Source organism: Notothenia rossii, assembly GCF_949606895.1.
Source record: "Notothenia rossii genome assembly, chromosome: 11".
NCBI lineage: Eukaryota > Metazoa > Chordata > Actinopteri > Perciformes > Nototheniidae > Notothenia > Notothenia rossii.
Window position 1 is genome coordinate 18,217,992 of NC_136910.1, and position 72,089 is coordinate 18,290,080.

The following is a 72,089-nucleotide window of genomic DNA, read 5'->3' on the forward strand; positions in this document are numbered from 1 at the left end:
GTGCCTTGATTCTCATAGTTAACCGAACCACTCAACGCCCTTAAACGGAATGGAGCCAAGTTCCTCTGGTCTTCACAATGTCAGACTGCTTTTGAGGTTCTAAAAAAACATCTGGTTTCACCGCCAATCCTGGGTCATCCTGACTTTAAACTCCCCTTTATCGTCTATACTGACGCCAGTGATGTCGGTTTGGGGGTAGTCTTGGCTCAACAGGCTGGTCTCGGTACAGAGCAGGTCCTGGCTTTTGCCAGCCGAACTTTAAACCAGGCAGAGCGGAACTACTCGACCACAGAGCAAGAATGCCTCGCTGTCGTATGGGCCCTAGAGAAGTGGAAGTACTACTTGGAAGGCAGACACTTTACATTAGTGACCGATCATTCCTCACTTGTCTGGGTTTTCATAACGCAAAAAAACAGCACTCGACTTATTCGTTGTGTTCTCCGTCTCCAGGAATTCTCCTTCACTGTGGAGTACCGTAAAGGAAAATACAACACAGTTCCAGATGCACTGTCAAGAGCTCCCGTGGAGTTTGCCCAGGCACAACCTGCCAACTGTGCTGCGCTCCAAGAGGGACACCTATAAAATCCTCCAAATTACTGATGAGGATGTCTGGAAAGCCCAGCAGGAGGATTTTGTCATCCAGACTCTGTACGATGCAATCATGGAAAAAGGAGAAGTCGTTGAAAACGCAACTACCAAGTTTACTGTTTTGGAGGACAAGGTATACAGAGTGGTGCACTTACCTCACAAAACGTTACACCAGGTGTATATTCCATCTTCACTACGCCAACAACTACTCCACCATTATCATAATGATCCTGTTTCCGGCCATTTCGGAAGATATAAAACGTATAAAAGACTACAAGCCCTTGTGTATTGGCCTAAAATGAGCATTGATGTAAGAGAGTATGTACGTTGTTGTCAGGTTTGCCAGCTCTACAAACCTCAGACCCGAAAACCTCCAGGGAAACTTCAGCAGACTGTGGTAAATGGACCTTGGGAGATGTTAGGAGTTGATCTCATGGGACCCTTCCCAAGAAGCTCTAGTGGTAACCTCTATCTCATTGTCTTTGTGGACTACTACACCAGATGGGTTGAGATGTTTCCACTTTGTAAAGCAACAGCAGAGACAGTATCCCAGATATTAACAAAGGAGATTCTGACTCGCTGGGGTGTACCGACCTTCATCCTCTCGGACCAAGGTCCCCAGTTTGTTTCAGCTGTTTTTGGAGAAACATGCAGGCGGTGGAACCTTCAGCAGAAACAGACCTCACCGTACCACCCTCAAACCAATCTGACTGAGAGAGTTAACCGGAATGTGAAAGCTATGATAGCTTACTATGTGGAAGAAAAAGACAAAGCTTGGGACAAATACTTACCAGAATTCCGCTTTGCACTGAATTCAGTGGTGCATGAGTCCACAGGAGTCACCCCTGCAGAGCTAAACCTTTGTCGTCCTTTGAAAGGCCCATTGGATGTCGAGCTAAAGCCCCATCTCTGTGATCCTGACACCTCTGCATACACTACAGCTAAACAGATAGCCGAGTTTCAGAAAATGGTAAACGGTAACATGGAAAAAGCAAGGCAGAGACAAAAAATAAACTATGACAAAGGAAGAAGAGATGTGGATTTCTCAGAGAAGGATCGTGTGTGGATAAAAGCACATCCTTACTCAAGGGCTGATAAATCCTATATGGCCAAATTGGCACCTAGGTGGAAAGGTCCCTATCGTGTCATCAAGCAAGTCGGACCTTTAAACTTTGAGGTGGTCCTAGAAGAGACTGGAGAGAACATTCGTGTTGTTAATGTGGCTCAAATCAAACCATGCTTTCCCACTGCTGAAGAGATGGACAGAAAGCAACATCAGCGTATCCTCAAGATTTTTGAAGAAGAAAGTGATGAAGAGGATTTTGTGGGTTTTCCAGCTTAAAGTTGGAACAACAATATCGGAAATAAAATAAGGAGGGATAAGGAAAATGAAAAAGCCTTCCTATGTCAGGCTTCTCTCATGGGGGAAGGAGTGTAACAACCGGGGTTTTATGTAACCGGTAGTCACTCACGGTAACACCCACCCAGCCAGGGATTCGCTGTTGGTTGGCGCCTCCATTCCCTTTTACCCCTATTTAGTTAGACGGAGCAGGAAGGGAAAGGTGTGTGCAGCAAGAGGGATCGGTGGAGCAACACGCTCATCTGTTTAGAGACCAGCAGTTAGGTCGTTTAAAGACTGTGTTACCGTTGTCTGATCCACCGTCATCATACCCTTCTGTCGCTTCACTTCCCGGATTATTGTTTACAAAACTGAAAGGAGCCGGTCATCTCCCAACCACCTTAAAAACCAGGACTGGATTTTCAAAACCGACTGGATTGCTAAAAATGACTGACATTCTCCCGTGGTAAATTGACTGTTTTATTTATTTTGAAGAAAACCCGAAGTGGAACGTTTTGGGTTTAACATTGAACTGTGGGAAGACGAATTGTTTGATTGTTTGTGGGGTATTCAAAAATACACTTGCTATTTGTGATTTATAATTTTGAGTGGTGTCCTTTCTTATATTTTCTAATGTCATTCAATGTTGGGTGTTTGCAGTGAGATGTATACACCTTTGTGCAGACTTACTAAAACTGACTGACTAGCCAAATCTCAAACGTCAGGAGAGAGACCTGACTGGCACCCCAAAGAACCTAAATAAGTAAACTGTCACAGCATGCGCGGCACAAATCTGAATTGCGTAACGTCACTTATGTCACTACGCGCCTTTGCGTACCTCAAAGCATCAAAACAAAACACATATTTTCATCTACACGTGTTTCTTGTCAACACTCAATGGAGTAAACTGCTAGACATGTAAAAAAACAAACCAGAAAGACATTAAGCAGCTACGTTGCCGTTTCGCTCCCTGAAAAACATCTTCGGACTTTCTATGACTGATTGAATTGGAGCTTTGAGCCGCGCAGGACATAACCGACGGACAGAGCAGAGGCTCAGATCACTGGGCTACAGAGTTGTTCACCATGTGCACAGACAGGGTTAACGTTAACGACGTTATATGGAGCTATTTCAGGCTCATAAGTTTTGATCATTCAAAAAAATTACACTTTATTTGAAAGTTCAAGTTTTTATCCTGAACTTCGAAAAAGTTAACGTTGAGTAAAACACACAGTTGCAATTACAAACTTACTCAGGGTGTTAATGGAAGAGTTTGAAATCACGTGGAAAAAGTACTCAGATCTTGTGTAGGAATACTCTGTTACAGTAAAATACCTGCATTCAAAATGTTAGTCAAGTAAAATTCGAAAAGTATTATCAAAATGTACCTAAAGTAAAAGTAGTCATTGTGCAGATTGGTCCATTTCAGAATAATATATATGATGTGTTTTATAATGATTGATCATTAAAGGGTTCTCAAAGCTAGTAAAGGTGCAGCTAGTTTGAATGACTTTGTATACTGCAGGGTAGCTTGTGAATTTACTCCAGGTGGAACTAAAGTCTGATTTAACACTTGATTATATTTCACATCATTCATCCAGATCTGTAAAATAACTAAAGGTATTAAATACATGTAATGGAGTAAAAGTACACCATTTACCTCTGAACTGTAGTGGAGTAGAAGTACAAACTCATCAAAGTCAAGTAACGTACAAATATCTCAAAATTGTACTTAAGTACAGTACTTGAATAAGTGTACTTAGTAACTTCCCACATCTGAAATCTGATATGACTTCAAGTCATGTGATAATTTCTTAGTATTTGATCCTTGAACTTGGCCTCAGGAAATACAAGGACTTCACAGTTTTGGCAAAAAGTTTTGGAGAAAGCAAGTCGGAGGCTTAAAAAGAGACAGGGAGGTGCATCTTCATCCTCTTCATCATCTTGCATGCAAGAAGTGTAAATAGAAAACAGTGAAGGAGACAGTGAGGAGGACCACGCTTTGTGTGGGGTCAGTACCAAACGCTGTCTCCCAGTACTCATCTGAGTAACTCACTAAAAAGGTTATATGTGCCCCTGTGTATATGCATATTACACGCATATTCATCTAAGTATGTTTCTGATAAATAATCGTGTGTATGAGGCTCACTGGCAGTGAATGTAGGGGATTACTTTAGTCGTTATTATTGTTTGTTTGTGTTCTTTGTAATTTGTTTTTCTATTTGTACATACAATCAGTACAAACCACTGTCTCATTTGTATGCATATATTTAGCTTTCCATCTCTAAATGACAAACACTGTTCAGGCATTGCCGAAACACAATAAAAAGATTTTTGATCAGAAAAACACTTTTAGTTTTGTAATCTTAGATGTTCTTTTTACTTTATACGTTTATTTAGCAAGGGCAATTTACAACACAACCGTTGAGCCGGGGCTGGCTAAAGCTAATTTGTAACTGTTGTTGCTAGCTACTTTCAATGCACAAATGTAACTTTATACCTTTATCCTGTAACTTCTTATCTTTTTGGTCTATGTTGAGTATATAAATAACTGACATATTAATATAATAATGGAATATAAGTACTGAGCCCCCAAAACCGATAGTTACTCTCTGGACTCTCTCTGTCCTCTCACATCTCGACAGGCTCGTCAGTCCCCTCCTGCTTCATTGTTAAATGATGCACTGCGTGCTAATATAGAACCATCCTTCGGGCAGCTGAGCGGAAATGGTGGAAATCCAAACACCATGACGACCTCCTAACCTATCAGGCTCTCCTCTCCTCTTTCTCATCTTCGATCTCTCTGGCAAAAAGCACTTTCTTTCAAGATAAGATCCATTCTTCCTATTCCATTCCCCAAAAACTATTTTCTATCTTCTCCACCCTCCTCGAACCCCCCAGAGCCCCTTCTTCCAAGCGACTTTGTTAACTACTTTGAAAAAAAGGTTGATGATATTCGCTCTTCTTTTTCCGACTCACCATTACTCACCACTGGGTCACCAGACCCACCTTTCACCCACACACTGACCTCCTTCTCCCCTCTCTCTCCAAGTGAGGTTCTTACCCTCATTACCTCTGCCTGTCCTACCACCTGTCCTCTGGACCCTATCCCCTCAAACCTCCTTCAGACTATCGTTCCTGATATTCTACCGTTTATCACCCATTTAATCAACACTTCTCTAACTTCTGGTCACTTTCCAAACAGTCTCAAGGAGGCAAGATTAAACCATCTCCTAAAGAAACCCACTCTCAACCCATCTGATGTTATAAACTACAGGCCTGTCTCTCTCCTCCCGTTCCTGTCTAAAACACTTGAACGCGCTGTCTTTAAACAACTCTCCTGTTATCTCCATCAGAACAACCTTCTTGATCCACACCAGTCTGGTTTCAAGGCAGGTCACTCCACAGAAACTGCTCTCCTTGCTGTCTCTGAGGAACTGCACACGGCTAAAGCAGCCTCCCTCTCCTCTGTCATCATCCTTCTGGACCTGTCTGCTGCATTCGACACGGTGAATCATCAGATCCTCCTTCACACTCTCCAAGAACTTGGAGTTTCAGGCTCTGCACTTTCCCTCCTCACCTCATACCTCGAAGACCGCACCTAGAGGGTAACTTGGAGAGGGTCCAAGTCCGACCCTTGTCAATTAACTACAGGGGTCCCTCAGGGCTCTGTCCTTGGTCCCCTCCTCTTCTCTCTGTACACAAACTCGCTCGGATCAGTCATTAGCCCGCATGATTTTTCATACCACTGCTACGCAGACGACAGCCAATTAATTCTGTCTTTCCCCCGTTCAGAAATCCAGGTTGTCACACGCATCTCTCAGTGGCTGTCTGCTCGCCACCTCAAGCTCAACCTTGACAAGACTAAACTGCTTTTTCTTCCGGGAAAAGAGTGTCCCACTCTTGACCTAACAATCAACATAGGCCCCTCTATTGTTTCCCCCACTCAAACTGCAAGGAATCTGGGTGTGACCCTAGATAACAACCCGTCCTGCTACAACCCACTGCTGCAGATACACGCTTTGCAACATCAGGAGGATACGTCCCCAGCTGACCCAGAAAGCGACGCAGTTTCTAGTCCAGGCTCTCGTCATCTCACGCCTAGACTACTGCAACTCCCTCCTGGCTGGTCTACCTGCATGTGCCATCCGACCTCTGCAGCTCATCCATAATGAGCGGCTCGTCTGGTCTTCAACCTTCCTAAATTCTCCCACACCACACCGCTCCTCCGCTCCCTTCACTGGCTTCCAGTAACTGCTAGAATCCACTTCAAGACACTGGTACTTGCATACCATGCTGTGAATGGATCTGGCCCTTCCTACATCCAGGACATGGTTAAACCATACACCCCAGCACGTGCACAAAAAATGCAGAAAATCACTGTCTGATTTTTAAAGAATTGATTTGCAAATTATGGTGGAAAATAAGTATTTGGTCACCTAAAAACAAACAAGATTTCTGGCTCTCACAGACCTGTAACTTCTTCTTTAAGAGCCTCCTCTGTCCTCCACATGTTAACTGTATTAATGGCACCTGTTTGAACTCGTTATCAGTATAAAAGACACCTGTCCACAACCTCAAACAGTCACACTCCAAACTCCACTATGGCCAAGACCAAAGAGCTGTCAAAGGACACCAGAAACAAAATTGTAGACCTGCACCAGGCTGGGAAGACTGAATCTGCAATAGGTAAGCAGCTTGGTGTGAAGAAATCAACTGTGGGAGCAATTATTAGAAAATGGAAGACATACAAGAACACTGATAATCTCCCTCGATCTGGGGCTCCACGCAAGATCTCACCCCGTGGGGTCAAAATGATCACAAGAACGGTGATCAAAAATCCCAGAACCACACGGGGGGACCTAGTCAATGACCTGCAGAGAGCTGGGACCAAAGTAACAAAGGCTACCATCAGTAACACACTACGCCGCCTGGGACTCAAATCCTGCAGTGCCAGAAGTGTCCCCCTGCTTAAGCCAGTACATGTCCAGGCCCGTCTGAAGTTTGCTAGAGAGCATTTAGATGATCCAGAAGAGGATTGGTAGAATGTCATATGGTCAGATGAAACTAAAAAATTTATTTTTGGTAAAAACTCAACTAGATGTGTTTGGAGGAGAAAGAATGCTGAGTTGCATCCAAAAAACACCATACCTACTGTGAAACATGGGGGTGGAAACATCATGCTTTGGGGCTGTTTTTCTGCAAAGGGACCAGGACGACTGATCCGTGTAAAAGAAAGAATGAATGGGGCCATGTATCGTGAGATTTTGAGTTACAACCTCCTTCCATCAGCAAGGGCATTGAAGATGAAACGTGGCTGGGTCTTTCAGCATGACAATGATCCCAAACACACCGCCCGGGCAACGAAGGAGTGGCTTCGTAAGAAGCATTTCAAGGTCCTGGAGTGGCCCAGCGCCATATAGATAGAAGAGTTATGACAGCGGAAGTCGAAAAACGGTTATCGTCACGTGGTTCATGTAGATGAGGATCGTTCCCCGGAAGTTCATGGCGGGCAATGTGAATGCATTGATAACAGGAGATAGAACTACGATTTTTGGTAATTATTAGTGAATAAAGGTTTTGATTTGCAATATTTATACAACAAATCGATATGTGTATGTATTTATATCAATATGTTTTACAAAATTAAATAGAATTTGCTAATATTAATTGATAATATTAGGATTAGTGTGAACAACTAGTTTACAGTGCCTTGGTTAAAGAGCCTGTTGCTGTTTATTTATAGCTTTGAATTCTTTAAAACCAATATTATCTTCTTAAACCTGCATGGTAGTCAGGAGAATCACTTTCTAATGTTTATTGATATATTTAGAGGGAGGGGATCTAAAGGAATGCTTCAAAATTCAGATTAGATTCATTTCTACCATTTTCTTAAATTCATGGTAGTTTCAGTAATCCCATGGTAATTGAGGACACAAGTAATCTAAATGACTAATGTCATCTTTATGGCTTTCAGAAAGGACAGGAGACCAACAGGTGACTATCAAAGGACTAGCTGCAGCAGCAGCAGCAGCAGCAGCAGCAGCATGATGATGATGATGATGTTAAATGTGTTGTTTTAGGAACATCCATTGCAAATACATGGAATTCAATAAACATTGAATAGCATATCATGCAGTTTGTCTGTGCCTTTTCCTCCGTGTTGTCCTGGTTTGCTGTGCTGCCTCCTAGTCGCCACCATGGTTTGCTGTGCTGCCTGGGGATGCTCAAATCGCTCCGAGAAAGGAGTACGAATGTACGGCTTCCCCACTGACACCGAGCGGAGGAAAAAATGGCTGGCTCAAATCAGCAGGAGCAATTTCACGACCAACAGCAAAAAAATATGTGAGGTTATTATATACAAACACTGCATTTGCACTTTTTCACAAAACGAAAACCACACCATTGGGAAAGCTTAATGTTTTTGTTTAATAAAAAAAAACAGGGAAAGGCTTGAAAAACACTGAGAGTTGAGACTCAGGGTGCAGGGTGAGGGTCTCAGTGCAGGTATTCAGGCTCCATTGAATCCCCCTCTGGTTCTTGTGCTGAAAGAGGGAGTAACAGACAGGAGAAAGGGTTATACACACCTATATAGCACACCTATTGGATGGGGAAATTGCCTTGGGGAGATAAGGTGTGGTCTTTGTTCCCAACTGAAATTATGGAACTTTATTATTTGTGAGTTTAACAAAGTATGACAAATGGCATCAGTAACAGATGTGATATGAATTTCTATAAAGTTGTCTCATATTCTTGGTCATATTTTATATACAGTATGTAATGAGTATAACATGTCCAGTAAGTATAAAGTGTTTCCTAATACTGTGTATTTAACCACTATGGTATAGTGTGGTACTATGGTATGGTATCCTAGCTTTATCTGTTATCTTTAAACGTTCCCTAAATCTACTAATTTAGGGATAATCCATTGACATCCTTTAATACACATGTTAATTTGAATCAGATGTACTGATAATATCCGCAATATAAATCTTTAAACTCCTTCTTACCTTTAAAAGTCCGTCACGAACGTTCTATTATGCTGCAACTCTACAGCTCTGCTAGCCTTGGCGCTAACTTCCGGGGAACGATTGAGAGGCTCCACGATCCGCCATTGCTGTAAAAAAGTGGTCCATTGGAGTGAACGGAGATGACGTAACTCTCAGTCTATATGGCGCTGGAGTGGCCTAGTCTCCAGATCTCAACCCCATAGAAAATCTTTGGAGGGAATTGAAAGTCCGTGTTGCCCAGCGACAGCCCCAAAACATCACTGCTCTAGAGGAGATCTGCATGGAGGAATGGGCCAAAATACCAGCAACAGTGTGTGAAAACCTTTTGAAGACTTACAGAAAACGTTTGACCTCTGTCATTGCCAACAAAGGGTATATAACAAAGTATTGAGATGAACTTTTGTTATTGACCAAATACTTATTTTCCACCATAATTTGCAAATAAATTCTTTAAAAATCAGACAATGTGATTTTCTGGATTTCTTTTTTCTCATTTTGTCTCTCCTAGTTGAGGTATACCTAGGATGAAAGTTACAGGCCTCTCATCTTTTTAAGTGGGAGAACTTGCACAATTGGTGGCTGACTAAATACTTCTTTGCCCCACTGTATACTAACACAGCACTGGCTTATCTAAAGCTAGTTGAGTAGCACTTGAAATGTTTTGGCCCTATGAAAGCTGATGTACTTATATGATTCTGTTTTCTACAAGTTTGTATCTTATTGGTCGAATGCACTTATTGTAAGTCGCTTTGGATAAAAGCGTCAGCTAAATGCAATGTAATTATAGCATTTATTGTGGCTCCTTTTTTGAACGTATGGCATATGTTACTGAGTAATGACCATGTTCCATTAATTTACCCTCAAAAATGTTAAGTGCAGGCCTGTGTTACCACACACACACACACACACACACACACACACACACACACACACACACACACACACACACACACACACAGGTGTGCACGCAACAGGAAGCTCAAATGTTGTTCCGCAAGATCTGTTGTTGCCATGGTATTGCACTGCATCCCCCTAAATCGCCATGGAAACACACAAATTATGACTGGCATGGGGCTTTAAGTGAAGTGGGTCAAGAGCAACTGAGTCAAGTCTAAATCTAACAAATTACATGTGTATCACATACAATTTCTCAGTGGGATTAACAGCCCATCGACATCAAACAGCTAACCCGAGCTAGAGCTGGATCTTCGAGAAGATAATTAAATATAGCTCAAAGTTAATTGAGCACTAAGAAAAACTAGGAATTCATATATTACATATGTAATCTATTTGTCCACTTGATCTACTTTTACACTGGAAAAAATGCTGCTCCAAAAACAAGTTAAACAATAATGAAAATGAGCTGTTTTCACTTGAAATAAGTACAACAAAAAAAGTGAAAATTAGCTTGGTAAGATTGATTGAAATAAGATGGAATATTTCGATAAATCAGATCTTGCAATTAGCTGGGAGAACTCAGTTTGAACTATATTTGACCAGAATCCGGAAATGTTGTGTTGCCGCAAATGCTCAAAGTTTTCTGTTTTCTGATGTTAGTCTGTGATTTTCTAATAAATGTGTAAAAAGAATGTGTTTCATCTGATAAAACTCAAAATAAGATTGTTTTACTTCTAAAAACAAGACCCATATCTCACTGCAGTGTTACTTCTGAAGTTATGATGTCTTATATCAGGTGTAAATACATATTCTGACTAGATATTAGACAAATATACATGGCAAGATTTCGAATTTTTGTAGTGTAAAAACTCAGAAACTGTTTTCTTAATTGTTTACATGCCCATCTGCAAACTGTGTCTAATGCAGTGAGCGGCATACATTCACATTAAATGCAGTTTTAGTTTTTTTAAGACTTACAAAGCCCTTTTTTAAAGACTTACAAAGGTTGTGTCAGCAAACATGAATTATTAAGTGTGTTTCACTGAAATAGATCAGTTGTTAGCGTGCCACTGGCTTAACATGACTGAATGCACCTGAATTGTTTTGACTTATTAACCTACTTTAAGCCTCTCACATTCATGGGTTTCAGAGGAGCTTTCACTCCCTAAGCCCCAAACTCTGTCAAATACACTTAATTTCTGACTTGTTTTCACTGTGTGGTTTGTCATAATTACTGTTTTGTTTAAAAGATCCTCACTTGCTTCCCTCAAATTACAGTTTTATTTTTAATTGTGTGTTGTGTGTTAATTAAGTGTGTTGATTTGATAGAAAAATGGCTCCATCTTGTGGTTGTAAATATTTCAGTGAATACTAAGCATGCTGTTTAAGCTCACTCACTCTGCCTTAGTTCACAGTATTCACAGCAGAGACACTACATCCAAGTCTCTCAAAATGCCCCAAATGTGTCCTCCATATTGCTGTAAAGAATTATTTTAGATCCTAATATAAGTTTGAAATTTGAAATACATTTCAGCTCTTTTCAGATTTGTATACACATGACAAGAGGCATACATTAATAAGAGCTAAAAATAGTATTTCCATCTCAGTGCACAGTATCATCACCCTACACAAGCTGAATGCATTGCCTACTACAGGCATGTGCTGCCATCTAGAGGTGGACAGAGTCAATGCATCTGTTTAAGATTAGGATGCACAATCTACAGTACTCGGTGCAGATCATCACATCATTGGCTGATAAAGTGATATTCATATTATTATGAAGGGGGGGGGGGGGGGGGCATTGGCCCACCTCTTGATGCTACACGGTACAATTTGGTGTTGTGGCTGGTGTGATCCAATTGGAAGAGTGTCTCTACTGGGGCTAATTTTGTAGGTATGGGTAGGGACATATCGAACACTTGTTGGGGAGATGACAGGGTTAACGATAATGGCATTCACTAGGAAGATACACTTAGAGCAACAGACAGCATCAGCATGACAATATGTTGGAAAATAAAATCAACCTTAATCTTGACTGGACAATGGACTGTTTAACTATGAGCAAAACTCAACTGAAATCGTTCATTAGTGGCCTTTGTTGTGAGTGTTATTTAAAATAAAAACATGTCTTTGACAAATGTTCGGGAACTTTTCAATGTCTGGTTGTTTCAGTTTCATGTTGCCAGTTTTAAGAAGCAAAACAATTGACCACTTGTTGTGCGCACAACATAGACACCCTTTAGTCGCACAGACTCGAACTTTAAACTGTACTTAAATATGTATTATCCACAAACATCGGATCTGTAAAGCGGGGACTTATAGTTGTTATGAAAATCGAAAACATTTCGTGATGAAACCTAGCTCAAATGCCTTATTTTAGGATGTTACGCGAAGTCCTTGAAGGCAGCACGCTCTCTCTCTCTTGTCACTACTGTCCTCGGGTCCAGCTCGAGTCTCCTGAGAGTCTGACTGCCGGTGGGGTGTGTCTGCTGGAGATAGAACTGGAGAGAGTCAGCTGCGTCAAGTTGGCCACAAACAGATAGGAAAAACCGGAAGATGCATGAGTTTGTTTTTAAAATAAAAGCGCCAAAACACCTGCCACTGCCTTTGCATCTGCAACTAAAGAACCGAATCAGTAATGTAAAACATGATCATTGAAAAGTTAGAATAAATTGTATTCCCACACGGAACAACACTAGCAAACATAACAAGAGAAAAAACTAAAAGCAATACAGAGAATATAAGCCAGTAAAAGGTAGTCTAGGTCTTCTTCCTCTGCATTGCAACCATAGATTGCAACCGATTGCAACCCATTAAAATAAATGTTTTGGCACACACTTGTTCTTAATTTTACCTCGGTTTGTTAGTCTGCTTACCTCATGTAAACCTTCAATTATATTTGTTTTTGTTTCTGCTTCATGTTTTTTTGCAAGTGCACTTTGTAGTCATTGTTTTATAGAGGTGCCATAATTATTTATTTTTAATGATTATTACCATATTTTATTATTATGGTTATTGAAAGAAAAGCAGTGGAATAGGCTATGCATGAAATGGACATTTTCAATAATTATTTCATTTACTATTATGGTAAAACAGTTGGATCAAAATGTGTTGAATTAATTGATTACCCATTGTTTATTTTGAAAGTTTCGACCGGAAACTCCCTCCAGCTCCACGTAAATTGGTCCTTAAAAAAAAAGTCGGTCCCGCCGCTGTTACACACCGCCACATCATGATCAGACACCTTGTAGGCTAGACAAGAAGACAAGCCCGCGCACGACTCACATGCAAAGGTCAAATGCAGCTGAATAACCGCACGAGGCTGACGAGTTTGAGGTTGTCTGTTATCTAACATTAGTTAGGGGAGGTCAAACAAAAAGAAGAAGAGCCATGAAGAAACACCTGAGTCCTACAAAACAGGCGCAGCAGCAGCAGAAGCAGCCTCCACCGGCGGATGTTCCCGTGGCTCCCGGCGGCGAGGTTACCGTCCAACAACTCAACGAGCTGCTGTCGAACGGCAGCGGGTGCTACAGCTTACCGACACAACACTTTAACGAGGTGTTCCCCCGGATATACATTGGCAACGCGTGAGTCATTCATCATTTCGTTATTAGGCGGTCGACAGATGAGACAGGTTGTTTTTGTGCTCGAGCCTCAAACAACGAGCAGACGTGACAATGACAACAGTGTCGCATGCACAGCGGGGCAGGCTCGTGCTTCTGGTGTCCTCACTATCATTATGGAGTGCAGCGACAGCCTGTTGTTGTTTTAACACATTGTTCTGTTGTTCTCGACATTTCAGCCCCGGCAATGTGCCTCAGCAGCCGGGCAGGTAGATATCGTCTAAGAGTGTAACGTAATTAAAAACATAATCATGTCTCCCTTTGAATAAATAGTCCAGGAATTACATTGAAAGACACAAAGGGCTGTTTTTACTCATTGCATCCCTCCATCAATAGTATATCTGCCATATGAAACGTTTTCATGCCACTCCATTACCCCCAGCTGGGCTGAAACAACATGTTACTTCTAAAAGAAAAAAAGGTTTTGATTTTAATTCATAATGGGCTTAGAAAAACAATAACAACAGGCAGTCTCCCGGATTGCTAAAGAACAAAGAGGGACAAAAAAGAGAACTTTAATTTTAGAGTCGTGATGGGAAGTTATTCTCATCAGTGAGTCGTGACACTCACATAGTTTTCAAACATCATAGGCTACCCTTTAACTTAAATACATAATAGAAAAAAGTGTCAAACACATTCATCAGTGTCAGGTACTCAAGAAACAAGTCCTTGAGAAAATATATGTACATACTTTGTGAATAATATAATAAACCTGTTGTCCACCTAGAGCTGACTATCCTTACTCACCACAAGTACATTTGTATTTGTATTTTCACACTTATCCCATTTATATAAACAAAAAGATCCATCAGTAGTAAAAGTAGTTGTTAGTGAGTTATTTAAAAAAAAAATTGCTACATCCTTTAATTTATGCTCAGGTACCTCTATCAAAATGTAAAATGTGCTGAGCAATATGCTGTATTTTTTAGGCTGATATAAAATTGATATTGGAAAAATAATGTTTAAGTGGTTGCAGGAGTTATATGGCTGCACTTTTATTGTCATAATTGGTTATCATTTTGTGTATTTTCTTGTTTAATCACTTAGTCAGCATATCCTTGAGTGGGACGTAATCAAATGTCTTGGTTGTCCAACCAACATTCCAAAATTCGAAATTGATCAAAATACTTATTATAAAAATTATAAAACATTTGTCAACCTAAAACCATGTGTTTCCAAAACATCCCTGATTATTTTTCTCTCGACTAATTGAGTAATCAACTTATTGTTGAACCCCAAAACATGGTAGTTTGTTTTTAACCTGAACACACATGTTTGATTCATTTTGAAGATGCAGCTCACATTTTCCTGAAGTCCAAAGTCATCAGGCTTGTTTCACCTAACCAATTATAAAAAACCCAAAAATACTCAGACTCGGTATAATTCAGGATTAATAATTTGCTGCTATATAATTTAAGTTTTGCTATTTTACCTATATCATGTCGTGAAAGGGGCTGAGTACACGAAGACACACAGTACAGTGTATATTGCATACTAAATATGGCATGGGGAGAACCGTAAATCCACAGTTGTTGGTTGACTTGATGCTATTGGCTTTGTAATGAACATGCCCAATCTTTAGGAATTTACAGCTCGGTGTTCCAGTAAAACCAGTTCTGGGTACTACTGCACTCTGGGACACTGTGTACAGATTATGTGGGAGATGTATTATATGCCTGTATGAAAAAAAACGATATTTTTGTGGGATTGTTACCATCATTTTTCTTTCACATTGGCACAGGTATCAAATATTTATTGTACATGTATCAGTTTTGTACATTATCACACACAAAATAAATGGTTTAACAACGAGTATTTTAATGCAACATTGAGTAAATAACACCCTTAAATATAGTAATTACCCCAAATTGAAAAAAAACTGAAATCATTCAAGGTTTCAAGTGTCACATTTTTCTGAAAGCTAAAACGGAAATATAATTTTCAAATACATTTTGCTGGGCTTTAATGTAATATAGAGTGGCGAAGTCACGCCCATCTACAGTACTTCCGGTCCATGGAACTTCATTTAGGAAAATAATGTATTGAAGTCAATGGAGAGAGAAAACGTTTCTTTCCATCCCGTTTGAATTGTGCCATGAATTACACATGATGTTTGTCAATCTTAAAAAAATAATTTCCATGTCAAAAAAGTCACAGTTTGTCGTAAAACTGTTGAAATATAAGACTATGAAAAATACGCAACTAGAAAGACTACAAATCCCAGAGTCGCGTAAGTGATGTCACAATTGTTTTCCTCCACTAAAAGATAGCTAAGATCAGCGCCATATAGATATAATCTATCTATATGGCGCTGGCTAAGATAAGATAAGATAACTTTAACAAGATGCCTGTGTGCTTAGTACCAGGTTGTTATCATACCAGCAATGGGTCTTGCTCGTTCTTTCGCTTCCCGTCTGATGAAATAACCAGGAGTGGCTGGGTCGAGTTAGCTACCTAGCTAGTAGCTAGCACGTTAGTTAGCATTACAGCCTTGTCATTTTTATTAGCCTTAATATGAAGTAACATTAAGTAACCCCAAAATATTAAACAATAAGAGTAGTAGTCATATTTCGTGAACCCTTTGAAGAGTACTGTCACCGGTGTGATCATTCTATAATACACAATTTAAGCCCGGGGGAGAAATGCTAACACTAGCATCGGCGATCGCCGATCTTTTCTACTTCATGCTATCTGCACAAATGGTTGGACATTAAACATTAAAAAGACCAGGCAGTTCAGAGAGAATCAAAGGAAGGCAGGCAGGCAGCTTTGCATGAGATTCTTCTGGATGTGTTTCATTGTGGTGATCATGGGCGTAGGAAGCATCCTGAATGTGGGGGGGACATTTTTAACGGGGGGGTTTGGGGATCCCCCCCACGAAAAAAAAAAATAGATTTCCTGTATTCTGCTGCATTTTAACAGATGGTTTGATACTTTTATGTGGCCATACTACCATGAGGAAAATGATGGGTACATTTTGTAATTTCATCCAGTAGTAAAGAAAGGAAACATATTTGATTATTAATTCAGAGCCGTCTTTGAATTAATAAAAAGCAGTTTAAATGCCCATTTTTTGTACATTTATATACAACAATAAATATTTGTGAGTGCATTGAGAGATATTGTTGTGGAGAGTCATTTATATATAAATCGCAAAATACATTTGTGAATCCTTCGGTGAGCATTTATTAATATTGAGACTGATCTGACTCCATACTGATGTTAAGTTCACCTCGGAATGGTATCATTGACTTAAATGTTCAAATAAATGTTGCTTTTCTGTCTCTATTGGTCATATGATGCCCCTTGACTGAAATGTTTCCTGTTCAATATCCCCACTGATTTCCTTAAAATTCTGGGATGAGAGTCCACATCACAATTTACTCTAAACTGTCATTTCCCTTTCATCACTCACCTCAGCAATGAACCTCTCTCCACTGTCCCTGTATTCTGCCTCTGACTCACTCTCAAGCGCCTAGATGTCAAGAGAGGTGGTGAAGTGATTCATTATTTATTGAGCAGTATACTCTTTCACATTGAATCATAACAAGTCATACTGAATGTAAATACAACTGACTCTAAAGTAAGTCCCAGTCTGTGACATTGGACATTTTGAAGACTCAAAGCCCCAAGCAGTAGGTAGAATATTAGCTAGTCTATGTAATGTGCACAGAAAATAAATAGTTAACTGAACACTGGGATGGAAATTGCCTATAAGCACTCAGTAAAACATAAACACACACAAAAATCTTCTGAATGATAAGAAGTATTATTAAAACAAAATAATCTCTTATCGAACTGAGGCTCCAGTAAAACACACTGACTGCGTCTCTACATGGACATTATGGTGTTTACATGAGCACAGAGAGATTGGGTTATTCATGTTCCCTGTTCACATGATAAATACTAGTAACCTGGCATTTCGATGCCTTTTCTCATCTAAACCAGCGCCATACTGTATAGATAGAAAAGTTGCGACAACGGAAGTCCAAAATGCTTGATCGTCACATGGTTCAGGGAGACTCAATGTTCCCCGGAAGTTCGTGGCGGGCCATTTGAATCACAATTTGAATGCATTAATACTAGGATAGAAATGCAATTTTTGGTAATTAGTGGTCAACAAAGGTTTTGACTTATCGATATGTGTATGTAGTTACATCAATGTTTTTTTTTTTTTAAAGTAACATTTGCTAATATTTGAGGATTAAGATAAAAATAGGAAGTACTTTATTGATACCAATTGGGGAAAGGTTTATGCTGCAGCAGCAAAAGACAAGGCATTGTACATTAGACAGTTAAAATACTAGAATTAAACAATCAAAAATTTAAACATCTTAAATAGAAATAAAATAGCATTACAAATAGTAGAAAAATATACATAGTGTGAACAGCTATCTTACCAGTTAACATATACATGTTAGGCTAACGTTGCCTTGGTTAAAGAGCCTGTTGCTGTTTATTTATAGCTTTGAATTCTTTAAAACAAATATTATCTTCTTAAACCTGTATGGTAGTCAGGAGCATCACATCCTAATGTTTATTGATATATTTAGAGGGAGAGGATGGGAAGGAAGGTTTCAAAATTCAGATTAGATACATTTCTACCATTTCTTTAATTCATGGTGGTTTCAGTAATCCCATGGTAATTGAGGACACAAGTAATCTAAAGTACTAATGTAATCTTTATGACTTTCAGAAAGGACAGGAGACCCACATGTGCCTATCAATGATTGTCAACTGACAGCACAATGAGTCAAAGCACTAGCAGCAGCAGCAGCAGCATGATGATGATGATGTTAAATGTGTTGTTTTAGGAACATCCATTGTAAATAAATGGAATTCAATAAACATTGAATAGCATATCATGCAGTTTGTCTGTGCCTTTTCCTCTGTGTTGTCCTGGCATATCGTCTCCCCCATGGTTTGCTGTGTTGCCGGGGGATGCTCCAAGCACTCTGAGAATGGAGTACACATGTAAAGTTTCCCCACTGACACAGAGGGGAGGAAAGAATGGCTGGCTCAAGTCAACTATCAGAAAAGACAACAACAGCAACAACACATGTGAGGGGATCATATTTTTCACAAAACTAAGACCACACCATTGGGAAGCTTAACGTCTGTTTAATCAAAATAAGGAACAGCGAGAGGCTTGCAAAACTCTGGGAGGTGAGACTCAGGTGCAGGGTGAGGGTCTCATTGCAGGTCTTCAGGCTCCATTGAATCCCCCTGGGGTTCTTGTGCTGAAAGAGGGAGACAGGAAAAAGGGTTAGATACAACTAGCAACCCATAGGATGGGAAATTGCTGACCTATTTGAAACTTACCTTGTGTTTTCACTCTCACTTAAGTCCCTCTCCTCTTGCCATCAATCCAAAATCAGCTGAGCTGCAACACAATACAGACAGGTAATAATCAACAGAATCACAAGGACATTAAATGGCTCTGCTAAAAACACTCACCCATAAGTTATGTTTTTGTTTACTGTTTGGAAGTCTCAAATATGCACTCTAAATCCATATCAATAGCGATGTATCACAAACATAGCTCTCTTCCTTATTATTGTGTAACGTTAACTATAATATACTAGCTTGAACTCCAAAAAAGATACCCTCATTTCACCACCTCCACCCACTACAATCACACGCCCCAATGTTATATTTAACTAATATGTAACTCCCTCCAGCCCGGATAAAAGCACGTTAAGAAGCCCCTTTTCTCTAATTCCACAACGTTGGAAGAAATAACGTTAAGAGAACGGATTAATAGGCTGTTCATGGTTAACGTGTGTTGCTCACTTTATCTGGAATCCTAGCCTAATCTGTTATCTGTAAACGTTCCCTAAATCTACGGATTTAGGGATAATCCACTAACATCCTTTAATACACATGTTAATTTGACTCAGATGTGCTGATAATATCCGCAATATAAATCTTTAAACGTCTTCTTACCTTTTTAAAAGTCCAACACGAACGGTCTATTATGCTGCAACTCTACTGCGCTGCTAGCCGCAGATAGCCCCGAAAGTCAGCGGCAAGCAAACTTCCGGGGAACTATTGAGAGCTCCACGATCCGCCATTGCTGTAAAAAAACTGGTCCATTGGAGTGAATGGAGATGTCGTAACTCTTCTATCTATATGGCGCTGATCTAAACTATTCAGTATTTGTATCCCTCTATCATGACATACCCTGTAAAGACAAAACTCCTCTCCAGAAGTGAGACGCCGCCGCCGCCGCCATCACTGTTAACTGATTAACTGCTACCAGCTGATGACTTACTTTCCTCTTCTTTGATTTTTTTTTTCTTATGTCCATGTTGTCTGGGGGAGAAAACATATCGAACCAAGAGATCGTCAGCTTTGATTTTCGCTGTATTAACAATGTCTTGAACATTTGGTGTGTGTGCCTTACCTCCGCTACCGGCATCGCTTCATACAACAGATCTGAGCTGTCCAACTATGACAACACTTGTTGCAGCCAATTTGATGTATTTTAATATTTGTATATGAAGGTGCTGTGATACTACTGAATTGACCTGGGCATAGGCGGGGACTCAGCCAATTTCAGGGTACAGCCTATTATTTGGGGAGGACACCGGTGCACAGCATTAGGGATTGGGAATCACCACAGGGAAGCCACACAGTTTTTCTACCGTGCGTGTTTTCGCTTATTTTCTGTTTGTTTTGAGTTAATTTCGGTTTATTTCTTTATCACAGTTTAGTTGTTTAGTTATCAGTTAAACACCCGGCTCTTGTTTTGCTGTCATCATCCTGCAATCCAAATAAACATCTTAAATGCACTCAAAGAGAAGACCTGATTTGCTGTCAACACCACGCGTCTGGAAAAGCTTCACACCATATCCCTCACTGGCAAATATTTGTTGTTCGGTTGCCTTCACATTTGTTGAAAAACTTGCTTCCAAAGACGGATGGACATAGGACAGCGCTGTACTCATTGACTTTCCCCGACTTAAATCGACGTTACGCACCCGCAAGAGGAACGGGGACGGACCAAACATCAAAGTCACGGTAGGAGTATTTATGAATGAATAAAAGGTTGCGGAGGAGAGTGGCCTTCACGCAACGGGATACAGGAAAATCCCATAAAGTAATTCTAAACAAAGCCTCCGTGGATTGCTAAATAATGGCCATGAGTAATGAGGAAAATCAGGAAATGAACGCAGAAATGAACGCTGCTGTCAATCAAACTGAAAAGGAGGATGGGCTTGGTAAAAGGACAGCTAAACTCACATATAAAGCAGCGGAAGCAAAGATATTATCTATGCAAAAGGACAGGAATTCTGGGATAAAGCAATTGTGTAAATGGCAAAGGAATTGGAACAAATGATGATTTCAAATGGAAATGTTTCTGACATCCAAATCAAACATGAAATGTTGTGGAAACTGTGTGGGGAAACTACAAGGTTGCATGAGTCATTAAAACCTTTGTTGCCTGAGGATGAAATGTTTAAACAAACGGAATGGTTTCAAAATCAAATGCACAATGTTAAAGGAGTAATACACAAAATTGAAAAAATGGGTCCATGCAAACGGGGAGAAATGCATACAGGTTGAGGATGATGAAATCGATGATGTGACAAATAATGCAAATGAGGTTGTGGATAACAGTGGCTCAAATGAAAATGATGTGTTACATGCAAATGAGGAGCTGGATAATATTGGGCCAAATAACAGTATTTCTAACATTGGTGACAAAACAAATGTGTCAGGTGGAAGCTCTGGCCATTCAAGGTCCTCAAGGTCAACAACGTGCTCTGCACGTATCAAGGCAGAGGCTGAAAGGGCTGCACTCCTGCCTTTGGAGGCTGCTCTCAAGGAAAAGCATGAGCTGGAAGCTCAAGAGGCTCAAATTAGGAAGAAAAGGGAATTGCTTGAAGTGCAAAGTCAGATTGCTGCGCAGACAGCAAAAGTCACAGTATTCAGAAACAGAGGGTCTGACATAGGAGTCACAAATGGAACAAATTAATATGTGTCAAAACACAAGTCTGCTCTCAAACCCTCTGCTGTGCCATTCGTTCCACAAACTTCAAGTTGTGCTGTCAATCATCCACCAACAGGAGGCAGTAAAACTGCTATTTCAATGAAAGCACAATTATTGGAGCCAAACTGTCAATACAATCATCCACCAACAGAAGGCAGTAAAACTACAAAACCCACTCAATCACATCAAAATCCATACAACCAGTACAATCCACCAACAGGATCTGCTAAAGCTGCAATGCCATTACAGTCTCAGCAGCTACAGGATCCATACAACCAGTTCAACACTTTAGCTACAATGCCAAGTGGAACAGGGGCACGGCGCAAAGAAACCATTTCACAAGGAACCAGATCAAAAACCTATGCTTCAAATCACATCCCAAGGATGCCTCAAAGGTCTTTGCAGTCATATCCCAGTGTACTGTATATACACAACAGCAATGTATCCAAGTCGATGAGGACCAAGGCAGAATGCCTCAAAGATCTAGTCAGTCATATCCAACTGCACAGCCATCACAGCAATCAAACCAAAACAGTGAGGAACCGGACCAAGGCAATATTTTCACCATCATGCAAAAGCAAAACGACATCACAGCATTACTAGTGCAACAGCATTCTTCATTATCATTACCCCCAAGGGACATACCAGTGTTTGATGGAAACCCTCTTGAGTACAACTTATTTGTCAGAGCTTTTGAAAATGGAGTGGAAGTAAAAGCTGCTAGCAGTGTAGACTGCTTATACTACCTGGAGCAGTACACTCGAGGGCAACCTAGAGAGCTGGTCAAGAGCTGTCAACACATGCCATCTGACAGGGGGTATCAAAGAGCAAGAATGCTTTTAAAACAACGCTTTGGAAATGAGCAAAAAATAGCCACTGCATATATGGTAAAAGCACTTGGATGGGCACCACTGAAGTCAGAGGACATCAAAACCTTACAAGAATTGTCACTATTCCTACGCGTCTGCTGTAACGCTATGGAGGACATAAGCTACATGTCAGAAAAGAATATGCCATCAAACATACATGCTATAATCATGAAGTTACCATACAAACTGAGGGAAAAATTGAGAAACATTGCTTTTGAACATCAGGAGAGACGCCATCGTCAAGCAGGTTTCAGTGACTTGGTCAATTTTATTGAGAGGCAAGTGTCTATTGCATCTGACCCACTGTATGGAGACATTCAAGACACAGTTGTCTCATTCTCAAAATTCAAAGTTGGAAATAAAGTGTCACAGGGACGCATAAAGGAGAAAGGAAGCAGTTTCGCTACATCTGTGGCAGCTGTTAACTCTGAAACTCAAAAGGAGAAATACTTACCTGATAAGTCAACAAAGGGACCTTGTCTGCTGTGTGAAGAGGGCCACAGATTGGAAGTGTGCCCCAAGATGAAAAAGAAGCAGCATCGGGATAAAATTGATTTCCTAAAAAAGAAAGGTGCTTGTTTTGGATGTCTATCAGTTGGACACATGAGTAAAGATTGTCACAGTCGGCTGTCTTGTAAGTTGTGTAACCTGAAACATCCTAGCATTCTCCATATCCATGCAAAGGAATGGAAAGAAATCAAATCAAAGGACACACAGCAAGAAACAACATGGATGAGTCAAGCCACTATTCCCAAGACATGTGGCCATATAGGGGCCGGAGCACAGGATTGCGTCTTGTCAATTGTGCCTGTAAAGATCAAGGCAAAGAAAGACAGCACAATTCTAAAGACCTATGCATTTTTAGATCCCGGCAGCTCATCTACTTTCTGCTCTGAGCAACTGATGAGGAAGCTAAAGGTGAGAGGAAGGAACACTAAATTCCTGATGAAAACAATGAATAAAGAAAGCTTTGTCAACAGTCACGTCATCTCAGGACTAGAGGTAGATGCACTCAATGGTAACATCTATATTGAGTTGCCTGATGTGTACACCCAACGCAAGATGCCTGTGACTCGTAATAACATCCCACAACAGGAAGACTTGTATGCTTGGCCATACTTGGACTCTTTGGAAATTCCTGCTATCGATGCTGATGTGGAGCTGTTAATTGGAACTAACTCTCCAGAAGTAATGGAGCCATGGGAAGTGATAAACAGCAGGGGTAAAGGACTTTACGCTGTTAGAACCCTATTGGGATGGGTTGTCAACGGACCATTGAGAGGAGGCAATGAGAGTGGGAGTAGCTGCCCCACAGTCACAGCCAACCGCATATCCATTGCTCACATAGAGGAACTGCTGGTGAAGCAGTGCAACCATGACTTCAATGAGAAATCAGCAGAAGACAAGCCAGCAATGTCCATAGAAGATCTTAAGTTCATGCAAATTGCCAACACTTCAGCTGAACTCAACAATAGACATTACTGCTTGAAGTTGCCTTTAAGAGAAGAGGACAATGTTGTCATGCCCAACAACCGCCATCTTGCTGAGCAAAGGGTCCTCTGCCTCAAAAGGAAATTGGAGAGAAATCCAATATTCAAAGAGGAATACACCAACTTTCTTGGCGATGTCATAAACAACAGCTATGCAGAGAGTGTGCCAGAGCATCAGGTGAAAAGAAAAGAAGGAAAAGAAAAAAAGAAAAAAAGAAAACCCTGAGAGTGGTATTTGACTGTGCGGCAAGCTACAAACGTGTGAGACTCAACACTAAACTACTCCAGGGACCTGACTTGACAAATTCCTTGCTCGGAGTTCTCACAAGGTTTCGCCTAATCTCTATAGCAGTTATGGCTGACATAAAAGCTATGTATCATCAAGTCCAAGTGACAAAACAGGATGTAGACTTTCTTCGCTTCCTATGGTGGCCAAGAGGTGATCTGACACAGCCGCTCACTGAGTACAGAATGACTGTTCATCTGATTGGTGCAATATCTTCGCCCAGCTGTGCCAGTTTTGCCCTTAGAAAACGGCTGAAGACCACAAAGTAGACTTCCCAGTTCATGTAAGAGACACCATCAAGCAGAACTTTTATGTGAACGATTGCTTGAAATCCTTGTCTTTAGAGGCAGAAGCCATGTCTTTGGTTACAGACCAGACCACTCTATGCCAGTTGGGACGATTCCAACTCCTGAAATGGATCAGCATCAGCAGGTCAGTGTTGGAAGCCATTGATGTGGAGAAAAGAGCCAAGGATCTGAAAGAACTGGATTTCGACAGAAACAGCCTTCCTGTCGAAAGAACCCTGGGACTGCAGTGGTGCGCAGAAACCTTTAGGTTCAAGATGGCAGTCCAAGAAAGACCATTCACAAGAAGAGGTATCCTGTCGGTGGTGAGCTCGGTCAACGATCCCGTTGGATTTTTAGCACCCTTCACCTTACCTGTCAAGATAATGCTGCAAAACCTCTGTAATCAATCAATCAATGTTTATTTATATAGCCCAATATCACAAATGTTACATTTGTCTCAGTGGACTTCACAGTTTGTACAGAATATCAGTATGACAATACGACACCCTCTGTCCTTAGACCCTCACATCGTACAAGGAAAAACTTCCAGAGAAAACCCACAGTTTAAAGGGAAAAATGGGAGAAACCTCAGGTAGAGCAACAGAGGAGGGATCCCTCTCCCAGGATGGACAGACGTGCAATAGATGCCGTGTGTAAATTGAAAAGATAATACATTTGCAACATAGGTAGTCCAAATGTTTGGAAATTCATGTGTGTATAATAGGAAGATGAATCCACGAAGATATCCATCCAGGACTTATGATCCAGGACCACAGCCACAACTCAAGATCCAGGACTCGCGATCCATGACACAGGAACGCAGGATCATCCTTGACTCCGGATCCCGGCGTATATAGACACCAAAAAGAAAGAAATTTGGGGAAGCTGGGTTAATCGGAACATGAGAGTCCAAAGGTATAGACAGAGAGAAGGAAGAAGTAAGATGTCCCCCGACAAACTAAGCCTATATCAGCAAAACTAGGGGCTGAATCTAATCAGCCCTAACTATAAGCTTTATCAAAAAGGAAGGTCTTAAGCGCACTCTTAAAAACGGATAGGGTGTCTGCCGCCCGAACACAAACTGGAAGCTGATTCCACAAAAGTGGAGCTTGATAAGAAAAGGCTCTGGCTCCCATTGTACTTTTAGAGACTCTAGGAACAACCAAAAACCCTGCATTCTTGGAACGCAATGCCCTAGTAGGACAATAGGGTATAATGAGTTCTTTAAGGTAAGATGGCGCCTGCCCATTAAGGGCTTTGGAGGCGAGAAGAAGAATTTTAAATTCTATCCTGTGTTCTATAGGGAGCCAGTGTAAGGCAGCCAGAACAGGAGTAATGTGGTCCCTTTTCCTAACTCTGGTTAGTACACGAGCTGCAGCATTTTGAATCAGCTGAAGCGACTTGACTGACTTCTTGGTACACCCTGATAATAAGGAGTTACAATAATCCAGCCTTGAAGTAACAAATGCATGGACTAGTTTCTCTGCATCGTTTTGAGGCAAGATATGCCTGATTTTTGCAATGTTACGTAGATGGAAGTAGGCGGTCCTTGAACCGCCTACTCACTTAAGATGAGCTACAGTTGGGATGAGCACATTCCTCAAAACTACCAGTTGCAGTGGGTGGGGTGGCTAGAAGATCTAAGAAGACTCGGCACTTTCAGTGTGCCGAGATGTTTTAAACCCAAAGGATTTGGATAGCTCACAAGTGCCAAACTACATAATTTCTCTGACGCCAGCGAGAACGGCTATGGCACAGTTTTATACTTGAGGCTACAGAGTGATGATGAGAAGATCCATGTAACTTTCGTTCTAGGAAAGGCACGAGTTGCTCCTCTAAAGAATGTGACAATCCCAAGGATGGAACTAACAGCTGCTGTGCTGGCAGCGAGAGTTGACAGACTCCTGAAAGCAGAGTTGCAACTAGAGCTGGAAAACTCAATCTTCTGGACAGACAGCACAACATTGTTAAAGTACATCAGGAACGAAACAAAGCGCTTTCACACCTTTGTTGCCAATAGGGTCTCTGCTATAAAAGAAGCCACAGACATCTCACAATGGAGGTACGTTGACACAAAACGGAACCCAGCTGATGAGGCCTCTCGTGGGTTGAAAGTTGAACACCTTCTCACTTGCAGCAGATGGATCCATGGCCCAGAGTTTCTTTCCAAGAATGAAGAGGAATGGCCTCTTAACATCTTGGATTCAACTTCCATCAGCAGTGATGACCCAGAGGTTAGAGGAGAAGTTTCAGTTAATACTGTCATCATTAATGATGCACCAAATGCAACGAATAACATCTCTGATGAAGACCCACAGAATGCAGTAAATCAACTGATAACCCACTTCTCCTCGTGGAAAAGGCTTAAGATCTCAGTTGCGTGGTTTCTCCAGCTGAGAAAGACGTTGCAGTTGTTGAGTCAAAAGAGAAAAGAAATACAAGCTTCTCTGTCCAGCAGTGGACTTGACCCAACTCAACAAAAGAACAAAGAGGAAGAGGACATGAAAAGATTCAGAGCCACAATGGGTGGTCACGTCTTATTTCCTGAAGATATTGACGCGGCAGAAAGTGTCATCATTCAGTACTGCCAAATGGACAAGTTTAGTGATGAAATCACTGCTTTGAAAAAGGGAACATCTGCAGTGAAGAAAAGCAGTCACATTTATAAACTTGATCCGATGCTGAAACAAGGAATCTTGAGAGTGGGAGGTAGGCTTAGCAAAGGAGCAATGCCTGAAGACACAAAACATGCAGTCATTCTTGCAAAGGACCAAAACATCGCCACTCTAATCTTACGCCACATTCATGAACAGTTAGGACACTGGAAGAAATCACCTACTTTCCAGACTTCGTCGACAATACTGGATCACCAGAGCAAATGCTGCTGCTAGAAAGATCCTCTCTTCCTGTGTTGTCTGCAGACGATATAGGGGAAAGCTGGGTGAACAAAAGATGGCAGATTTGCCAAAAGAAAGACTGCAATCTGATCTTCCACCATTCACAAATGTGGGCATCGACTATTTTGGGCCGTTTGAAGTGAAGAGAGGCCGCAGCCTCATCAAACGCTATGGAGTTATCTTCACCTGCATGGCCAGTCGGGCAGTCCATCTGGAAATGGCCTATTCATTGGACACCAGTTCTTGCATCAATGCAATACGCAGATTCATTTCCAGGCAAGGCCAAGTATCACACATCAAATCAGACAACGGAACCAACTTTGTTGGAGCAGAAAATGAGCTGAGAGAAGCTCTATCTCATTTGAACCATCAGAAAATTCAAAGCTCACTGCTTCATTCTGGAGGGAAATGGAGTTTCAACAATCCAGCTGCATCCCATAATGGAGGAGTATGGGAAAGAGTCATTCGCATGGTCAGGAAAGTGCTGAACTCTATTGTTCATCAGCAACATTTGGATGATGAAGGACTACAAACACTCCTGTGCGAAGTGGAAGCCATATTGAATGACCGTCCCATTACAAAAAACCTCAGAGGATCCAAATGATCTCGAAACCCTGACTCCAAATCACATTCTCTTGTTAAAAGGCAAACCTTCTCTACCACCCAGGCTTTTTGACAAAAATGACTCCTACTCCAAACGACGATGGAGGCAAGTTCAATTCCTTGCCAATCTCTTTTGGCACAGATGGATTCAGGAGTATGTACCACTGTTGCAAGAGAGACAACGGTGGCCAAAGGACAAGAGGAACTTTGTCACAGGAGACATTGTCATCGTAGCGGACTCTAATGCCCCTCGCGGATCCTGGCTGTTATCAGTTAAACACCCGGCTGTTGTTTTGCTGTCATCGCCTTGCAATCCAAATAAACATCTTAAATGCACTCAAAGAGAATACCTGATTTGCTGTCAACACCACGCATCTGGAAAAGCTTCACACCATATCCCTCACTGGCAAATGTTTGTTGTTCGGTTGCCTTCACAACACTCCTTGAACATGCGCGCGCTATTGGAGAATCTGCATTGGTACAAAGTACCAGTGAAAACATGGTATGGAGTTTCATTGATTTGGGCATTCTCTCAATAAGCAAGTGGAATGGATTTGATAGTGAAGCACTGACACAGCGCTCTACAAAGTGCAGCGACTGGATCGACCGATTCACAGACTTTCCACATGTTAAAAGTGGGGGTGTCTAAACTAATCATTTCAAAAAGTGGGGGGGACTTGTCCCACCCTCATATAATGGCTGCGACGCCCATGGTGGTGATAGTGAGGGTAGTCAATCGTTTTGTTGAAAAGACAGTAGTGACGGCCATCTTAGTGACGTGTGTTGTTCTGCGAGACTAGAGAAGTAGTTCATTGAGAGTTTCACACAAACAAATGTGTTACTTCACAGTTTTACGACACTTTTTTTTTTTTTGACATGCAAAGTTATCTTGTAATTGACAAACATCATATGTGTAATTCGTGGCACAATTCAAACAGGATCAAAAGATAATCTTTCTCTCTCAATTCTTCAATACATAATTTTTTCGAAATAAGGTCCCATGGAGGTCCACCGGAAGGGGAGGGACTTCGCCACTTATAGGCTTTTAAAGTTGGCTCCAGCCCCTGCCAAGAGAGTGGTGGAGGAATACAAGCACATTACTGTATCTCGCTGCTACAACAAAATCAATCTGAATATTCCACTGTGTCTGGGCCAAGTCTCCAAACAAAGTGCTGGCAGCCCGTGTGCTCGACTGATCAGACAGTGCTGTGGGCTGAAAGAGCGGCTCTAATGGGCTTTCAGATTTACGGATGTTTCTGAAGAAGATATTTTGATTCCTGGGGGAAATAAATATGTTCTTTGTAATCATTCAAAGCATTTTGCTCACTCTAATCCATGGCTGGCTATGTGCAGTATGGTAGGGTCATTAGTCAGAGGTCTTACCATTAAAGTATATCCAACAAGTGGAAAGGGCAGCAAAATGTAATGTGATATTACAAATGGCTCAGGCAGGGTGAGGTGGTATTGATTGTTGATGAAAGCCTGCACCTCGTCCGCTTTTTCCACCACTGGGACTCACTAAGCCGTTCTGCTGATGGATCCTGTTTATTAGGTGTACCCTGTTACAAATGTTGCTGGTCGGCAAAATAAGATCAAAACAAACACACTGATTAACACTGTGTATATATTTTATGTGTGTTTGTGTGTGGTGTAGTAGTTCACACACTTATTTGATCGCAATGCATGACTCGAATGAGAAAATATAACGTTGTCCTTGAAAATGTCCGTTCTAGTCTCCCATCATGATATCCCCCTTAGGGAATTTGGCTCATGATCCATATTTTTAAAGCAACAACCAGGACACAACTTAAATATGTTCCTCTGGCACTTATGCAAATACATTGTAGTTCAGTTAACAATAGGACAGATTGGAATATCATCTCATGACCCATTGTGTTTACTGACATTGTACCTGCTTCAGATTTTAGGTTTTTCTCTACATCATTAAATATTTGTGGTGGCTGATGTAGGGACCCATTACTCATAGTGAAAATGGCTGACTGAGGAAATATTTCTAGAGCCATTTGAAGTTGCTGAAACTAAGTTTTACTTTTATATTACATACGTATTACAAACACAACTGTCCAGTGTTGTGGCGTCTGAAAAACAAGATTCTCTGGATTGTTTTTTAAGTCTCTCCATTCATGTACCCGTTTTTTTAAAGGGGCCCTATTAGGCTTTTTTGGGGTTTTCCCTTTATTGTGTGTTAAATAGGTTTTTGTATGTAAATGGTCTCCAAAGGCTGAAATCCCAAAGTTCACACCAGAGGGAGTTTCTCTTCCACACACTCCCCCGAGCCTGAAACACCTCCATTGTACTTCTATTGGCTAGACCTTCAACACATTGTACGTGACGGAGGGCAAGACATCTCTAAGCTATTGACCAATCACAACAGCGCTTGCCAGCTAACCAATCAGAGCAGACTGGGCTCTGGTTTCAGAGCAACAGCACAGGCAGTATGAGAAAAATAAAGAGCTTTTTGAACATTAAAGCATGGAGACATGTCAGAGTAGAAGCCCTAAATACTAATATGAAACTGAAAATGAAAATGAGCATAATATGGCCCATTTAATGCGGCACCGTTAAAAAAACAGTTTCATACTCATCAAACCTACGGGAGCAACTGCATTAGTTATATTTGGTAGTCTAGTATCACCCTGCAAGTATACCTACTCTTGAAGATAAAGATAACTAATCTTAAGAACAAAAACAATAGATTATCCTAAAGAGATTATAGAAAAAAACCATCTGGGACAGGTAAGCAAAATAAACAACAACTGATTATACAAAAAGTTTTAAAAATGATGACCTGTGGGCAATGTAACTTTGAGCCTCTCTTAAATGCGTTAAGAGTGTATTTTCCTGAACTCAAACTCCTTCCACACTTAAGGTGGGGTTTGTTTGCTTTGAGGAACACTTTGGCTCTTTGTGAAGCGGGTCTTTAATAATTGATGCATTGGGACTGCAGATCCCAGGGTGGAGGACAGGGCAGGTAAATAGGAAGGAAGCAAGCTTCAAGCCATTGACTGTGAACTCTGTTGAACCGCAGTGTGTGTGTGTGCGTCTTCATCGTTTTGTGTACAGTAAATGTGAACAGTCACTACTTCTTAAACACACATAAATGCACATTACTTATGTGGCATTGTAAGTGCTCACACTGTACATGTCAGTATTTACCCAATCATTTATGCACACAAATATGAGGTCATATTTAGAAGGAAAAAAATATGAGCCCTCACATCTGAAGCAATCTCTGCTACTGCAAACACAAATGGCTGCTTCATCCCTCCTCATATAGCCGTAAACAAAAATGGTGGCAGGGAGGATTCTTTTGTAATTAATGTGTGCAGAAGGGGCTTTGCTGCCACCACCTCTGGGGAGCTGCTCAGGGTCACCTAGCCTCGCCTTACCAGCCTCATATTGACTGTAGATAAAGCAATAAAAGCACACAGCGCTGTCAGGGTCAGCGTGTTACATGAAGATTCATCTCTCGGTGGTAAGCTTTATTGAAAAATAAAGGAATTCTCATGTAAGAAAGAACAGACACATTTTATTTATTTATCCTCTATTTATGCAGGGGGACTTTATAATTTACAATTTCTTCATATTACATTGTTTTTGTTTTCAATAAATAAAAACCCATAGGTTATGCAATGAAACTTAAGAAAATGACAGTATGACCTTTTAAGAGTCATAAGCACTAAGCATAATATGTAATGTTTATTGGAAAATATAATCCTCATGATAAAAAAAAGACATGTGGCAAGCACATACACCAGGGTCATATCCAAACCGGGTAACAGTGGCGCTGCGCCCTCTTACATACCAAATGCAGATTCTATTCTTCAAAAAAAGTTTAATTACTCGAACAATATGAAGATCGTGTCAATCGACCTTCTGACGGCACAGACAGCTTTATTTTTACAGAGCTACGATGTTGCGTTGTTCTTTATGTCCCCGTCGCCATATTGTAAACAGGCGTCATGTTTTCGCTAGAATTGATATATCTTATAGATCAGCGCCACAGTATTGCCCTCATACTATATTTTTCTTGAAAAACCCCGTACTCTCAAGTTTATTCTACTCTTTAGTCCTCATCTATGTGTCTCTATTAGCTGAACAGTGACAAATACTCTGCAGTTTTTTTTTGTTTAAACATAAATTCAGCCCAGCCAATTAGTGACACTAAATGTTCAATAAACTTGAATACAACACATACTAAAGAGGCATTTTATTTAGAATCAATGGCCTGCAGCCAGTTTGGATCGTAGCAGTGGACACAGGCATGGAGCCAGCAGGCGGGGGGGGGGCAGCCAAAGCTCTCTACAGGCCTAAATGCAATATTATTACACACAATTTACAGTAGAGCAGGGGGGGTGTGAGACTGACCGTTGAGCGGCCCGACCAAGCAAGGAAGCAGAGGCAGAACGTCCAAAAATATAACCCGACGTGGGCATTTATTAAAATAATGTGCACAAAGTTCACAGCCTCAATCCTGCTGTTCTCCGTGAACACATACTGCAGCCACAAAGATCTCAAACACACTCACTCTACCAGCCTCCAAACAGACAGGGCAACAGAAGAGAGCAATTAGACACAGGTGAGGGAGGAGGAGACAACACAGGGCACCAGGTGCACACAACCAGCAACAACATACATGGGGAACAGGGAAGTTGTAGTCAATATACCCCACACAGTACAATGACTACATAAACACGTTAATGAGAGCTCCAGTAACTGCGTCTCGTTACAGGGGGGATTGATTCTGTCCTGTGTTTTGATTAGATAAAGATGGAGGTGAGGCTCTTAAAGATGAGAGGAGGAACACAACTGCTGGTGACGCTATAAAGCCATTTATTTCTTTAAATATGTGAAATTATTGGTTTGCATGCCATTCCTCTTTCTCCTTTTGTATCCATCTATTTAACTTTCTTTATCTTGCTTACAACGGTCCAATATTCCTCCTCCTGCCTCCATTTTTATTGTTGCTATTTCTTTTGGATTGCTCCTCCCTGTATAGCTTTCACGTACTGAAGCATGGGTTTTGCTCTTCTAAAGCCACATGAGTGTGTGCATCTACTCTAGTAACTCTGTTAGACATTGAACATGTGTACCCGATCAGATGAATTAGCTCCACTCATCTAAGCTGAACAGAGGTCTTATCAAGCAGAATAAATGAATACACCTGTGTGTGCCTTTTTTTGTAATGTCTCATTTAGCTGGGAGAATTCTAGCTGGATATTGAATATCTAGATTAAATTATAAATTAGAGAAATGATCAATAAATTAGCTGACATCAGGATAACATGTTTAAATCGACTGGTGAGTAGCGTTTAAAAGCAACAACATGCAGAAGTGCCTCTCAGATATACAGTATTTGGCTGTGAATCATGCTGGGTTACTGCTAGCACTAAAACCCATGCAGAGTGGTCGTGAAAGATGCAACCTACATTGTGAAAATACAACTTTGCTGTAGTCTGTCTTGTTATTATTAGGGGTGTTTTTTTTCATGTTGTTATGTTCTGCTGCTAAATTATCCTTATGTTGTGAGAGATTAACAGAGGTTGCTCTATAAGATTTGACTGGTGTAAGGACATTATTTCAATGCTGTTTCAGACATAAAAGGATTTTATTGACGAATTGTTTTCCACTCTGATTCTATCTAATTTCTCGCTCTCAGGTTCGTAGCCCAGAATGCAATGCGCCTGCAGAAACTGGGAGTGACGCACGTCCTCAACCTGGCGGAGGGAACCTCCTTCATGCATGTCAACACCAGCGTGGAATTCTACACGGGCACGGGCATCACGTACCACGGCATCAAGGCCAACGACACGATGCAGTTCAACATCAGTGCCTTCTTTGAGGAGGGGGCTGACTTTATCGACAAGGCGCTAGCACACAATAATGGCAAAGGCGAGTTTATTCTGACCTTTGACATGTGGCCAGTTTTAATGCTCAGCCTGAGCCACATTTTAATTACGGTCTATCTTATGTTACACTTTAAAAGGGTGCCTTATTGGTCTATTAATTGGGCAATTGGCTAAATAATAAAAGTGGAACATAATAATTTTTTTTAATTCTGAAAAAGTGTAATTTAATAAAAAAGATATAGTATTTTTGTGTATTCTCCCAAAGCTCCACTCTTGCAGTCTTACTGATAAACTCTAATGATGGTGTTGGGTAAGTCATAATATATAAGTATCACTACATCACAAATGAGCATAAAAACTACAGTTATTCTTCGGATATTATCCTCCATTTCCAAACGCACCTAAACCCCAAAGACAATTGAGAGTGTATGCCTTAACAAAGCCATCAAAGGTAGAGCTTCAGTAGTTCCCACTTGAAAGTAATTTGTCACGACAAGTTAGCACATGAAAACAAGCTCCTCTTTTTTTCTGCTAACAACGGATACAAGATTTAAACCGTTCTTGAATGAGTTACTCACAGTACGCTTCAATGCTGTGGGTCTTAAAGTGAAAGCAGGAGATAATCATGATGATGGGCTAAATCTGACACACTCCTGAGCCCTGCCCCACATTCCATTATCAGGTCATGTCGAAATGATCCATGTATAACACACCTGTAGCTCCAAATCGACATTATTGTGTCTTACAGTTGCTAGGCTGAAAAGATTATCGGACACTTTTGGACTGTGTTAAAGCAATGAAACGATGTATGAAAAATGGCCAAATGTAAAAGTAATTAAGGGAGTTGAGTCTTATAGGGTATTTTTCCACCTATTGTCCCATTCTTGTATGTCCAACTGACCAATAGGGACAAAACATTCATTAATTGGTCCAGGATCGAGCCACAAAACAGTTTGCAATGTAAACCTATTGGGCATTTGCATACCATAGATTTATTGTCCAATATAAGTGTTTATTTTTCCCACTGGCAGGCTCAGATTGTTTGTCTGGCAATATTCCGGAAAGGACCTTACAAAGAAATAAAGTGTTTTCTCCTTTCTTTTCAAATGTCTAACCAAGTCTCCCTAAAGGAGAAGTCTCAAGAGGTCCAGGCTTCATCCACATGATCAAAATAAGCCCAATAAGTCAATACATTTGGGATAACAGTTAGCTGTGCTTTTCTGTCCTGCAACACAACACACTCTTCCTTTCAGTCTTCTCAAACTATCAATTACTTTTTTAAACAATGTTTAAGTCATCTCTAGAAAGATAAAAGCTTCAGCTAAATACAATGTAATGTAATACAAATAAGCTTAAATAAGCCATTTGATATTCCCACAAGGTCACGTGCTACATTTTAGAAAGCGGAATACAACGACTGAAGAAGTAATCAATCTGCCCTCCCCCTACCAAAAAAAAGCCACAATTACATTTAGTAATTTGTCAGCGCACGTGAGGGATGTGTTTCGTTTAGTGTGCTGAACCCTGTATTTTATAACATGAATTTATTGTCGGCCTTGACACAGAATAGCAACTTAATTCCCAGGCAATTTGGCAAAGGTGCACCAACACTGGGTGTAAATCAGGAGTGAAGAGCGATGAGGACTGTGGGGGAGAGCAGAGTGGGGGGGCCTGAGTCGCTCGACAGTGTGCTGTTTGCAACATTATCTTTGACATTTTGTGACCGCACTAGCTGCAAGCTCTGAAAAAGGTCATAGGTTCTGGATTTTAATGAGGCATCAATGCATTATTCTACGTGTCTGCCATAATGAAGACAGGAAGGCACTGTGTCATGTTTACAGGCTCACAGTGCACACTTTCATCCTAATATTCTAAATAGAAACTAGCAGCAGAAGTATCAGCATATTAAAGCTGCATTGCTTAAATGTTTTTATATTAATAACTGATAAATCGTGGAGTTTTATTTTCCTCTACAGAGCTTTAACGTTAGACGTGAGAAGTCATTAATGACCTAGGTTTTATGCTCTCTTATATACAATCAGACAACAAACAATATCATTTTATATTATGAAGTGGCGATAAACTGAAGTTAATTTATTTCATTTGAACACATCAAAAGTTATATTAATCAGAAGTGAACGACATTTTCAATCGGCAAGTAAAAGACATCAGTTGTTTTGTATTTATTTTTAAGAAAGTCAAATTGGACATCTAGCGAGAAGGGCTGTCTCTTTTCCCAGTAATCGATTAATCAATAAGCCTATTGACAAAAACATTTATATTAACTATTTTGATCATTGATTATTTTATTGCAGTCATTTTTCAGGCTGAAATTGTAAAGCGATTACAAAATGATCAGATATAAGAGAGTATTGTATGGTGAACATAATATTTTTGGGTATAGGAATTTTTAAAAGCATTTGGCATCAACTAAACAATAGACTAAAACATTTTCTATGACCTTAAAAACTGCTTGGCCAATAACTGAATATTTAAACAACTGTAGGTAAATCATGTAATTTCGCAATCAACGGGGCAGAACCCAAAATACTTAAACACATTGCTTCAGAAATGCTTTGATGTGTCTCAGCAGCACAGCTTTGCACCCTTGTGTCCTCCTTCATTTGTATGTATTAGCTATTTTTGTTAGCTTTAAATGCTATATCGGTAATGGGTTCAGATGAGGGAATTTAAAAGAGTGCCCTCTACTGGACTACAAGCAAAATGTTGAACTGGAACAGGTCATTATAGTTTGAATATTTGACTTTCCCCCTTATTCAAATTTGAATTAAGTGGTGAAATCCTTACTATTGAGTGAGTGATGGAGTGAATAATGATTGAGCCTGAGATCCTGTCCTACATGAGGATACAGTAGAATCCACATTGATCGGTGGCAGGGGACTCAGGGATACGAGGAGATTAAACTACAGAGAGGGGTTATACCAGGAGTCGGACACAGAGAGGGGTTGCTTTTCAAATAAAGTGCAGAATCTGCTGATCTGAGCCCAGAACATCAGTTGCTCCGTGGAGCCTGCCAAGCCAGATTTCCTCATGGGGTTCTCGTCTGTCAGTGAAGTAAGTTAAATAGAAACGCATCCTTGAAGGCAAACACAAACAAGTCGTATTTCACACACAGACAAGTACACAGACACGAAATATAAATGGAGTTCAGAAAACATGCAGGTATTCTATTCATACCAGGACTGTGTGTGTGTGTGTGTGTGTGTGTGTGTGTGTGTGTGTGTGTGTGTGTGTGTGTGTGTGTGTGTGTGTGTGTGTGTGTGTGTGTGTGTGTGTGTGTGTGTGTGTGTGTGTGTGTGTGTGTGTGTGTGTGTGTGTGTGTGTGTGTGTGTGTGTGTGTGTGTGTGTGTGTGTGTGTGTGTGTGTGTGTGTGTGTGTGTGTGTGTGTGTGTGTAAGAAAGATGATTGACTTTGCCGAGTCTGCAGCAGAGGTCAGGTCTTGTATTTGCATCTCCTGACGCAGAAAATGCTTAGCAAAGCAACTTTGATCTCAGCATATGTTCCCAACCAGTGTTACTTTGCCTTGTTTTTTATGTTAATGTGTTTCTTCTCACTTCCCCCATTTTTGTTCTTCCTTTGTGTCTAAGAGTCAAAACCCTCTGTTTTTCATACATCTCTGCGGTTCTTTAGGGAAGTGGTGAAATGAAACGTACATTTTACAAGTTCTGATCACGTGTCCCTTGAGCTAAGTATATATATTTAAACTCCCCTTTAGTTTCGTATAACACTGAGCAGAGAATGTTAAGAGGTATTTTTTTGGATCACTGAGATACTGTATATGCCCCCAAAAGAGCGTAATCAAAGCTATGTATCATCATCAACAGCCACGAAGCTCATTGTTTTTATGTATTACAATTATATTATATATTATATATCCTTGTCCACAAACCAATGTTTAATATCTCCTGGGTTTCTTTCTCCAGAATTCTGCACCACTAGGGCTACACATGAGGGAAATATGTGATTATTGCAAAAATGATAAATAAATAGATATTAAAGTGTACCTAGTTTTTCCCTTTTTGCTGTTTCTAATATACTTCTAAAATACAGTGAATGAAAAACATAATTGTATTAAACAAATGTAATATTGAAATAAATACGAAAGGCACCAATAAAATGCAACGTTGATGATGACATTTTAAAGTGCCTTTTAAGTAGTTAGGTTTGAACTAACAAAAGAAAACCTTAATTGCAATATCTTGAGCAATGAGTTTTTCCGGCAAGTTGGCTTTGCAATAAAAAAACGAAAGTGCAGCGCCAACATGTACAGTATCTGATTGTTCCATTCTCCATGTATATCCTCCAGGGAAGGTGTACGTGCACTGCAGAGAAGGCTACAGCCGCTCCCCCACCATGGTGGTGGCTTACCTCATGCTGCGCCACAGGATGGATGCCCGGCTGGCGGTGGCCACCTTGAGGCAGAAGAGAGAGATCGGCCCTAACGACGGCTTCCTGCGCCAACTGTGCCAACTCAACGAGAAGCTGGCAAAGGAGGGCAAGCTGAACGGGGAGGTGGGCAAACTAAAGACCAAATGAAAAGCCTCCCATCATGCCTTTCACAGACTTCCAGCCACTCTGGGAGTCTGACCCCACCCTGACCAAACCAGCACCCATCCGACACCAAGGAGTATTCCATACACAAACATACATGCATTTATCTGTGTAGAAAACTATTCCTCACACACACACACACGCACACACGCACACACACACACATGCTGTTTTTTATCTTCAGTTCACGTCTGCCACTGCTGCTCTGTAAGAGGACATCCGTCAAATCTTCTGCCTGCTCCTACAAAGAGTGTGATCTTAAATACTTCCTCTTTCCAAAACACACACACAACGCTCCACACTTGCAGATCTCTCGCTGCATAAAGTGGTGACTTAAAGCATTCCTTCAATCTCCATAAGTTTGCCCTGATTTTTAAGATTTCCTTAATAAAAAGTAAGATTATAGCACAATCATTCCATAGTTTTCCACTGCCAGGAATGTCAGTGTTGTCTCCAACAGCAGGAGTATTCTTAAAATTCCAAACAAACGTTTAGATATAAAATGGCCACACATGATGCAGATAATATAGGTCAGAAAGTGATGTGTGAATAGATGGAGGGAAAATTCCAAACATTACAAGCCCCTCCACAGTTTGTACCCCTTAAATGATCTTCTTCCTTGAAGGGCAGATATTTAATGCACAAACACAAATGATTCACACTCTAATGCAAGCTGTAGCTCTGTAACATTCCACTCGGCATCCTGGACTCTCGGCCTCTAGTTTGACAGCGGTAGCGATACATCTGACACATTCTGTATCCCAGAGGCTCGCAGCAAGGACAGCAAAGGTCGAGCTTATTAAAAATAACGAGCTGCTGCGTGGGTTGCTCATGTAGCGGCCATGTTTCCAGTTGCTTTTTAAGTGACATTATTTTAATTTGTCATTGAGCTCAACGAGCCTGCACACGAGGCAAATCACATTCAGGCGAGTGAGTACTGGGAGCTCTAGCCTCTAACATTCACAGAGGTCATCTACAGTATTTCAGTTCTAAAGTGGCTTGTTTACAATTACATATATATCATGACGTTATATTATTTTCCTGTAGAGCAGGACTGCATGACAAACTTCCTTTATCGGGATTACATTTATAGTTTGACATCCCTACAGTGATTGTGTTTTGGGTTATCAAAACGCAGATGACCAAAACGTACAATATAGACAGTATTTGTTGCCTTTAACTTAGACAACTCTCAAGTTAAGCCAGCTAATATAAATACGCTTTTCACACGCTTGTTGTGAAGACCTCCAAAAACATTAAAAGTCCTGAACAACAGGAGCACTGTTTAATTTATTTGACCTATCCTCTTTTTTCATTTAAATACATTGATGTACTGCAGGTGAGGTAATGCATCTGTTGTCTGCAGTATATATTTTTGTCTTGCGTTGTCAGCATCTTATCTTTATATTTTCGTCTTCTACCCACATTAAGCAGGTGTTTTCGTACTTGAAAAAATGAGCTCTTATGAAACAATGACGTAAGCGTGATCACTCATTTAAAATCCAATCACATAGCAGAGCTGTTAAGCCCTGCTGCTAAGCCCTGCTGCTAACAAATATTTGGTGTGGTCAGTTGTTTTTAAGATTTCCAACTTTCTCACATTACCTACGGTACACTTACAGACTAGTAGCTTAAAGGGGTTAAAGGCGGACTTCACCAGGTTTACCAATTTCAAACTAGAGGCCTTTAGTTTTGAGATGCCTCCCACTAACTCTTCTAACAGAGCGGTCCAGTCATCACGCCACAGAGTTGACCACTGCCATACGGTCAGCACCACTGTTTCATCCACACAGTCTGTCAGAGGCCCTTTCCCGACATGGCCCACTCCTACATGTGTGTGTTAATTATGCCTGACTTTACACCCACACACATCGGGTCAAATTACAATGTTTTGTTTGTATGTACTTCAGCATTGCAATATATGTCAATACCCTCATCAGATATATAGAATGTAATCACATCTAAATATGACTATTCAGGCTCTAGTTGTTACATATAGGCAACAGTAGTTCTACAATACACTTTAAAAGTATTTATTACTTGGCATAATACTGTAAACTAAACCTAGTGCCAAGAAGGACGGAGATGGGGTGTCTTTAAAGGAATATTTATCCCACTAAAATGAACATTTATGCATCGATTACCCATGCTGTGTTACCTTGAAGAAAACCTTTTCCTACCTCGATGGTAACAACAAATTTAAAAACGTTATAGATGACATTTAACAACAGCAAAATGATGTTGAAACGTACAATTATATACGCTCACTCTTTACCGTAAAATTATTTTAAAAACCGCTTGCCTAAATATTCTGCAAAAAAAATGCAATTTAGATGTAGTGCGCATACAACTCAGTAACAGAGACTTGGATTTACTGCACAAGTGTTACGAGATAACATTTTTAAAGTTTTGCTGTTATTGAACTCATCCTCATTTTCTTTAAAATACATACCTAACCCTAACCATAACAAAAGAAAAAAGAGTTTTCTTCAAGAATACAACCTAACCCAAGAAGAGTAATTTCTATATAAATGATCATTTTAAGGTGTAAAGAATTCCTTCTAAACCCCCACTCCACGGAGCTGTTTTTCGAGGTGGACTCCCATCAAAGTGCAGGGCTTTGAGCTGGATGAGCACCAGCGTCCCTCCAGAGTTCCGACTCTTTGTCCCACACATCACAATCCTCCTGAACAAACGGCCTCGGGGCATGAATGCAGGGGCATAGTCGTCTCACTAGAGAGGAGAATGGAAACTAGGTTGTCTCACCTCATTAATGGCACTATTTATTCCTCCTTTGATATATCTGTATACATATGAATATATACATGTATACTGTATATACATATTTAAGTGTTGACATATGTGAATGTATGAGCAATGTGTCTATTAACGTGTAGGTATCATCAGTACGTCTTTATATATCATGTTATATTTGTATATGGTGCATCGAGGAATCCATCGGTTACATGTACATTCATATTGAAATGTAATGTACATGTAAACTGTTGTCTTTGTGATTGTGACGTTTCATAATTGTGCAAAAGTTGCTTATGATCAGCAGGGTTTACCAAGCTGGGATACTGAGGCATGTGATCATCCTGTTTGATAATGTTTCGTACAGTTAAGTTTTATGGTAGTTTATTCATAGTATACAGCAAGATGCAGGTGGCAGCATAAGATGGATACGAATTATCCTCCATATGGCCGCACTCGTCATCATGTCAAAGGATACACTCATCCCATCAAAAAAATGTACAGCTAAATGTTATGTGATGATCTATATTTGAGTTTCCAGATACACTTTCCTTTTCAATGCAATGTTTTCAGCAGCAAAACAATTATCCTTCAATAGGCTGCAGACTCCTAGTAAAGAGAAACATCCAGTATGTGTTGTGAGATTTCATGATGAAAGAACTAATGTAGTTTTTGTGCAAAAAATTAAATAAGACTATATTGTTATTATTGTAAGTCAGTTGCATATAAGCCGTATTTCAAGTCAGTTTTATACATGTGGATGTGTGCAAACTGCGGGAGAGTAATGCAACGGCAGTGGATAAATAAGACCTGCAGACTTGTTGCTGCTACTTGCGCCACCTCCAAATATTTGGGTTTGGTAATGTAACCTTTGAAGACATCACATTTGGCTTTGGGAATAATGATTTCAATTTTACATTGGAGAAAAAATACTCCAGACTGAAATTAAAATACAACCAGCGTGGTCAAATAGCAATCTAATTTAATAAAATCCAATCTTTTAATCCAATTTCAAAACATGCATTGAAATGTCAAGTGTTTCTTTAGCCTTTGCTCATTATAGGATTAAAGATCATGTTTGAATCAAATATTATCACAGGAAGTTAGAAATTAGGTGCTGGTTGTTTTTTTCCTTTAGTCATCTCATGCACTTGAAAATGTTTCAAAATGTTAAAGCAACACACCCAATATCACATATCTTGCAAGCCCTCTTTCCTGTTGTGTGTCTAGAAAGATGAATCGGGTGCAGTGGCTCCAATTTGAGACCATTTTCAAGTCAAAATGTCTTTCAGTTCATTTTCCTACCGCCTTGTCATGAACCCCAAACCATACAGCAGTGAAGATAGATTGAAGATACAACAAAAAAAAGAGAAACGCTTACCTTTGTGCCCTCACACAAAAACATTAAACACCAAGATTGTCTTGTGCCAAGTGGCCTACTGTACAAAATACAGTCAATGTTTATGATTGGCTTTTTAAATGTCATTCCAATGGGCTGGGGTTTCACTCACCAATTTTCACATCTGCTCTACAATACTGCCCTCCTTCTGAATTCACACAAGCAACAACTAGTTAGGATTTCTGGAGTTTTACATAACAAAAACTTGAGAATGATTGCCCTAAACTCGGTCCAGGATGAGGGTATGTACTTTATAGCATCATAACTCCCGAGATAGGGTCTAATAAACACTAGCCAAACTAGCCATGGTAGATGTTTTCCAACGCATTTTGTAGCCACTATTTATAAAAGAAAAAAATCCTCCTTTTTGGACGAAGAAAAGATGCAAAAAGTTTTCCTAAAAGGAAAGCGTCTATGATGGCTACACTGCTGGTTTTACTCTTTTTATGCGTAACAGATATACACTGCCACCTGCTGTTCAACAAATGTTGTTATTTTTAGCATTACTCGTCCGATCTTTTTTAATGTCTTTAATGTGAAACTCTGTTATGTCCAGACTTCCTGTGTTTTGTTTAACAAGGTACCAGCATAGTTTTGTGGGTAATACTCCAGGTACAGTACTAAATGTATTATCGAGAATGTCTAATGTGAAATGCCATTGATGTATTTTGTTATATATACTGAGTATGTATCACGCACTAAGGCAATTGTGAATTGCTGCATTTTACGGTCTTAACCGGCCGACTATATAGATAGGACTTTGTATGATGTTGAATCTAGTGCGCTGAAATTGCAAATTATATGACTTCTTTAACCTTTTTAATTTTTTTTATTTATTTAGATTTGTCCTGTTACAAGAATGTAAGTTGATTATAGTTAATTAAATGTTCCCTGCTAAAATAGACTTTTTTTGGAACAGTAGGATTGTGACCTACTTCTATTGTCTTAAGCAGTAACACAGTACGTCATTATCCGTTTTTCTTTTCTTTCGGATGAGTCACCTATAATGGTACCTGGACCAGATGGTAATTGTAATTCATTCATGGTGCTTGCCTGGAAACCAGAAAGAGAAGAGGATTAAATCACTCCGAGAGAGCCAGGTAGTTTTTTTTATCACAGTAAAGAACACTAAATTGACTGAGTCGAATGCGCAGTCCCATGTGGCGTATCTCAGCCATCTGTGCTGAAGTAAGCAAAAACCTGAGATGTTTAAACCCTCTGTGACTGACTGTCAATATTTTACATCATGGAAAGTCATCTGGCTGAACTTATCTGAATTTTGCATGATGCAATAAACTCCATCCGATCTGGTACTCTTGAGAGCGCTCAAACAAACACCGGAAATGACTTACAAATGCTGTTTGGACCAGGTGAAGTGCAGAGCTGCCATGTCCTTCTTCTTGCTCCCATTCTTAAAAAAATAAGAATTGTTTTAGCACAATGAGCCCACTGCCTGACTCCACCCGGAGTCCATGACACAGTCCACGTCTTATCTCTTCACGTTTCTGTTGGTGTACAGATGTTTCGGAGGATTATGTTGTGATTTTGGATCAGCTGTTCAATGGGTATTCCACATGTATATTTGTCACCGCCACTGACATCTCAATGAACACAGCACCCCACCCAAAGCCTTACAGTAAAGATTGATTCTTTAGATTGTTTTTAAGTTTGTGTATCTTACTTCACACAGCAGGAAGGGATGCTCCCTTACAGGATGAGACATTGTTGAAGTGCACTTGATTTTAAATTGCAATGTTGAGTTTTCTTACCTTGAAGAAGTCCCTTCTTTCTTATGTTTAAGAAATAAATGGCTGAGGTACTAACATCTGATCATGACTGGCCTCTTTTTGACTTCCAAGGTGTATGGTTTTGGTATATTGGGTGTATACAGTATAAATACATTCTCAGTGTTTTCCATTTCATACAGAGCATGGAAACAAATCAGTTATACTGTCCTGTAAAACAAAGTTTAAATTAGAGCTGCTTCAGAATTGTTATACTTTTTACTTTTCTTTCTAACTTTCTCAATTCACCATACTACTCAGTATATATCTTCTTAAGACATGAATCTTACAAAATAATGTTGAAAGATTTAGGCTAAGGCTATAATAAACATTTTTAAAAGAGGTACAGTAGTGCTTTTGTCGTTTCCAATGGCGGATATTCCTGTATCCGTTTAAACTAGTGGAGCAAATTAAAAAGTGGTAGTCTATGATACAAAAATATAGCAAGCAAAGTGCCAACACAAGTATGTGCTTGAATATATATCGAGTGGGTGAAATCTAACAAAGTAACTTGCATTTACATACTTTTGTACATTACTCTTATATCACGTCACATTACATACTTTATCTGGTTTTGAATGCAGTATTTATAATGTGATATTTATATTTTTATTAAAGATTTGAGTATTCCACAGCTGAGTAATTGTTAAGAGACTTAAAGGTCCCATGTCATGCTTTTCCGGTTATTACCCGTCCCCATTGTGTGTTATGAGGGTTTTTATGCAAAAACGGTCTGCAGAGTCACAAACCCTCAAAGTACACCCTGTGGCGAGTAAATCTCTAACACAGAAAGGACCTGTCTATGCTGCCCCAGAACGCCTCGCTGGAGATTTCTCTTTTTCTTCCTGGGTACAGTGACGTGCCCATACCCAAAGGGACCCATTGGTCAAAATGGATCAATCTGTGGAGCTGTTGCGTTACGTCCGCGGAGCCGTTACGCTTCCTCACACACACACACTCAATCTTTTCTCAGCTGCAGCTCCGCCGATTTCTCCTCCCTGAGACGGTGGGACGCGGCGAGGCTGTGAGTCGGTGTGTGAGCACCAGTGTTGGGACTAACACGTTAAGAAAGTAACGCATTAATGTAACGCATATACCTTTGCAGTAACTAATAACGTTACTAGTTACATATTTCAATTAAGTGACGACGTTATAGTTACTGTGATTTAAATGGGTGCGTTACTGCGTTACATTATGTGATGGGACTGAACCGAATCTCCCTGCGGATGTAACTTACAGGCGAATACAGCGATGTTCTCTCACAGCACCATGGAAAAGTGAAAGTAACCAGAGAGGAGTGATGATTGGTTAACACGGGGTAACATTTCAGGATAAGCCAATCAGAGACAGAGTTGGGCGGGTCTTGCCTTATGGGGAAAATACACACAGACGAACACAGCAACGCCCACCACTAGCACACACACACACACACAATGGCAGATGCAAGTATCAGCGAGAGCAGCAGCGCATTTGCAACTTGGAAATATAACCACTATTTTCAATTTGTGGGGATAAAGGACGCAAAAAATATTACGGTAAAATGTAAACTGTGTGCAGGACAGAAAGCATTGTACACATCGAATAACAGCAATGCCAATCTCCTGAAACACCTAATGTACATGTGGGGAGTTGTCTTTTCTCTTACTGTGCCACAGAACAACACAAAAACTTGTATTTTTATTGTTATTATTTTTAAAGTAAAGTAACTTGTTACTAGTTACTTTTATAATTGTGTAACTAATAAAGTAACTAGTTACTTTTGAGAGCAGTAACTATAACTATTGCTAGTTACTTTTTAAAAGTAACTTGCCCAACACTGGTGAGCACACACACAAACTCCCAGCCAGGCTACGGGTGTGTGTGTGTGTGTTCGGGCTTGTTTCGGGCTGGGTTTCGCTGTGTCTCGCTGTCTCGTAGATGGCCACTGGGCTCATTGGAGGGGGGGGGGGGGGGGGGGGGCCGGAGCTCCAACAAGCCGTTTAGGACAGAGAGTGAATACACATACTTTACAGAGATGCTGTATGAGAAACCAAATGGCCATGACATGGGACCTTTAAAGCCAGTTGCCGCTGCACTTAACCACTAGGTGGAGGCAAACGGCTATTCAAACACACATTGAAACACAGCAGTGAAGATAAAATGACAGAAGTAGAGCAACTGAGAGAAAGCTAGAAAGTGATAGGGGAAATGATAATAAGAGTGGGAATAAGTTCACAAAAAGATAAATCCTTCCAAGTCTCCAGCCGTTGAAGCAAATGCTATTTTATGTTTCACAAGACTGGAGCACACCTGGGATGGACTCTTTGAACAGCAGGGTTGCTGAGGAGGATAACTCTTTACCTCCTGCACCGCCTCTTTCCTCCACGCTCGCTTGCACAAGCAATTATTACAGAGCAGCTGTGGGGTCCTTTAGGGCCCCCTGTAAACCAGGGACCGCCTCCTCTGGCTGAATTCAAACCATCACTACAAGTGTAGAACTTCAACAAGAAACCAACCACTTGTTATAACAGGGGTGTCCAAACTTTCTTCAAAGAGGACAACATACAGAAATATAAACGAAGGGCTGGGCCCTGAGGTGTATTGCCTCATAAGTTCAGTTATAAGTTAGTAAAATCAATCAAATGTAGGTCAATGATGCTTGTGAGTGTTGGCAGATCATTCCTTAAAACAGAAGCCTCAGATTGATTATAATAAGGAGAAATAGGAAGGGTGTATTTCAAGCTTGTTATGTAAATAAGTCATTGGGCTTTTTTTTCTTATCAACTAAGATATGTTATCAAATGTTTCCAACTTTAATTGACTGAATTTATTTGAAAAGTGGTCTTATTAACACATGAATACTACTGTGTAATATATTTTTACATTTATATTTAAGAAGTACAATATAAAACAAGTACAAGTTTCATTGGTGGGCCATATTCCATTATACTTTTAGAATTTACCGAGGGCCGATGGTTTGGACATCCCTGCTTTATAAACTAAGAAATGGCAGGCGTAAACAAATAAAATAGAGGAGAATTCTTTTTTTAAAGACCGTTTCTCCTCATTCAGAGTGTCTGATGGGGAAATGTGCCAGGTACAACATTCACCAGGGACAATTCCAGGGGGCAGGAAGTAGCCGGAGTAAAATGGAGAGATTATGTGTTGCAACAGGTTATAGGTCCCTCTCTGCTGCTTACTTGAAGGAATCCAGGATGCTCGTTTCCGAAATCTCATCAATAACAGCACTGGTCTCCGTGTGATGAAGTGCTATTTATGCCAACTATGTGCAGCAGCATTTATTTTTTGGGAACTGTTTATACTGTAGCTAGAGCCGGAATCTAGACGAGTTCCTGTGTTCAGTCAGGTTTGCTGGTGACACTTTTAGAGAGACTCAGAGGAACTTTGGTTTCAGATTTTTTTTTACATGGACTTAAAAAGTTGTGTTTTAGCTGAAATCTCACATCTGTCTTTTCTCCTGCATGTGCACTGAATCAGTGTCTTGTTAATACTCATTCTTAAAGTCACTCATCAGATTGAATGATTTGGGTGGAAGCTCATGTTTGATACTTGTTTATGGGGGAAATGATTCATTTGTGAGAAACAGGACGTCCAATCAGTTGCAGATATTTTCCTAGAATCTTTCTCCTATAATCCTACTGAAATAAAAATGATCAGCCGCCTTTGAACATTTTACTGCCAGTTGACTCATTCACCCCGTTTCCCTCTGGCTTCGTAAAGTCAAGTAAGTTTATTTTCAAACTTAGAAGTTTTCTTGCATTTTTCTCCTCTTAAACCCCATATGTTTGGGTTCATCATACTACTTAAATATGATTGCGGTCCTTAAATGCACTTTCTTTTAATTCCCCACAGCTTTGTTTCCTAATATGGACCCCTCAGCTTTCATCTTAGTCCTCAATTGTAATGACTGTATGAAATAGAAAGCATATGATGCTCTCTTTAAATCTTCATCCCAACATCCCACTCTGAACACAGTCAGAGAATTGAGAGGCAGCAGGGTAGGGAAAGAGAAATGCACATCTGTGGCGCAGCGCTAATTATTAGGGAATATTTAGGGGCTGAATGGGGGAGAAAAAGAGAATGGGCTTTGGAGCTGATCCATCCTCAGATCCTCTTCCAACCGCCTGTGCCCGTGGTGGTGTTGCTTGTTTCATCTCCGCCTCTCAAGTGTGGTTTTATTGCACTTGCTGTGCTGATGTGGATCCTGCGGGTCAAGTGTTTATACATCAAACCTCACTGATATAAAGATGGAGCTAAGATGGAACTACTTTCTAATGACTTTGTAGCTTGATTTGTAGCCATAATGGGGGGCTGTATAAATGCTTTGTAATGATGATTAAAAAATGTGTGTTGGGTGTTCTAAGAGAACGCCTGCACCTCTTCATGGCTCTGTTTTTAGGCTTTGCAAAATGAAGCTTGCTATTGGAGACTTTGCTGAAAACACAGGCCATTTTCAGAGATAAACATGCATCCCTTCAAATGGTAAAAACCTGATTCATCATTCGAAAATCCTGCAGAAAAAGTTGCTATTCCACATGTTTGTCAACAACTACATACACTGTAAAACAAACAAACAAAAAAATAAAGACTGATTTATTAAGAAGAGTGGTGAACAAAAGAAGACGCATGTCGGCATCGACAAAGCCTTTTAGATATAGAGAGAAAATGTTGCTTATTAGCATTCTGCTAACAATAGACAAAGACTAATGGCTTACTATAACATTGAATCAAAGTGTCAATTGACAAGTAAGAAAAAAACACATACATGTGATTCTCATTGAATTGCAGCCATATCGTAGGGTCGAACCGCCAGCCAATAAACCTGCGATTGTTTGATAAAGTCTTGTGCCAGTGGCAGGCACTACACATTTTGTTGTGTTTTGTGTTTGCAGGAATCACACCTGGCACAAACAAGCGTCTTGAGTGAAACTTGTGATTGGATTTTGTTTCCCTCTTAAGTCGTGGAGGGTAAAGAAAGCTTGATGTTTAAAATGAAGGACTAGTCATTTTACACGTTACTTTAAAGGTGGGGTAGGTAAGTTTGAGAAACCGGCTCGAGATACACTTTTTTTTACATTCCATGGAATGCTCTTAACATCCCGATAGCAATGAATATCTTAAGTGCTTTGACAAAAAATCCATGAAAAAATGTAACCTGTGGAAGCTGTAGTACTGTAAAGAGCATGACCAATCATCTGAGCCGGCCCGGCTAAAATAACTGGACAGCCTACAGTACCTGCCGGTCAGCCTTCCATCTGTGCACAAACTTATCTTGTGCCCTCATTGGTCATGAGCGCGTTCGTGTGTGTTGGAGGAGGGGCTCTGTAAAGAAGTGGCAGATTTGTTCCGGCTGTGTATTTTCAAATTCTAGCGCACTCGAGCTGGTTTCTCGAAAATGACCTACCCCACCTTTAAGAAGGATAATGTTTAACGTACAGGACTTAGTGCTTTTATTTTGCTTACCTTTTCCAGAAAAGTGCTCTCCCCAGCTTTAATAGGAAACACACTCTTGGTGTGAGAAAAACCTATCCATAAACCAAAACATCTTTGAAGGTTTGTGGTTTCTGGAGTCACATGTAATAGTTATGGAAATAAGTCGGTGACATTGTTGAAACCCAGGCCTCTCTTTCTGCTTTAAAACAGATTTTGCTGCCACATTATTTTGCAAAGGTCTGTACTTCATCAACTCATTGTGTCACAAAAAGTTGCATTTTTGAGGGCACAAGCACAGCGTTCTGAATAAAATTATGTATCCCCCAAACCATTACTTTTTCTTAAATATTGGCTCATTATAAGCATGCCAATACAACAGGCTGAGTGGGTTGTGCACTGTATCTGGATCCTTGCTAGTGTGTTTTTTGAGTGATACATTTTTATTTAATCGTCTCCAGATGGTCTGCACCACTCAATAAGCAGCACCTGCTCAAAGTGGACAGCCTCACATTCATAAATACTCAAGCTTAACACTGAGCTTTATGCTGTAGCAGTGTACAATGCTAAGACTTATACTTATGTATACATGCAGGGCTTTTCTCTTTAAATATTGGTTTAGCTTTTTTTTCATCAGCTCACCAGTCCAAATATTTGTTTTCTTTCTATCCAGAATGGCATGTGTGTGCAGTGACCTCCTGTTCATGAGAAATCATAAAAACCTTTTTAAATATATGCACGCTCCTGAAAAACACACCATTTTGTATTCTTACATCATATTGAGTGTTAGCACACTGCAACACAACTCCACCCTGTTCATAAGTCTGTCTCACAAGCATGCCAATGAAGCTTTACTTGAAATATTCTTTTAGCTTTACCATGCCATCGATCATATGTACACATCATGCAACTCTGCTGTTCCAGACTTAAGTAGTTCTTTGTAAGAATGTACAGGAAAAGCAACATTTATGTGTAAAACCAAAGCTGGACTCACTCAGGAAGCAGCACAGTGGGTGGGCTTGGGGCTGAGAGCAAAGCTGCAGCACCTTCAGGTGGCGGGCTGAGGCACGACCTCTTTTAATACCGCTGCCTTCCATTATCTTTTATTGGATTAAATACAACAGCGGTGGATTATTCTCACATGCTTGTTATTTCGTTTTATTAATCTTATTAAAAAAAAATCAAAGCTTTGAGCCTTCTCCCTGTAAATGACGGTCTCAGTTCACAGAGGGCTGGTTATTGGCAACTGAGCCTGTTTCATGCTTAATTAGCACACCTTGCAAAGTATTCTGGGAGATTGTGACAGTCGGGGAGACTTTGGTGCTGAAGCAGCATAATACATTTTATTCACCAACCACATCAAGACAGTTCATCTGATATTTTCAGCTTGTAAAAACACTCGTCAGTCATCATTTGGCACCTGATGCAACACTGGAAGAAGTATGAAATACAGTATACATGAATCCACAATCCCACTCATGTTTGTGAATAACTGAAGCTGTTGAAGGCTCTACATTTAACTTAGTAGAGGAGGAGGAAACTGCTAGCCTTGCGCTGTCCAAAATTCCCCAAAATTCCCCCAAAATCTCTAAACTAACCTGTTTGTGTGTTCCATAACGTGAAAAGAGTTTGAGTTTCTATTGGCTCATTGCCACGGTGAGGTTGAGTAACAGCTCATGTATCAATGTGGCAATATATTTTCACTTCTTACATTTTCAACTGTTTGTGGATTAAAGAAAATATTGAATTGGTGAACTAGGCTAACAACCTCTCTGCTTCAGCTTCATACTTAAATCACAACATACAGTAAAGATTAAACAGCATTTAGATGTGTGTTTCTGATTGGGAAGAGTTGAACTGTAAAACTGATAGATCTGGTCCTCGATTATGATTGGCTGAGCACCTTTCAACCTGTTAACACACATACAGCTAAACAATAAACACACAGTTATGACCACATTTCAATTGTGTCACTGTGCCTCTGTACTGTCTTAAGATCACTGTTAATTACAGCTTCTAATTTCTGCTTGATTCTATATCATGCGTATGACAGCTTATTTTATGTTTAGCCATTAAAGGGACCAGAGACAAACGCTCATTCTTTTTGCTTGGCCTAAGGAACTGTTAATTACCCTCTTTGCTTGCATGTCTGCTACACTGCTTATATTTAGATATGTTATCGCACTACTGTTTGACATACACAGTTCGGATTAAAGGGAAGGTCGGCTACATTACGGAAACATGACACTTAAGGCACCTCAAGAGAAGACGGATACTTATGGTACAGACCTAAACCTACAGATTTGTGTTTATTGTATGCAATAGATCATGATTTGATATTTCCTCCTGCTAAGACTGATTTGTGTTTTTCCACTAGTGAATAATACCCTTACATGGAACTATTTGTATTATATGGATCCATATTTGTATATTGTGTACTAAAGCACACAGTGTCAGCCCCCAGCCTGTTTTTCAGGTTACAGGCTCGAAAATGACATTCCCAGAACAAATGACCATATCTTGCCTGCTAAAAGGGTTAAATTAATAATATGTTTTCTCAAAGCAAGGTTACATCTGTGAGTTGGATGTAGAAGTGTCAGAATCAATATAGATGTTTTTATTTTAAAGTCAATTCAGATTGAACATAGTAAAAAAATGTAAATTATTGTTTCCTTCCAAAAAATATAATACTTACAGTGAAAACCACCCTTCAATGATGGGATGGTAGACTAAAAGCTTTAGGAATCCAAACTACAACATATAATAAGTACCCTGTATCGAGATTGATGAAAAACAAGTGAAATTTGACCTTTTTAGAGAGATTTAGCAAAACAAAACACTTCTGGGATCATTTGGGTGGATTTTCCATATCTCTTGCCCCCCTTGCTCGATTTTGCTGATTGACATCTCTTTCTAATCGTCAGGGCCAATGGAATCAAGGGGAACTCCCACATACTCCTTATTTGGTAATGTGTGTGTCTGAGACTGCCGCATAGCCAAGACCGGAAGCTGCGATAACTCTGGTGGCTACCATTAGCACCACCAGAGTTATCGCAGCTTCCGGTTTTGGCTATGCGTCAGTCTCACAAGCTTTTAGATGTGCAGCTCCACTAACTTGGAACAGTCTGCAAAAAGAATGGAAAATTACCAATCTGGTTCCACTACATGTTTTTAAAGCTCGGTTGGATGCTACACAATCAGATGCTCTTGGTACCTGTACATGTGGATAGATATGTAAATTGTAATCCCTGTAAATGTTGTTGTATGATGTCCTTTTGTTGTTCTGTTGTTTATGTTTGTATGTCTTCATGTGGAACCTCCTGCTGCAGCTCTCCCTTGAAAAAGAGATCATTGATCTCAATGGGATTTCACCTGGATAAATAAAGGTTTTGAATTGAATTGAACGGTAGCTGAATACACTTGATTTTTGTATTCTGATTACGTAACGCCGTTACATGTATTCCGTTACAACCCAACCCTGTGTATATCTCTCCGGACTGTCCACCAGCAGACGAAAAACACCCACCTATCCACCTCTTCCAAGGGACGAGGGAACCGTGTGGCAGAGTTTCCGTTAACATTTTTTTTCTTTTGACAGCCCAGCAGCAGGAGAGGTGGGGAGAGGGAGACGTGGGGAGAGGGAGGCGGGGCTATTTCATCGTTATCAGAAAATGATCGTATAGATCGCTGCTAGATAAGGGCAGTAGGGGCTCTTCTTGGAGTCTGGCTTTTAAAAAAAAAAAAAAGTTCATTAGTGAACTTTCAGCCATTTTGCAGGCAGCTCTCTGCCTCTCTCACGTTATTATGGCGCGCGCCGGAACCAACAATCAGTTTTTACCGTAAATGAGTTCGGTTTAGAGGACAAAACACATACAACATTAATTAAAGTCGATATTTGTTCACTTGAATTTCACTTTGAATGCTTGGATATTCTCAATGGGTGAATACATTTTTTATAATAATAATAATAAAAAAATAAAAAATAAAAAAATGACACCGAAGCTTTCTCAGGGTGGGCCAATGAGTAAACTGGGTGGGCCTGGACCCACCCTGGCCCTATGGTGGCTACGCCACTGCCTGAGACACAGTGTCGTGAAAAAAAGGACCCGCCGAGGGGGGCTTTGGGGCTTAACAGGTTATTAAAAGTTGATAAACAGTTAAACTCGCCTGCTTTTTTGCTGAGAATGAGATGAGAAGATTGATAGCACTGACGGAGAAATAAAAATCTTTTCATCCGACCATCTGCACAAATTAAAAACTATTCATTTAAGTTTGGTAGCATTTATTGTACTGTGAAAAGCTTGCTTCGGTAAAACACATACACATATTGGTATACAAGAAAACATATTGTACCAGAAAAAAGAGCAGTGTGATGGAGGGTCGGGTGGTCAGCAGAGCTCAGTGTGGTCCCTGAGGACCGGCCCGTCTCGTCCCCACAGCAGACTACTAGCCTACTTTGTATTTTGATGATTCTCTAAAAAGCCCAAAGACAAACAATGGGAATGGCTGGAGTGTCATTTATAACAGCCAGGGTTTAAGATCCCCTCTTCGCGCGTGGAAACCACATGAAAGATCAGAGTGGAAGAAGATTGAAATGCTTATTGTGTCTTGGCTGCAGCTCAGTCCGTCACCTCCCAGTGACCTCCTGCTCCCCTGAGGAAACTCATCGCGGCTGCCAGCAGACAAACAAATTGTTCTTACAGTTAGAAGTCAGCATCCTGAGCCATAATCCATTTTACAGCCTTTAGTGTCTTCCCGCTTTCTCTCAAATCCACATGTCTGTTTAATCCAATGCATTAAAAGGAGTGTTGCATAGTTCTCTTGCACTATTCAGCTGTAGTCTTAAATGTTTGTCATTAGTTACATGACAATGCACAGATAGGGTTGGGAAAGAATGGTGTATGATCAGTTGATTAATGATCTGTCTAAGCGTTTGGAGAGGTAGCTTTGGTATTATATACACAGGGATTTACATGGTGATAGAGAGCAGAGCCACCGTCAATAATTAAGCTCTTTTTAAATGCGTCCAGTGGTCAATGACCGGCAATTCATCAACATAACAGCTTTCTTTGTAGTCCTTTTCAGATTTTCTTTGCAAGTTTGCAATGTCCAAAAGTCAAAATTACAAAAAGGGAGTTTTATTAGGAAGAATAGTGCAAGGTTAACAACAATATATTCAGTGTAATGTTAGTTACAAATGGACTATTATTAGATAGTCTCATGGGGAAAAAGTGGCTTTATTAGCTGATTAAAAACTAAGTTCCACCCTTTTACAGTTGGCGTTGGTACACGTGAAATGGCAATGGTTAGATGCAGCTAAATCTATCCAGATGTGCAGCCACTTGAAAAGTAGATATGATACAATCTACCCTTCAATTGGTTAAACACTGATACATATCTGTAAGTATAAATATGATTACAGGTTTTCTAGAATGGGCTGCTTTGTAACTTTATCTGTGCTTTTAACTTAGTCCTGTCGAAAGCGATATCTTCATGTTCTTTTGATGCCTAATTTGTGTGTAGGAATGGGTCTAATTTGTTCTTAGATAAAACAGAATGTGACAGCTTTTCAAATGGAATAAACCACACTGAAGCGTCAGGATATTTGTCACTGATCCACATCTGAAGATTACATGGCAGGAAATATTCAGAATATTCCTCTATTAAGCACCATTTTTTTATCTGTTGCTCCAGGCATCATAAATAGGCTTATACATTAAAGCTTCTTTCCCACTGGTAAAAGAAAATGCATAAAACAACCACGAACATCTGGCTTTTGTTTTAAGTGGTAAAGATTCAAATTCATTCATGCTAATGTTCTCACCAGATAAAGCTTATTGATACCGGATGCAGCTTAAAGTGAAACTATAATGCATTAAAGCAACAGGGAATTTTACTGACCATAATTACAACACACTGGACTCAAAGTAAACCTGTCGAATAAGTAACATATTTATAAAACACTTAGGTCACCACCATGGAATTTTTCCATGTTTACCATCCCAGCTGGTGCACCTTTTAAAAAAAAAAAAAACAGAAAGGCATTCACCTTTACCTGCAATGTTAAATGAGTTCAGTGGCTATTTTAATCAGGTTTTCCAGTATTTCACAATCTTGCATAAACTCATTTTGGTAAAAAAAAAGGTGTATACTCTATGTGGCTTCCCCCATGTTTAATGTTATACTTGTTGTGGTGCATTCTGCTTCATATAAAGTATAGATGGTATAATGATTGTCACATTTAGTTTGCTCAGAAGCCCCACGGACCCGGTTCCGGGGCCGAAATCGCGTCATTTGCAGGAAACAAGGTCTAAGGAACCTTAATATTTAATAAACTCTGAATATGTTATATCCATATAACGGGAAAAAACTAATTTAACTGATCTTTTTCATTTTCTTTTTTAAAAAAAACTGGTCTTCACTGGCGATAAAAACGATGCTGTAGTTAATCCATAGGTTAATATCCAATGTGACTGTGTCGCCTTTGAAATGTTCTGATAATCTATAAGAAATAAAACTGCAATTCCGTTTTCAAATATCAGAGCAGGCCATTCCTTCGCTCTGTAGGAAGATTGAATGCGTAAAGACGCCACCTTTTTTTTTAACATGAGTGTGTGCGGGACGTTTTCCCTTTGATTCTATTGGCGCTAACGGCCCGTCCACACGGCGGCGTGCGTTGAAGCTTCAACGCTTCTGCCCATTCACTTTGAATGGGGTGACGTCATACTTTGCCAAACTGCGTGGGAGCGTCGCTTCGCTTTGCCCGCTTCAAAAGTTGAGCCATATTCAACTTTTGAAGCTTCAACGGAAGCGTCAGCCAATCGAATCATATGCCAGTACAAAATCTAGCCAAAGAAACCGTGTGCTTGTGTGTACGGGGCGGAAGATTCATGTGATTGGTTGTTGGTCGAGCTTCAGACACGCCTGCCGGCAAGCTTCAACACACGCCGCCATGTGGACACTGCTTAACGGTCAGAAAGAGATGTCACATGTCAAAATCGAGCAAGGGGGGCCAGAGATAAGGAAAATCCACCCAAATGGCCCCAGAAGAGGTTTTTTTTTGCTAAATCTGTCTAAAAAGGTCAAATATCACTTGTTTTGCATCAATCTTGATACAGGGTACTTATATGTTGTACTTTGGATTCCTAAAGCTTTTAGTCTACTAACCCATCATCCAAGGTTAGTTTTCACTATAAGTAGGCTACAAAATATATCTTTTGGACGGACACTATAATTTACAGTTTTTTACCATCTTTGTTACGCAGAGTGAAGCAGGTAGGACCCAAACACAGATAACATTTGATAATACCTTAATTTCAAGGTCTTGAGTAAACCTGGAACAAACAAAATACTCTACGGTGAACGAAGTCACGAACAAAAGAAGCACCAACTCTGAACACAGGAGGAGACGAGACTAAATACAGGGAGGGGTAATCAAAACACGAGAAACACAAGGGCCAGAGGTAAACACAATCAAACAACTAGACACACCAGGGAAACTAACGACAGGAGGAAAAACACAGGGAAAAGGACCAGACAATAACCCAGGAGAAAAACATGACAGCAAAACCCAAACATAGAAAATTACCAACGTGACATAACCCTAGGAGTGTGACAGAACCCCCCCTCAAGGGACGGATCCCAGACATCCCAAAAAACAAAGTCCAGCAGGGTGAGTGGAGGGGGTCTGGAGGACGGGTCTCGGGGGTAAGGCAGAGACCATGGATGGGGTCTCGGGCGGACGGCCCGGGGGCAAGGCAGAGTTCAAAAAGGGGAACTCGGGCGGATGGCCCGGGGGAAAGGCAGAGTTCGAGGAGGGGGTCTCGGGCGGACGGCCCGGGAGCAAGGCAGAGTTCAAAAAGGTGGTCTCGGGTGGACGGCCCGGGGGCAAGGCAGATTTCGAGGAGTGGCGAAGACCACAGCGGGCGAATTCAGGGGACCAGGCTCGAGGGCGAAGACCGGACAGCTCCGGAGGCCGGGCAGGAGCCGGTGTCGACCGGACAGGATCCGGAGTCGGTGGGACGGGTGTCGGCAAGATTCCCCACGGAAGAGGACACCGGGCCGGCAGGACCACCGGCAAGAGAGCAGTCTGCGGGACCTCCAACATGACAAGACCTGGGGTTGGCAGGACCCCCGGCAGAAGAGTAGTCTGCGGGACCTCCAACGGCACAGGACATGGGGTTGGCAGGACCCCCGGCAGAAGAGTAGTCTGCGGGACCTCCAACGGCACAGGACATGGGGTTGGCAGGACCCCCGGCAGAAGAGTAGTCTGCGGGACCTCCAACGGCTCAGGACATGGGGTTGGCAGGACCCCCGGCAGAAGAGTAGTCTGCGGGAACTCCAACGGCACAGGACATGGGGTTAGCAGGACCCCCGGCAGAAGAGCAGTCTGCGGGACCTCCAACGGCACAGGACGTAGGGTTGGCAGGACCCCCAGCGGAACCTCCAACGGCACAGGACATGGGGTTGGCAGGACCCCCGGCCGAAGAGTAGTCTGCGGGACCTCCAATGGCACAGGACACAGGGCCGGCAGGACCCCCAGCGGTACCTCCAACAGCACAGGACATGGGGTTGGCAGGACCCCCGGCAGAAGAGCAGTCTGCGGGACCTCCAACGGCACAGGACATGGGGTTGGCAGGACCCCCGGCAGAAGAGCGGTCTGCGGGAGCTCCAACGGCACAGGGCATGGGGTTGGCAGGACCCCCAGCGGAACCTCCAACGGCCCTTGAGTAGGGACTTGAGTGGGAACTCGAGAGAGGGCTTGAGAGGGAACTCGAGAGGAAACTTGAGAGTTGACTTGAGAGGGATCTCGAGAGGGAACTTGAACGGAGACTCAAGAGGAGACTTGAGAAGGGACTTGAGCGATGACTTGAGAGGGAACTCGAGAGGTGACTTGAGAGGGGACTCGATAGGGAACTCGAGAGGGAACTCGAGAGAGGGCTTAAGAGGGAACTCGAGAGGAGACTTAAGAGGGGACTTGAGAGGGAACTTGAGAGGGAACTTGAGAAATGACTTGAGAGGGATCTTGAGAGGGAAATTGAACTGAGACTTGAGAGGGGACTTGAGAAGGGACTCGAGAGGAGACTCGAGAGGATACTTGAGAGGGAACTCGAGAGGAGACTTGAAATGTGACTTGAGAGGGGACTCGGGTAGGAACTTGAGAGGAGACTTGAGAGGGGACTTGAGAGGGGACTTGAGAGGGAACACGGGAGGATACTTGGGAGGGAACTTGATAGGATACTTGAGAGGTAACTTGAGAGGAGACTTGAGAGGTGACTTGAGAGGGGACTCGGGTAGGAACTTGAGAGGAGACTTGAGAGGGAACACGGGAGGAGACTTGAGAGGTGACTTGAGAGGGGACTCGGGTGGGAACTTGAGAGGAGACTTGAGAGGGGACTTGAGAGGGGACTCAAGAAGAGACTCGAGAGGGTACTCGAGAGAGGGCTTGAGAGGAAACTCGAGATGGGACTTGAGAGGAGACTCGAGAGGGGACTCGAGAGGGGACTCGAGAGGGAACTCAAGAGGATACTCGAGAGGGGACTCGGGTAGGAACTTGAGAGGAGACTGGAGAGGGGACTTGAGCAGGGACTTGAGAGGAGACTGGAGAGGGAACTCGAGAGGGAACTCGAGAGGAGACTTGAGAGGTGACTTGAGAGGTGACTCGGGTAGGAACTTGAGAGGAGACTGGAGAGGGGACTTGAGCAGGGACTTGAGAGGAGACTTGAGAGGGAACTCGAGAGATGACTCGAGAGGGGACCTGAGAGGAGACTCGAGAGGTGACTCGAGAGAGGACTTGAGAGGGAATTTGAGAGGTGTCTTGTGAGGGAACTCGAGAGGGAACTGGAGAGGAGACTTGAGAGGGGACTCGAGAGAGGGCTTGAGAGGGAACTTGAGAGGAAACTTGAGAGTTGACTTGAGAGGTGACTTGCGAGGGATCTCGAGAGGGAACTTGAACGGAGACTCGAGAGGAGACTTGAGAAGGGACTCGACAGGTGACTTGAGAGGTGACTTGAGAGGTGACTTGAGAGGGGACTCGATAGGGAACTCGAGAGGGAACTCGAGAGAGGGCTTGAGAGGGAACTCGAGAGGAGACTTGAGAGGGGACTTGAGAGTTGACTTGAGAGTTGACTTGAGAGAGATCTTGTGAGGGAACTTGAACGGAGACTTGAGAGGGGACTTGAGAGGGGACTCGAGAGGGAACTCGAGAGGATACTTGAGAGGAGACTTGAGAGGTGACTTGAGGGGACTCAGGTAGGAACTTGACAGGAGACTTGAGAGGGGACTTGAGAGGGAACACGGGAGGATACTTGAGAGGGAACTCGATAGGATACTTGAGAGGTAACTTGAGAGGAGACTTGAGAGGGAACACGGGAGGATACTTGAGAGGGAAATCGAGGGGAGACTTGAGAGGGGACTCGGATAGGAACTTGAGAGGAGATTTGAGAGGGGACTTGAGAGGGGACTGGAGAGGGGACTCGGGTAGGAACTTGAGAGGAGACTTGAGAGGAGACTTGAGAGGGGACTCGAGAAGAGACTCGAGAGGGTACTCGAGAGAGGGCTTGAGAGGAAACTCGAGAGGGGACTTGAGAGGAGACTCGAGAGGAGACTCGAGAGGGAACTCGAGAGGATACTCGAGAGGGAACTCGAGAGGATACTCGAGAGGATACTTGAGAGGATATTTGAGAGGATACTTGAGAGGGGACTCGAGAGGAGACTCGAGAGGGAACTCGAGAGGATACTCGAGAGGGAACTCAAGAGGATACTTGAGAGGGGACTCTGGTAGGAACTTGAGCAGAGACTGGAGAGGGGACTTGAGAGGGAACTCGAGAGGGAACTCGAGAGGGAACTCGAGAGGGAACTCGAGAGGAGACTTGAGAGGTGACTTGAGAGGTGACTCGGGTAGGAACTTGAGACGAGACTGGAGAGGAGACTTGAGAGGCAACTCGAGAGGAGACTTGAGAGGGGAATTGAGAGGGGACTCGAGAGGGGACCTGAGAGGGAACTCGAGAGGGTACTCGAGAGAGGGCTTGAGAGGAAACTCGAGAGGGGACTCGAGAGGATACTTGAGAGGGGACCTGAGAGGAGACTCGAGAGGGAACTCGAGAGGAGACTCGACAGGGAACTCAAGAGGATACTCGAGAGGGAACTCGAGAGGATACTTGAGAGGGGACTCTGGTAGGAACTTGAGCAGAGACTGGAGAGGGGACTTGAGAGGGAACTCGAGAGGAGACTTGAGAGGTGACTTGAGAGGTGACTCGGGTAGGAACTTGAGAGGAGACTGGAGAGGAGACTTGAGAGGTAACTCGAGAGGAGACTTGAGAGGTGACTTGAGAGGGGACTTGAGAGGTGACTTGAGAGGGGACTCGGGTAGGAACTTGAGAGGAGACATGAGAGGGTACTCAAGAGGAGACTTGAGAGGGGACTCGGGTAGGAACTTGAGAGGAGACTTGAGAGGAGACTTGAGAGGGGACTCGAGAGGGGACCTGAGAGGGAACTCGAGAGGGTACTCGAGAGAGGGCTTGAGAGGAAATTTGAGAGGGGACTCGAGAGGATACTTGAGAGGGGACTCTGGTAGAAACTTGAGAGGAGACTGGAGAGGGGATTTGAGCAGGGACTTGAGAGGAGACTTGAGAGGGAACTCGAGAGGGAACTCAAGAGGAGACTTGAGAGGTGACTGGAGAGGTGACTCGGGTAGGAACTTGAGAGGAGACTGGAGAGGGGACTTGAGCAGGGACTTAAGAGGAGACTTGAGAGTGTACTCGAGAGGTGACTCGAGGGGGGACTTGAGAGGGAACTCGAGAGGTGGCTTGAGAGGGAACTCGAGAGGGGACTTGAGAAGTGTCGTGAAAGGGGCCTCGAGAGGGGACTCGAGAGGGGACTCGAGAGGTAGCTTGAGAGGAGACTTGAGAGGGAACTGAAGAGGAGACTTGAGAGGGGACTTGAGAAGGAACTTGAGAGGGAACTTGAGAGAGGACTCGAGAGGGGACTTGAGAGAGGTCTTGAGAAGGGTCTTGAGAAGGAACTTGTGTCGGTCGGTACGCCGACATGACACGGGGAGCTGGCGTCGGCTGGAGAGCCAGCAGGAGACGAGGTGCTGGAGTCGGCCGGTACGCCGACAGGACTCAAGGAGCTGGCGTCGGCTGAACAGCCAACAGGAGACGGAGGTGCTGGAGTCGGCCAGTACGCCGACAGTACTCGGGGAGCTGGCATCGGCTGGAGAGCCAGTCCTATAGCCGAAACTGGAGTCGGGACCATGGCTACTGGGGCCGGTACTGAAGCCGAAACCATGGCTGCTGGGGCCGGAACTGGGGCCGGGACCATGGCTGTGTGGGCCGGTTCTGTCGCCGGAACCATGGCTGCTGTGCACGGAACCGGAACACGGAGCCATGGCTGTGTGGGATGATACTGGAGCACGGAAACATGGCTGTGTGGGCCGGTACTGGAGCATGGAGCCATGGCTGCTGGGGCTCGGGCTGCTAGCCTGGCCTTGTGACTCCTTCTCTTAGCAGCCGCCTGAATACTCCGTGGACCTCCATAAGCCAGACGAGTTCCATAATACGACTCCTGGACAGGAGCAGGAACTGGGGCAGAAGCACGGGTTGACTTCAGACGGAACCCACCGAGGCGTATGGTGCCAGGTTTAGAATTGGGAGACAGGGAGCTAGCATGCCTGGGGCTAGCAGGCCGGGAATCCCACACCGGGAGGATATTTGAAATCCAGCCAGGTAAGAACTTCACCAAACCTGGTTTCTCTCTAGCCATCTGGCGCGCCTCTGATAACACAGCCTCTCGCTGCTGAACTCCGGGTGCTCTCTTCCATCGATCCGAGCAGTTAGCCAAAAAAAAGGAAAAATTCAATAACTCGAGCTCGAACGGATCTGCTGGGCCCATTTCCGGGTTGGTGCTTTCTGTTACGCAGAGTGAAGCAGGTAGGACCCAAACGCAGATAACATTTGATAATACCTTTATTTCAAAGTCTTGAGTAAACCTGGAACAAACAAAACACTCTACGGTGAACGAAGTCACGAACAAAAGAAGCACCAACACTGAACACAGGAGGAGACGAGACTAAATACAGGGAGGGGTAATCACAAGACGAGAAACAGCCGGGCAGGGGAGGACAAACACAAGGGCAACAGGTGAACACAATCAAACAACTAGACACACCAGTGCCCTTTCTCATTTCTCTAACTCCCCTCCTCGACTCCTATCCTCGACTCCTTTCCTCGAGACTTAGTCCCGCCCACAGGAGATGCGAGCGGAGGAGCCGAGGAGGGGAACCGAGGAGAGAGGAGGGGAAGCAGCAGGCGGTTAGAGAAATGAGAACTCCTCTCCTCTGAGCGGTCATTTTAAAGACACGTCCATTAATGATGACAGGAGGCACAGCAGCTCTCTATCTGATTGTGTTCATGACGACTTAGATATTTACTTTTAATTCATTCACAGTGCGGTATAATGATTTTTTCCGCTGCTCTCAGCTCCTCCGTTTCCACTTCCTCATTCTTCTCCGTCTCAAACATTCCTGACATTCCAGAATGCACGTTTATATATATATATATATATATATATATATATATATATAACAGGCTACAGATGCGGACACACACACACACACACACACACACACACACACACACACACATATATATATTGTATATATTTATACAAATATACAATTTCAGAATCAAACAGAGCACTCTCATAATAACGTAACACTATCAGAGACTGGATATATCCCCCCCCCCCCCTCTCTGGTCGCTACAATGAGGGAAATAAATTACGGGCCAAAAATTGTATTTACAAGTATTAAAAGTAAGAAGAGGACACCAAACCAACTGAGACCTGTTTTTCCGCTGCATCTACGCACACACTGTACCACACACACCTACAGCTCCTAAAGCATAATCAGGCTACAGCCGTTCTGTATTTTATTATGTGAAGCACTAAATGGTTTTAGAAAAAATATCGACTCTTTGCTTGTAGATATCTACTAAACTACAGCAAATAAAGAGAGCAGGCCTGTTACACTGAGTGATATATATTTTACACACTGCTCTGCTTTCTGCACGGACCTCACAGCTGTTCTCACTGTCAACATCGCGACGCGATGAAAGCAGTTAATCAAATAATATCCAGGGGATGCATGCAGAGCTGTGATTGGCTGAGATAAGTCCGGCCGTGCGTCACGACTCTCTGAAACATCTCTGTTCCCGGAAATGCATCCACGAAGGAGCCGTGGACGACTGAGGAGGACCCATGAGTGTATCCTCGGTTATAGCTCCTCCAGAGAGCCTCCTCGACGTTCGGTCCTCGGTCCTCGAAGTGCATTTAGAGAAATTAGATGTCCTTCAACATGGCGCGCTGAAATTAATTTCCGGGTCACTACCGGAGGACCGAGGAGTCGAGGAGGGGGATTTGATGAAATGAGAAAGGGCCCAGGGAAACTAACGACGGGAGGAAAAACACAGGGAAAAGGACCAGACAATAACCCAGGAGAAAAACATGACAGCAAAACCCAAACATACAAAATTACCAGCGTGACATAACCCTAGGAGTGTGACAATGTTCAATCAGAATTTTCTTTAAAATAAAAAACATCTATATTGATTCTGACTCTTGTACATCCAACTCACAGGTTTATCATTACTTTGAGAAAAAATATTATTAATCTAACCCTTTTAGAAGGGAAGATATGTTCTGGGAATGTCATTTTCGAGCCTGAAACCTGAAAAACGGGCTTGGGGCTTAAGAGGTTTTAATAATTGTATTTTCTGTGGCAAGCTTAAACAATTTGCCACTCCACCACTTGCACTTTGTTTGGCAAATGTTATGCAAATGTGTGCTACATCTGGATGGAACACACTTTTTTCATAAATAAAGTTAAAACATTTTACCCCTAAACTAGGTATTGTTTGAAATGTCTGGTTCACTCACTATTGCGGTAAGCGTGTTGTCACTTCCGGTTGTTGTTGTTGTTGTTGTTGTTGTTGTTGTTGTTGTTGTCACCTTTCTTTTCAAATCTTTATTTATCCAGATTGTCCCTTGAGATCATAGATCTCTTTTTCAAGGGAGACCTGCAGAAATTAGGTTCCACATGAAACATGAAACAACATAAAACAATAGAGGATATCATACAACATATTTACAAGCTACATTTACATACTTATCAACATCTACAAATACCCATAGTTTCAAAGAGCATTTAACTTAGACTTGCTTTAAAAACATTCAGAGGAATAAAATTGCTCAGTTTCAACTTTACAGTAGCTTAGACTGTTCCAAGCAAGTGGCGCTGCGCACATAAAAGCTGTCTTACCTAAGACAGTCCTTGCTCTTGGCACATCTAACAATACTACATCATGCGATCTCAGAAAATAGCTGCTTGCAACTCTCTGTGTTATCAGTGAACAGATGTAATACAGGAGTTTACCCAACATGGTTTTATAAATAAACGTGTACCAATGACTGAGCCTCCGTACAGTAAGTGATGGCAAACCTGCCTTGGTATACAGTGTACAGTGATGTGTAAGTACTTTACAATTAGTGACAAATCTCAGTGCACTGTGATAAGCAGCATCTAACTTGTTCAGGCAATGGGCAGGTGCATTCATATAGACCAGATCACCATAGTCCAGCACAGGTAAAAAGGTCAAAGTGACTAGCCTTTTCCTGGCCTCAAGTGAGAAACAGGACTTGTTTCTGAAAAGAAACCTAGTCTAACCCTCAACTTTTTAAGCAGGTTATTGACCTGATGTTTAGACAGGATATCATTTTTACCTCCGGACTATTCTGTGTGTCTGTTCTGCTGCTGATAGCTTATATTATCTTAACTTAATCGATCGTTTTACAATTCTTGATCACGGCAGCTACCTGACGTTGTAATCACACGTTACTATAGCTTAAGCACTCACAACTCTCCTACTCTTAGCGACTGTAACTCCACAGTTGCTTACACTCCTTTCGGGTTTGCTAACGGTAGCTATTTTAGCTTGATAGCTAGCCATGGCTCTTTCCGCACCCTCGGGTGCTATTTCCTTTCTCATGTTTGGTTACTTCCCTACCTCCTTTACTGGTACCGATAGGCCTACATGTGTTAAATGTAGTACAGTTGCTAGGTTGGAGGCGGGAATCATAGCCATAGAAGCCCGGCTCCGCATTTTAAAAAGTAACTCAGCTACAGTAAAGCCCATGTTAGTCGGTGCGGACCGGCAAGAGTTAGCTCTTACTAGCCATCCCCCGGCAACTCCCAAGCAGCCGGGAGACTGGGTGACTGTTCAGAAGGGGCATAACGCGAGACCCGCAGGTCCCCACCAACCCGTTCACGTATCTAACAGATTTTCCCCACTCAGCGAGACACCCGCTGAGAAGCCAACTCTGGTTATTTGTAGCTCTATTCTGAGATACGTTAATTTAGAGACCGAAGCCTCCACAGTCACATGCATTCCGGGGGCCAGAGCGGGCGGCGTTGAGGCGCCTCTTAAACTGCTGGCTAAGAATAAACGTAAATACAGTAGGATTGTTATTCACGTCGGTGGTAATGATGTTCGTTTACGCCAATCAGAATGCACCAAAGTTAATGTGGCGTCGGTGTGTAGATATGATAGATATATACAGCCCAAAAACAAGTATTTGGCTCAAAGTCATATAGGATATCCTATTATGCTGGTGGGTTTGTCTCTTTACTGTATACACCGACATTTTCTCTGGTCCCCTCCCCAATCTGATCAATGATGACATAGCCGCATGTCATCATTTCAGCGCTGGTTGTCTTGGTGGTGCCCAGCAAACGATTTGGGCTTCGTAAATAATTGGACAGCCTTCTGGGGGAAACCTGGTCTGATTAAGAGGGACAGCATTCATCCTACTCTGGAAGGTGCAGATCTCCATTTCTTAGTAACTTTTGAAGTACTGTTTCTAGACTACATAGCATTAGTCAAAAGCTCCTGCAGCAGAAACCTATCTGTTAGTGCTATAGCCAAATTTAAGGAAGAGATTCCACCAATACTTAACTCGATAGCATGTCTGCATGTCGGGGAGGAAACTTATGTAAAATGTACACCACCCCAAATTGATCATGTTGTTGATAGCGCTACAGATGCGCTGCAAATAAAATTAGACTTTTGCTCCTTTGAAAAAGAAGAAAATAAAACAACATAGATTAGCTCCATGGCATAATGCCGAAACCCGCAAAATAAAGCAAAAGTCGAGACAACTTGAAAGGATATGGTGTTCCACTAAACTTGAAGAATCTCGTTTAATTTGGCATATTACTCTCAATGAATATAAAAAAGCACTGCGTAAAGCGAGAGCAGCCTACTACTCTTCATTAATAGATGAGAATAAGAATAATGCAAGATTTCTTTTCAGCACTGTAGCCAGGCTGACAGAGAGCCACTGCTCGATTGAGCCTTCTATTCCCATAGCACTCAGTAGTAATGATTTTATGTGCTTTTTTAACGATAACATTTTTACTCTTAGAAACAAAATTAATGACCTCTTGCCTTTGACCAGTATAGTGTTATCAACAGCTCCCGGAAACGTAAGTTCTAATATTACACTAGATAGTAAACTAGAATGCTTTTCAGCCATAAACCTTGAACAATTAAATTCAATGATTCTCTCTTCTAAACCATCAACGTGTATCTTAGACCCAATTCCAACTACCGTAAGCTGTTGAAGGAAGTTTTTCCATTAATTAGCACTTCTTTATTAAATATTATGAATATGTCTTTATTATTATGAATATGTCTTTATTATCAGGCAATCATTCAAAGTAGCAGTGATAAAACCTCTTCTTAAAAAGCACAACCTCGATCCAGAGGTTTTAGCCAATTATAGGTCTATTTCTAATCTCCCATTCCTTTCAAAGATTCTTGAGAAAGCAGTCGCAAAACAGTTGTCTGCTCACTCAAAAAACAATGATTTATTTGAAGATTTGCAGTCTGACTTTAGAACACATCATAGCACAGAGACAGCTCTGGTTAAAGTCACAAATGACATTCTAATAGCCTCATAGAAGGGACTTGTCTCTATTCTTGTTATTCTCGATCTCAATGCTGCATTCAATACTATCAACCATGATATCCTATTGCAAAGACTAGAGCACTTAGTTGGCATACAGGGAACTGCTTTAGGCTGGTTTAGGTCCTATCTATCTGAACGCTCTAAGTTTGTACGTGTCAACGAGGAATCTTCCACGCAAACCAAAGGTAGCAATGGAGTGCCACAGGGCACGGATCTATTTTGTTCACATTATATATGCTTCTGTTAGGCAATATTATAAGGAATCATTCTGTAAATGTTCATTGTTATGCGGATGATACTCAACTCTATTTATCAATCAAGCCTGATGAAATTAATGAAATTATTAAAAAGACTGCCTCAAGGACTTAAAAACGTGGATGACCTTAAACTTTTGGATGTTAAACACGACCAAAACTAAGTACTTTGGTAACTTTTGAAGTACTGTTACTAGACTACAAACCATTAGTCAAAAGTTCCTGCAGCAGAAACCTATTTGTTAGTGCTATAGCCAAATTTAAGGAAGAGATTCCATCAATACTTAACTCGATAGCATGTCTGCATGTAAGGGAGGAAACGTGCACAAAATGTACACCACCCCAAATTGATCATGTAGTGCTACAGATGCCCTGCGAATAAAATTAGACTCTGTTGCTCCTTTGAAAAAGAAGAAAATAAAACAACATAGCTCCATGGCATAATGTCGAAATCCGCAAAAATAAAGCAAAAGTCGAGACAACTTGAAAGGATATAGCGTTCCACTAAACTTGAAGAATCTTGTTTAATTTGGCATATTACTCTCAATGAATACAAGAAAGCACTGCTCTAACCATGCTGTAAAATGTATTATCTCTTCGATTTACGGCATCTATTAGACGTCTGTCCGTCCAGGGAGAGGGATCCCTCCTCTGTTGCTCTCCCTGAGGTTTCTCCCATTTCCCCCTTTAAACTGTGGGTTTTCTCCAGAAGTTTTTCCTTGTACGATGTGAGGGTCTAAGGACAGAGGGTGTCGTATTGTCATACTGATATTCTGTACAAACTGTGAAGTCCACTGAGACAAATGTAACATGTGTGATATTGGTCTATATAAATAAAAATTGATTGATTGATTGATGGTTCGAGTTCCACTGCCAGTGAGTTATGATATTGATACCAAAAAATGAAAACCCTATTTTTTACAACAACTTAACTTTAATGTTTAACGAATTGAGCCACTCTAATGTAAAGTGCTTGGTAAATGATCTGTACAAGAATGTGCCTGAATAGTCTGTAATTGTTAAGAGAATTAATCTTATGGATATCTGATCAGAATTTCAAATGCCAAGTTTAAAATATTTAACATAATTCCATACTTGTTGCTGCGGAAACTTTTTGGTACCAAAAAAAGTTCTTTAGCCCTACTTTGCACTTATGTTATGAGGAATTTTGACTAACATGTGGCACGTCGCAGCAATGTGTCACCATTTGCTCCACATGTTCAGTCCCACTCGCATTCATAAAGCTTTCACTTTAAATCTGTCTAGGGGACTGATGTGGAAAGCCAACGCTGAACGTGAACCTACTTTACATAATTATGGTGGACACATTATGAATAATTCACCCCTCTCAAACTCAGGAGTCGAACACTGCAGACTTTTTAAAAACACGGCACAGTCACAAAACCTCCTGCTTAACTTTCACTGGCTTGTTTGTTTCTAACCTGTGTGTTCAAGCAGTTTACAATCTTGTACAATGAATCATGCAACCAAACGGAACACAAGGAGCTGAGATGGTTTCGTTCATGGACTGAAAACATTGTTTTTCTCCACTTCCATTAAATAACGCCCTGCCATCCTTTGCACTGCTGGAGGCTTTCTTGCAATCTGGGGAGCATCTGAATGTTATTTGGGCCTCACTGTACTGTTATCATGATAAAAACACTGTGCTGGGGCCCAAGGGCTCTATAAAGAAAGGTCTAAATTGAGACTGTGACTGACATCGGTCGCGACGTTGACAAGAAGACTGTAATCACAGCTGGCTTTTTGTGTAGACAGTGGAGCCATCCATCGCTCACTAAAAAAATCTGGCACAGCCTCAGAGCTGTAACACAATAGAAAGACATGGCTCTCTGCTCTGGTTACTTTAAGAGCTCTTGGCTTATGAATGACAATCATGTTTGACTTCAGAATTTGCAACTGGTCAAAACAGCCCTAATAATACGTGTGAACATGAATAAATTGGACAGGACTTTCCTGGATACGAATAATAAACTAAAACATAGCGTTGTTTCTCATAATGTTAAACTTTAAAGAGGACATAGGATGGTCATTTTCAGGCGCATACGTTTTTTTTGGGTTCATACTAGTGTGTGTACATGCTCTTAAATTCAAAGAACACATTATTTTGCTTATACTGTCTGAATATTCTTGTATTCACCCATAGGCTGAAACGCTCCATTTTGCGCCTGTCTCTAGTTTTTAATGATATATCCTCTTAAGGCACCTAAAGCTACACAATTAATGTTTTAACTTGCAGCAATCACTTACAAGAGCTAAAAGAAAGGTAACCCTATACTTCAGTCACTTCCTCCAGTCTTCAACTGCAACAACACAAACTGAAAAATTACTGAAAACATGTCCACATTACAAGAAATAAATATAACTTTTTCAAAAGATGCACATTACAATGCAAATCTTTGATTACTAGACATGGATGCTCGTCTCTTAGCTCATTGTTTAGGTTTTGTAGCCTATAAATCCTGCTCTCATCATTCTTGTTTTCAGTCAAATACCTTCCTATCACCAATCGACAGTCAGGTAAAGTAGGCTACTACCTTGTGAACACAGGTGAGCTTTAACTGCTAAAGGGCTAATTCCCTCAGAGACCAAAACTGAGAGTGAAAAAAGTACTTGCATTCAAAATTGCGTATCCAAATGAATGCTGCTCTTAAGTTGCCAAAAACAAATACATATTCATATACATATAATATTGCAGCCAAAACATTTACTCTCCGTAGCACACATACAGTACGGACAGTATCCTGTCATTTTTTAAACTTGTTGGTAACCGTTGCAGAATAACAGAAGGCTCATTTACACCAGAGGATACTCTTCTGTTAGGTGTTGTTGATGCAAATTATAATAGATAGGACTTCAAAAGGAGTAATTGAACTTCAAAAAAGTTTCATTTGACCTAATCAGTTTTACATCTGATCACAGAGTGTTGTCACACTTCTTTTTTTATAGAAGAGAATGATGTTGTAAACCTCATGTTACAATATCATTTTATAATGAAGTGTTTACCCCTACAATGTCCATCATTTTGAATTGCAATGGACAGCCAATTGGCTACGGCATTACAAAACTCTGATTTAAGGCTTGTATAAAAGTAGATGTACCGTGACATATTATTATGGAAGCTTCGCTGTGCCTCAAATGAATGGGTGCGAGATGTGTCAAAGCAGTGACATTGACGAAGGCAACATACATTCCTCATCATTTATTTGTTTATCTTCCAAGATGACTTGTCTCTGAATGCCCATGCTGCTCATGCAAAAAAGCAGTGTGATGCTAATGAACACAATAATCACATATTTTCCTTTCACAAGCCTTGTTTATTCCCCCTCAAGAGGGCAGTGTTTGAATAAAAGAGCCTCCATCTATCAGCACTCATCACTGCAATGAGATGCATGCCAAGAACTTTGAGAAGAGCGTACATGCAGTCTTCAGTCCATAATATTCAAACAAGATACAAAGATAATGTTTGATGTAAATGACATACATGGATACATGTGTACAATATACATGACACTGTCTAATTGCAGGATTTAAGAGCTGATGAAGATCTGAAAAGCGGAGGCTTTTGATATAGAACATTTCATTATGGTTTGATGTCCCTACACAGAGCTGTAATGATAGATAATTAACGTGAGGGATTAATGATTCACTTGTGTTCTGCCCTGTATCAGGAACAGAGCAGGATGCAGGAGGAGTGTGAGGCGCATGAGACAGCAGTCCAAAAATAAACCACCTCACAAACGCCCTAAATGCTTTTCAAACACGTAATGCTCCGGAAATCATTAAGGAGGAGGGGGAGAAGAAGCTTTGTAAACTTAAGTCCAACAACAACAAGAACACAGTGAGATGCACATCCGCTGCCTGCAACAATAAGCTCCTCTTCTCTTTTTCCACTGTCTTTGTAAACTTCTGTTACATTTTCTCTGATCTCACCTCAAATGTCCCTCTTGATTATTATTTTACATCTCCATTTTCCTTCTGAATTTTCTTCATCTTATCTTCTGTCCTTTCTTTTCCCCCACACTCCCTCTCTTCTTGTTCTCTCCTCCTCTGACCTCTAACCTTTCTCTTGTTTTATCACTTCTCATCTCCTCACCTC

General features: G+C 41.5%; 1 protein-coding gene across 1 annotated transcript; it reads left to right on the forward strand.

Moving 5' to 3' along the window:
• The first annotated feature begins 13,047 nt into the window (after positions 1–13,047).
• On the forward strand, positions 13,048–44,310 carry dusp3a (dual specificity phosphatase 3a). The gene is made up of 3 exons (XM_079659475.1): positions 13,048–13,421; positions 33,566–33,798; positions 38,083–44,310. The coding sequence occupies exons 1-3, from the start codon at positions 13,225–13,227 to the stop codon at positions 38,310–38,312; spliced, it is 660 nt and encodes a 219-aa protein (XP_079515601.1). The 5' UTR covers positions 13,048–13,224; the 3' UTR covers positions 38,313–44,310.
• The last annotated feature ends 27,779 nt before the right edge of the window (positions 44,311–72,089 follow it).

Coding starts and splice junctions, on each gene's coding strand:
- dusp3a (XM_079659475.1), top strand. CDS start 13,225: ATGAAGAAACACCTGAGTCCTACAAAACAGGCGCAGCAGCAGCAGAAG. Junction 13,422..33,565: donor CGGATATACATTGGCAACGC/GTGAGTCATTCA, acceptor TCTCGCTCTCAG/GTTCGTAGCCCAGAATGCAA. Junction 33,799..38,082: donor AGCACACAATAATGGCAAAG/GCGAGTTTATTC, acceptor TATATCCTCCAG/GGAAGGTGTACGTGCACTGC.